Here is a 72,089-nt window from a genome sequence, read left to right as displayed (position 1 = left end):
GTAAACTTGGGCTCAGACCAGCCAACCTGCGCCTGCTCTAGACATACAGTACATACATACATACATACATACATACATACAGTACATGCATGCATATGCATCTACTATCTATCTATTTATAAAATTGAGTATGTGGGCTGTTTGTTTCAAGTTCTGTGTTCGACCACAGCTATGCCAGATTTTTTAATTAGGCTAATTAGCTAATGATGTGATGTTATCAGTGATGATGTCATCAGTGATGTCATTAGGGCACACACACACACACACACACACATTGTGACAATATTGATCAGTGAGGTCACACACACAAGGAGGCATTGTGACAAGACTGATCAGTGATGTCATAGGGGGGCACACACACGCACACACACACACACACACACTGATGATGTCATTAGTGATATCACGACACACACACACACACACACACACAAAAGGAGACATTGTGACATCACTGATGCAATAACATTTAGTGAGCAACACACACACACACACACATGCTGTGTGCCAATAGGGCAGGTGAGGCCACGCAGCAGCCGAGCCTATGTACGCTCGATGCCTACTTCTGTTATATAATCAGTTCTGTGGTTGTTTTTTTTCTTCTGCAACTTGATCCAACCGTGTAGCACTCAGTGGTGTATGACTGGAGCTTCCTGGCCACTTCAAGCAATATTTGTTGTGTGCAGTCGTTGAAATGTGGCTTTCCAGTAAACAAAGTGATTACATTTGGTTCAGCAGAGGGCCATTGAATCTAATTATAATGAGCAAAGCCATTTGCCTGAATTGAGACAATCAAACTAAGAATGAAGGTTATAGGGATGAATCATGACTCACCAAAGCAGAATGATAATTCATCATCCCTGGGACCGTTTCTTTTATTGTCTGCCAGTTCATTTAGGAACTATTGGTGTCACTTCACTGTGGGTTGGCCCCCGTATGCATGTAAACCCCTAACAGTACTGAATTAGCCATAGAACTCCATGTATCAAACTAATCAACCTGCAGAGCCAGTAAATCCCAAAGATCTATAAATCTCTGTATATAACACGAGTCAATCACTTCAGAGGTTTCTCCGCCATGGGCCAATGAAAGGCTTCACTGTATAAAGGCACGGCTGCAGGGGATACACTCCACCCCCTGTCTGTTAAAGCAACAGGCACCGAAAGTTTGTGTTTTGTGATTCAACAAACGCACCGACAAATCCAGCGGTGGCGTTGTGCATTTACATAATTATGTGTACATTAGCATATAAATCAAGCATTCTCTTTGGAAATGCCCCCCTTTTGCAGTGTTTGCATGACTTATCTCTTACAAAGCGACGCTATGATCCATAGAAATCAATTTCTTTAGTCATATTTATATCCCGGCTCTTCAAGGCTCACTGCATGCTCAGCTTTTGTATCCAGTGGGAAAAAAAGGGCGTGGGGGGGTTGGTTTGGGGTAATGTACCCACACTTCTGATGACTGCATCAAAGTCCTCCAGCAACAGCAAACCCGCCCTTGGCAAGTTTTTCTTTTTTAATTTGTTTCAAAATACAACTCTTTACTGCACTTAGTGGACCATCCCTAATGGCATTCAAAAACCTTTGCACTATTGTTCTATTCTTTTGACCTCGCACATCTGTCTCAAATGTCATTTTAATTTATTTGATTTGTTTAATTTGCACTTGTCAAAGACGATGTTAGAGGTTGTTTCCAAGGGACAATGTTTTAATGCATCTCTACTTCCAAGAGAGTGACAGTGTTCTAGCTGTTCCAAGTTTGCATGTTCCAAAATATTTTTCTTTAATATATAACCAGCCCAGCAGAACAGTAGGAAGGCTGCAGGCCCTGACCTAATCTCAGCTGCCACACTGAAAGGGTCTGGCTCCTATTTTAACTCAAATCTTTAATCAATCTCTTTTAGAGCAGAGGGTCCCAGCATGTTTTAAGTCTGCTGCCATTGTCCCCGTGCCTAAAAATACAAATCCTAACTGCTTGAATGACTACAGACCGCTTGCGCTAACATCTGTTATAATGAAAGTCTTTGAGCGCCTGGTCTGTAATCACTTGTCTGCTGTTGCTCTCGACCTACCTCTGGTCATAGATGGCCAGGACATTCAACAGGTGGGACACTACAAATTCCTGGGTATCACCATCTCCTCCTCCTTAAAGTGGGAAGACAACACCACTGCTGTGCTGAAGAAGGCACAGCAGAGACTTTTCTTTCTAACACAGTTAAAGACGTTTTAAGGTAAAGTATTGGTGCTCTAAATGACCAGTATGGATTCTCTGCATTTTTTTAATTTTAGGTTGAATGTGTGAATCGCATGTGAGGGGGTTTGTTTGTCTTTATGTTCTGTTGTGTTCTGTGTGAGCTCACTAAACCAAATTCCTATCAACTATGTTGAATGGCAATAAAGTATTGAAACAGGAAACTTGAGCCTAGTTTCTCATTCGACATATATACCGTAACTAAGATACATGTTGCACTATAAATTCCCTTAAGTATTTTGATTATGTATTAGCATAACAAATACATCAACATGGGTTTACTACTGTACTACATACTGCTTGAGCATTTACATGACCAAGTGTACTTGAAAACATCTGCAGTAGCACAGGGATATTTCTGCTGTGTATGGATCCTGCTGGACATTATGAAAACCTAAGAGGCAGATACAAGCTTCCAACTGCAATGAATTTGGTAATGAAGAAACTACAGTACCACTTGCCACCTGTTTAGTTTTCATTGATGCTTGAATTACCCCCAAAGCTGTAACTAGTACCTATTTCAGATTTGATCTCCAAAGCCAGTAAGATGATGCTGTATTCACCCCTTACTGTACCTCACAAGTGATCATAGCATAGTACAAAAACTCCAAATAGCAGTCACAATCTTGTTGGCTGAGTTCAGATTACATGTATTGTGTTCCACCAGTGTGCTTAGACACTCTTGTACATCAAAATTATAATGTGCAGGAGACGTACTAGTACGAATAGATTACAAATACAGGACTATGTAATTTCTTCAGCCTTTTGTGTCGAAAAGGCAGAATAAACACAGGTGCAAGCAAAACACTAATTCCAAATTCCAATCATGGATGTTTGAAACCCTCATTAGTGTTTTGCTTGCACCTGTGTTTACCCTGCCTTTTCGACACAAAATGGCCCCCGTGAAAAGGGTCTATTGCTAATGTGCAGTGGGTTAATAAAAAGCCTAAACTGGGAAGAGTGGAGGTCCAGGCCAGGGAAGCAGGTTTGACAAAGATGAGGGGGACAGGAGGCGGACTGGAGCCAGAGCAGATGGGACTGCAGGGAACAGGGTTATTTCTCACACACAGACACACAGTGATTTATTTATTTCATGATAGCATCAAATTAATATGTTATAGAATATGTTTTTAAGTCAATTTAGTTTATGGGATTTTGCTCTTTCAAGATTATGTGGGTGGCTCTTAAAAGAGCCAATTTGTTTGGCTGTGAAAAGAGCCTTTGGTGCAGGTGCCAGGCAGCGCCGCCGATTTCACTCCAGCATAATTTGCGCTTAATAATTCAGAGTGACGAGACCGACAGGTTATCACTGTAAAATCGAGCGAGACAATTTGTATGTGGGATAAATACAACGACAAACAGGCAGAAGATCATTGTTCCCAACTGGAGAAGCAGAGGAGGGGTGGGCTTGCTTGGTGTTGTCCTTGTAAAAAGGATGTGTTGTGTCATATATTATTTTGTGGTTTTCCACTTCAATTATGAACTTTTCCTCATACATATTTGTCCTCTGGCTTGATATTGAATGCTGTAAACACCTCTGCCCTGTTGATTTCATGCCTGGCTCCGCCCAACTTGCTGCGGCTTTGCTCACACTGTGTGTGTGTGTGTGTGTGTGTGCCGCAGCCACTTCTTCGCTTCTTGTCTCTCGACGACGAGGAGCCCCTCCTCCCCTCACATCAGCCGCAGGAGCGGCGGTGTTTCTGTTGCCATCAGCGGCATAAGGCAAGCGGACGCGAAGGACTCAACTGCCGGCGCCGTTTCAAAACAACAGTTGTTTTGAAACGGCGCCGGCAGTTGAGTCCTTCGCGTCCGCTTGCCTTATGCCGCTGACACACACATACACAGTGTGTGTGTGTGTGTGTGTGTGTGTGTGTGTGTGTGTGTGTGTGTGTGTGTGTGTGTGTGTGTGTGTGTGTGTGTGTGTGTGTGTGTGTGTGTGTGTGTGTGTGTGTGTGTGTGTGTGTGTGTGTGTGTGTGTGTGTGTGTGTGTGTGTGTGTGTGTGTGTGTGTGTGTGTGTGTGTGTGTGTGTGTGTGTGTGTGTGTGTGTGTGTGTGTGTGTGTGTGTGTGTGTGGCTTTGACAGAATGTCAGAGCATTCAGATTGCTGCAGGACTGTGTAAAAAGGCAGAAACCAACCGAGCGCACTGCTGGCCTTCCAGCAGCAACAAGGCCGGGGTGAAGCGAAGCAAGCAACACCGGCCACTTCACACTGACAGACATGGGGGTGTCCTGCAGCTAAATCAGGGCTGGGTGCTAGGCGTTACCAAAATGTGAAGGAAGGAAGGAAGTGTGAAGATCATTAGTTATCTGACTGTTTGTCTGGAGTCTGCTGTGCAAAGAGTAGCCTATAGCTCAGGACATAATGGGCTATAGCTCTGACAAGTATTAAAATATTTAATTAAAGGAAATATGCTACTAATATTTATGAAAGACTGAATATTTGGAAGATTACATTTTCTAAGATTGATTTAAAAAAAATCACGTTATATTAGAAATATTAGGAAATGATCAGAATCTATATAGTGCCTATATTTGTGCGATTTGCATTTAAACCTTGCATTAAACAATAGACTATATAAATGAATAATGAATGAACAAATAAATAAACGCATATGGCCTACATTCGAAAATGGCAGGCCTAGGTTATGTAATTAAATTTTTATAAATCTAGGCATGACCTAGCTGAACCGGCCCCCTATTTTATTTTTGGCCATTCATCATATATGGCAGGGGTGACCAAATTCTTTCCCATGAAGGGCCAAAACTCAATCCGGGTGGAGGGCCAAGGGCCAAAAATAAACGTTGTGGAATTACATTAAAATGTATTGTGTTTTATAAAAAATTAACATTCTAAATCTAAAATAACATTTCAATATAATAATCTACTTTTTATCTGTTTGGTAATTGTAATAATTTGCAATTGGTTATATATATTTAAAAAAAACATTGCATTTGTGGGGAGCTTAAACATTTAATCAGTAAACACCCAGTTAAAAGCAGTTGTATTTTCCACCTTTGTAATCAAGAGAGAAATTTGACTTAATTCACAACTTGAAAAATCCTCAAGGTACTTTGAAAATCAGCTTTATTGTCCATCTTTTGTAAACAATTTGCCATGACAATTTGCAGGGATGCAATCTCAGGAGTGAACACAGTATCCGCAGCCACATTCAGACACTTTCACAAAGTGACCACATGAAAAAGCTCGTCCACCCTTTGCAATCAGTGCAGATATCTGATAACTTGCCCGAGTTGCATTCTGGATAGAAAATCAGGGGGAAAAAAAATAAAAATCCCCCAAATCCGTGGCGGGCCAAAACAAACAGAGCGCGGGCCAAACTTGGCCCATGGGCCCCAAATTGGTCAGCACTGATATATGGCTTATACTCTGCTGCACTGTTTTAACAAAAAATATTCGTCATTCTTGAAATGTGGAGCAAATTTCTCATTGGCCGATGCTGTGGATATTTGTTAGTATCTGGAGCTTAAATAATTATAATATAGTATATCATTGACCTATTTAAGCATTGTAAGCATTATTTTACATGATCACATTATTTTAAATTTGTCATCATTTTAGGACAATATTTCAGCATGGATTTAGGAGCAATTTAAATATGCATTATATGGCCATACACAAATAACACAACTACAAAAACAATACAAAGCCATATCGTTTAGATCTTTCCCTGCATTCATAGCTATTTTGTGAGATAACCTTATCTATAACCTATCTTGCCATAAACTATTAATTTAGGTGGTTTGGGGAAGATTGAGGCAACGAGATCGCCTGTTTAAACCTTAAAGCCAACTTCAACATTAGCCTATACATTTGATCTTGCAATCCACGGTTATCCATGCATTTTCCTCGTTTGCAGACTATCATCCCAGGTTAAGGAAATAATTATTCCCTGATTGCCCCAAAATGTTGGCTGTGTTTTGTGAATGTAGCAAGGCCTATTTTTAAGCAACAGTAAATAGGCTATTCGCTTTAAAGGCCTATATACTATTTCTTGTAGACTATTAAGAAGATATGCAACATATCACGATGAAGAAGATAGACTATCTATAACTATAAGCTACATGCTATGTTTATTTCTTAATTATATCACTGTAGGCGATCAAGCTATTTAACTAACTGCATATGAGATGAGCTATTATCCACCCTTACAAGCGCAAGAGCTGTACCTATAGTAAAATGTCAAATTGTATACACCATCCCCCATGCAGCAAAGCTTTCTATACTCTTCAGAGATGAAAACAACAGTAAGGTCACTATAAAGTCAAGTATACCAGTGCTATAGCATCAAATAAATAAATAAATAAATAAATAAGGTAAGGTAAGGTATAGCTAATAAACTCACAATTGACATGCTAAGTCAGTCCATATAGGCTTGGGCTAAAATAACCTCTAAATATGCAGGACTCACATAGAAACTGTAAGCCTGCAATATTAGTGTTAGCTGTAGGAATATCGCGACTGTTGAGGATCATTTTGACATGAATGGCGCATCTCGTTGCAGGTGAACAACTTGATCTGGCACGTGCGTTGTCTGGAGTGTTCTGTTTGTAGGACGTCACTGCGTCAGCACAGCAGCTGCTACATCAAAAACAAGATCTTCTGCAAAATGGATTACCGTATTTCAGGTATGGTAAGTCTATGATGCGTTTTCAAAATACCTTGTTCACAGGCCTCTCTCTCTCTGACACACACACACACACATCAGAGCGGAGACGGGTGCCGTGCCCTCGCCGGGGTCGGCTGCTGGAGCCAGGCTGAGGAGCAGCTTGGTTAAGGTAAGCCTCAGCAGCTCCACAGAGCCCGAGGGACTGGTGATGTCATCACTCAGCACCACGCTGGCCTCGCTGAGGAGGACTCTGAAGGACAGCTTCTGATCAGAGGACCTGAAGAAACAACACAAGTGATTCATCTTACAGTACCACATAGTTATTATATGATATAGTTGGTGATGTATTTCCTTTGGGCTTTCATACATTTCATTGTCCTTAATAGCTGTCTGCAACATCTCCAACTTTTAATGTGATAAAAGTGTATCTACAAAAGAATCTGATTCAATTAACCACATGTATCATGTTGTATCTCAACAGATGAGTCACAGATGATAGAGAAAATCAAATCTGAGTCATAGAGGCCCATGATGTTACATGTGTTTCCCACCACCACAGCACATTGCCACTAACACAGCTCACTGGATGATGTTATTTGATTACATTTACCCGTTATTTGATTACACTGATCTGCTTATTTTGCTAATGCAATTGGAGTACAGTGATGTAATGGAATACAAATATAATGGCATGTACTACTGCACAACTGTATAATTACAGTGATGACAACACAAGGTTTTGTTGCCCTCCTGTGGTGAAAATAAGGCCTGCTTCTTCATCTCTGGAATGTAGTGCAGTAACAACTCCATACAATCACATGCTGTCAACAAAAGTGATGGATCAATTTGATGATGCACATGCTAAAGAGCACACTAGTAAATACCTTGAGGGTAGAAAGAAAAACATGGATGGATGCTTTCTTAAGTCATAGCTGAAATATGCAGGAAACATACAGCAACAACAATAAAACAGCAAGCTTTCCATCCGTACCTGCTGTGCTGGCTGAGTACAGAGTCCATGCTGCCCTCTGGTGCCAGGCACAGGACCAGGGTTCCCTTCTCATACACCACGTCTATATAGAGACAGCCGAAGCCTGGCAGGAACACCACCTGAGCAACAGTGGGACACAGAGATAGGTGGTTATGTAGATGACACAGAGATACATGGTTATGTAGATTACAACACTTTTTCAAACAGCTCTAAATAGCATATACAGCATGAGTGAGTTACGAGGATATTAAGGTCCTTCTATATTATCTCTACTAGAATAGTAATATAAAATATCAATGTTACTTCGCAAATAGGTAACTTTACCCATCCAGACCCAGTCCAAATCATGTTCAAACTGGTCTGCTCTTCGCGCAAGCATGTATGACTTTGACCTCTGCTACACAGACCTGCTCTATCCTGTCATGCTGTTGTGTGTGTGTGTGTGTGTGTGTGTGTGTGTGTGTGTGTGTGTGTGTGTGTGTGTGTGTGTGTGTGTGTGTGTGTGTGTGTGTGTGTGTGTGTGTGTGTGTGTGTGTGTGTGTTAGAGCTTACTGACCCCCACAGCTACAGGTTGAGAGTGATCAGCCCTCCTGTGACGACAGGAAGAACATCCCCGCTGAGCGCGGTGCGGCGCAGTCATAACAAGTTCAACCCTTGACCTTTCACCCCTACAGGCGGGGTCAAACTGAGACCCTGCAGTAACCAGAGCCAACCTGAACCTACAGCCGGCTAGACACAACACTAAACATTACACTCTGCTCCTTACCACCTAGCTAACTCCAAACATTACACACTCTGCTCTGTACAGTACCACCTAGCTAACCGCAAACATTACACACTCTGCTCTGTATCACCTAGCTAACCCAAAACATTACACACTGCTCCTTACCACCTAGCTAACCCAAAACATTACACACTCTGCTCTGTATCACCTAGCTAACCCCAAACATTACACACTCTGCTCTGTACCACCTAGCTAACCCAAAACATTACACACTCTGCTCTGTACCACCTAGCTAACCCCAAACATTACACACTCTGCTCTGTACCACCTAGCTAACCCAAAACATTACACACTCTGCTCTGTACCACCTAGCTAACCCCAAACATTACACACTCTGCTCTGTACCACCTAGCTAACCCAAAACATTACACACTCTGCTCTGTACCACCTAGCTAACCCCAAACATTACACACTCTGCTCTGTACCACCTAGCTAACCCCAAACATTACACACTCTGCTCTGTACCACCTAGCTAACCCCAAACATTACACACTCTGCTCTGTACCACCTAGCTAACCCCAAACATTACACACTCTGCTCTGTACCACCTAGTTAATCCCAAACATTACACACTGTGCTCTGTATCACCTAGCTAACCCCAAACATTACACACTGTGCTCTGTAGCACACATAACCACACACTTGTATGCACACACACACACACACACACACACACACACACACACACAAAAAAAACAGCAGGTGCTCTTCGCCCATCAATCAGGAGGGGCTGTGTGGTGCCCTGTGAAGTAAGATTATGCACCAGGGCCTAGAGACTAATTTATTGTAGGGGCTGGTTAAATGAATGTGCTGATAACTGAGAAAGCTACCACTTAGCAAAGGTTTTCATACCAAAATATCATCTATGGACATGTACCTTTTCAAAAAATTGATTGGAATTCCGACCACCAGAATACCAATAGCCTAAGTGAACTTTTGGTCCATTGGCTATTGGCTAAGGAGAATGTCATTCTGTGTGTGTGTGTGTGTGTGGGGGGGGGGGGGGGGGGGCATGCCTACATTTTCTTTTAATAAAACAAATAAAAATAGCATCTTATATAAAAGCTTTTTGATAGTAGGCTACATGAGTGTGTATGCATTAGAACTAGTAAGCAGAGCTCTTTCTGACTCAGTGGTGGCTCTAAAAAGAACCTTTGGTTTGGTCAGCAGACAGGTGGTTACATCTTCTTGATGCTTTCAGCGGCAGGGCGTGCAGATGAGGATGGGGATGAGTTGTTGTTGCTGTCTACCTCATAGACAGTAAAGTCTACCTCCATCGGTTTTTGGTGGACAGTGGCAATGGTACTGGTAAGTCCGGTCACTTGGTCCTGGGCTGGCAGCGGAGGTTGGGGCTTGACGTCCCAGTTTCTATAAATCTCAATCGCGCCCGTCTCCCAGAGCCGAAGCTTTTGCCTGTAACGGCGCCATTGCTGCTCCTGGGTTTGAACCTGAACCCGCTTAATCTGCAACGGCTGCTTTGGGGACTTTGCTTCCTGCAGGTTGCTGCTGCTGGTGGCTGGAGGCATGATGGTTGTTGGCATCGTCAATGTTGCCGGCGCTTTCTCCTCCAGGACGGCGTACTGCGGCATCGCTGCAGGTTGGCGGAAGATGGTGGCCTTGTAAGGATGTAAGTTGAGCACCTGGCCGCCGCTGGTGTTGTTGTTGCGGTCGGCGTTGCCCGCAGCGAAGAAAGTCACCATCTGAGCTCGCACGACGGGCGAGCAGGCGGGCAAAGCGCCGATGCGCCGGCTGGAACTCTCCATGCAGACTGTCTCATCGCTGTGGAAGCCGTAATAATAACGGTCGTCACTGCTTCCCTGCCCGGGCGGGGCTTTCCGTGGAACCGCGGCTCCTGATGAGCGGTGCAGATGGGGCAATATCCTGCCGTACTTGCGGGGCTTCATGGCAGAGTCACCGCTGCGAGACAGGCAAGCTCCCATGATGATTATCAGTTGTGCAGTAGGCTACAGAGCTGAAGGGTCCGTTTGAGACGAATGTCGAAAGTCGCTGTTCCACCTCTATTTATACTCTGCGCACTTTTCTGATTGGTTCTGACGGTACTGGTGACCAACTAATCAAAACGCTCCCCAAGAAAACGATTTCAAACATGCCCATGTATGGCTCTTCCGGGCGTTAATACCGCGCGCTGCCTTTCACTTTCCCCAGCCAGATTTATCCTTCCGGGGGAAGCAATATCATCCAACTAGCACCGCCGTGTGAGATATTTTTTTTCCCATGATGGCGAAGGCATCAGAGGGGCGGGTCATGCCTTCGCTATCATGGGAAAAAAAATATCGCCCACCGCCTACGTTCTCTGAGTGTACGGGTACAGACCCCAGGTGTGTTAGCACGCAAGCTAACGTTACGTTATGTTTGATACCTCCCGCCCCCGGTGGACGGCTTACAAGCGAGTGGCAACCCTGGCCAGCAAGTTCCGGCCAGTGGGTAACGTAGGTCCCTGGAGGACAACGTCCTGGCGGGGCGGGGGTCTGTGTGTAGCCTGGGGAAGTGTGCTAATAGTGGGTATGCAGTTGGGCAGATTCATGGAAGGTGGGTGGGGTGAGGTGGCTGTCCTGGGTCTCAGAGGCCGACCGGAGCTCATATACTGGGGGACCATGTTGGAAATAAGTGATTGCACTTTCACATGCGATCATGTTGTTTTTTAATATCCATAATCAAATCATACTAGTGGGTAGGGACAGGATGGATGAGTTGCTAGCAGTGATGGGCAAGCTACTTGGAGAATGTAGTAAGCTAAGCTATCAGTTACTCTCTAAAATCTGCTTGGTTCAAAAGTAGTGAAGCTACCACCAAGCTACTGAGAAATGTAGTTAAGCTATGTAGCTTAGCTACATTCACCATGCAGCTCTACTATGCTGTGTTTGAGGCCACACTGGAGGGGGCCACCAGGTACTCACCTGTGTGTGTGTGTGTGTGTGTGTGTGTGTGTGTGTGTGTGTGTGTGTGTGTGTGTGTGTGTGTGTGTGTGTGTGTGTGTGTGTGTGTGTGTGTGTGTGTGTGTGTGTGTGTGTGTGTGTGTGTGTCCTATTTTGGTATTCCCCTTCCTGTTTCCTACATTTCTTGTTTGGGTGTGTGTGTATTAGTATGCATGCATGTTCATGGTTATGTGTGGATATTCTATATCGTTCTCTCTCTCGCTCTCACTAAGCCCTACCCCCCTCTTCCTTCCTCTGTCTGCTCCAGTATGTCACCCACCTTCAAGAGTAAAGTGCTGGGGTTTGAGCTGATGGGAGAGGGCACCCTGCCCAGCGTGTGTGTGCTGTGTCCAGCCCTGAGGAACAGCGCAGGAAACCCCACGCTGCAGTTCAGACGCCTGCTGGTAGGGCGCAGGCACACGCTGCTGAGGAATGATGGGAATGTAACGGCTCAGGTGAGCAGAGACACATTCCTCCTGTTCTCTCTTTTCTTATCCTTCATCAAAACTGCTGACAGTTTTCAGATATACTACTGATTTTGTAATGATACAAAGCTGGTTACCTTTTTCCACTGCAGATGATGTCCCCAAAGGAAAACTTTATCAACATCTGTTTATTCTAAGATAAAGTTTCTAGTCTGTTCGTCTAACTTCAATATTTTGTTTTACTGCAGCAAAATTGTCAAGTAGACAGACTGACCACTGTCATAAATGTTGCATGCACCTGACAATTTATATAATTACGACACAAAATATCACGATACTATGCTGTATCGACCCCCCCCCCCAGCAAATAGCATCATGCACGGTGCAGTTGGTGGAAGAAGAGGTGTAGGAAGGTGGAGGGCAGAATGGGTGATGGACATAAAGAGGTGGACGGGGAAAGCGGTGGTGGAGTGCGTGAGACTGGCAGCAGATCAGGATGTTTGAAGACGGGTGGTGGTGATGTCATCAAAGGGCCCCCAGGCTATGGGAGTGACCTGACATAATGACTTGTTTCATGGATAAGACAGCTGAGATCACTTCTCTGTGCAAAATGCATCTGCTCTGGTGGTGAATATAGGCTGCTAGATAGTGTACAGCTAGATCACTTGATCATGGTAATAGGCTCTCTGGGAATGCTGTGAGTGATGGTGCTTACTGCTTAGTGGTTGTCTGTGTTGTGCAGGTCCACATTGACATGCTGGATAAACAAGGAGTGTTCACCCTCAAAGCTGCTGCTAGCAACACCTGCTGCTCCATCCACTCCACACAGCTAGAGGGCGCAGGTACATCCTCACTTCACTACACAGTGTCCACTATACACCTTACTACCTATCACTATCACAACCTACACTATCATCTATTCACTTAAGTAAGTATTAGATCAGGTACATCCTCACTTCACTACACACAGTACACAGTGTCCACTATACACCTTACTACCTATGATCCACTATCATCTATTCACTTAAGTATTAGATCAGGTACATCATCACTTCACTACACACAGTACACAGTGTCCACTATACACTGTTACGAACCGGCCCGCAACACAAAAGTGCCCCCACTCTTCCCACTCCCAAGAATGGACAGCCAGAACCAGGATCAAAAGTTCACAAAGTAACAGTTTATTTTGACTCCGAGCAGAGAAAATGCCAACACAACAAACAAAATGAACTAAACCCCAACCCTAAACTTACCTACCAAAATAAAAGGATGGGTTAAACAAAATACATGTCTCTTACCTAATCTCCTACAAAAGAAACATGAGAAAAGATGATGCAAAAACAAAAGAGGCTTCTCCCTCCTACATACTGCTACTTTGATTAGATAAATAGTTTACAGTGCAGTTTACCATTTACAGAAGTTAAAAGTTACTTTAACACAAAAGCATCCATGTCTATAAGCACTAAAGCACAGGTTCAGCATCGTGGCTGCCATTGTTGGGAATGTGGAGAGCAAGGGGCAGAAGGATGGCATCAGCTGGCTTAAATGATCTCCACCAGCCAATCAGTCATCAGCAGCCCCATCACCTGACCAGGCCAATCAGGGTGAACACCACCTGCATCTCATTTCTCAATCACACACTGAAGCACACTGCAATACACACACGCACTGAAGCACACAGACACTGAGGAGGAAAGGATTGGTGAACATATGACAACCAAACATATGACCCCGGGTCATAACAACACCTTACTACCTATGATCCACTATCATCTATTCACTTAAGTAAGTATTAGATCAGGTACATCCTCACTTGATTTTATTTTATTTTATTATGGATATGAAAGACAACAAAATCCAAGGGATGAACATGTAAAAGTGCAGACACTTATTTGCAACATGGTCCCTGGTCTTAGAAAACAGGACATACAGTAGTAGCACATAACATCAAGTAAACAATACAGATCAATCAAGAATAAAAAGAAGCAAGAGATACAATCAACACAAGTTCAGAAACCATTTCAACGAAAGGCTCAGCACGTTACTCTAGCTTACTCAGCAAGATTTTTTTCAGAAGGTTCTTAAAACCTCCACTATTATCTATTCACTTAAGTAAGTACTTAGATCAGGTACAGAGTTTTGGGCAGGATGGACCATATCATCACAATGTCACTATGTATGTCACTTTCCTAAATGACTCACTGATTCACAAATAGCTTCCCCAGCTCAAATTATATCGTCACAACAACTACGCATCAATTTAATCACAATCTAACATCTGTCATAGCAACATAACCACTGATATCACCAGAAAAGTGACATTCCATGATCTGTCGTTTCACATTGTAATAGGGGAGGAGTTTGTCTAAGGATAATATTGAAATGTTGTATTTATTATTTAGTCATTCATTACAGTGGCATACATGACAATACTGTGAAGTCATATCATTTCATTATCTCAATATAAGACCCTGGCAGGCTCGCTGCAATGCCAATGAGTGTGTTCCTTATGTGTTCTCTTTGTCTTTATTCCTCAGAGCATCATCTGGCCCACAAGGCCTTCCTCAGGCTCAATGTTATGTCTTTGTTCCTCAGAGCATCAGCTGGCCCACAAGGCCTTCCTCAGGCTCAATGTTGTGTTTATTCCTCAGAGCATCATCTGGCCCACAAAGCCTTCCTCAGGCTCAATGTTGTGTCTTTATTCCTCAGAGCATCATCTGGCCCACAAGGCCTTCCTCAGGCTCAATGTTGTATCTTTATTCCTCAGAGCATCAGCTGGCCCACAAGGCCTTCCTCAGGCTCAATGTTGTGTCTTTATTCCTCAGAGCATCAGCTGGCCCACAAGGCCTTCCTCAGGCTCAATGTTGTATCTTTATTCCTCAGAGCATCAGCTGGCCCACAAGGCCTTCCTCAGGCTCAATGTTGTGTTTATTCCTCAGAGCATCAGCTGGCCCACAAGGCCTTCCTCAGGCTCAATGTTGTGTCTTTATTCCTCAGAGCATCATCTGGCCCACAAGGCCTTCCTCAGGCTCAATGTTGTATCTTTATTCCTCAGAGCATCAGCTGGCCCACAAGGCCTTCCTCAGGCTCAATGTTGTGTTTATTCCTCAGAGCATCATCTGGCCCACAAAGCCTTCCTCAGGCTCAATGTTGTATCTTTATTCCTCAGAGCATCATCTGGCCCACAAGGCCTTCCTCAGGCTCAATGTTGTGTCTTTATTCCTCAGAGCATCATCTGGCCCACAAGGCCTTCCTCAGGCTCAATGTTGTATCTTTATTCCTCAGAGCATCATCTGGCCCACAAAGCCTTCCTCAGGCTCAATGTTGTGTCTTTATTCCTCAGAGCATCATCTGGCCCACAAGGCCTTCCTCAGGCTCAATGTTGTATCTTTATTCCTCAGAGCATCAGCTGGCCCACAAGGCCTTCCTCAGGCTCAATGTTGTGTTTATTCCTCAGAGCATCATCTGGCCCACAAGGCCTTCCTCAGGCTCAATGTTGTGTCTTTATTCCTCAGAGCATCAGCTGGCCCACAAGGCCTTCCTCAGGCTCAATGTTGGCCAGCAGGTGGAGTTTGAGGTCAGCTGCTGCTCCCACCTGCCCCAGAGTGTCAAGGCCAAGATGACGCTGCAGGTGGAAGATAACCAGTACAACAATACCATCATACAGCTGGCCGGAGAGGCTTACCAGGACATCATCTCTCTTCACAACATCGGAGGCGGGTCATGGCAGGAGAGGGATCAGGAGAAGGTGGAGGAAGGTAGGAGGAGAGGAGAGGAGAGGAGAGGAGAGGAGAGGAGAGGAGAGGAGAGGAGAGGAGGAGGAGAGGAGGAGATGGGAATGGAGAGGAGGCAGCAGGGATGTTGATGGCTCACAGACCTTATATTTGTCATGTTTTTAGAGCGGTCATGAGTGGCAATCAGTCCCCAAGAAAAATGTATATTGATTGTTTATTAACTGGTCCCTGACCTTCTATCATTTCACGAAAGTGGCCCCCGGGCAAAGCAAGTTGAGTATCCCTGCTGTAAGCCCTATTTCTCCCCCACAGGTGATTATGATACGCTGAACTTTGGTGACCATGACCAACCACAGCAGCAGCAGCCAGGTGCTGAGGTTTGAGTGGCCACCTGCAGGACCCCAAGTGTCCTTTTCTCCACAGGTAAAACATGGATGGAAGCAGGGCTAACAGAACTCAACTCTGGTCTTTGTCTTCAGACCTGATTTTGAAACTCTTGCTCTTGTGTCTCAGACTGTTTTTATTGCACAAGGTTTTAAATTAGACTCTAATAAGACAGAATAATGAACCCTCTCTCCTCCTACAGGTGGGGCACCTGCACGCTGGCTGCTCTAAGGAAGTGACCGTCACCTTCTCCTCCAATCACCCGGCGACACTGACCGGCCAGCCAATGAGGTGTAAGCTTAGCCAGGTGGAGTTCCAGCAGCCGCTGGAGCAGGTGGCCGACTGGGATGACCGACAGCGGACGGTGCGATGGCTGACCGCTTCACAGCAGGCGGCAGGAGCACAACCACAGCAACCTACCAAGAATAAGGTTGGAACACGTTGGAAGGACATGCTGAAGCACCCTGTTAAGAATTCACAAATATGATGTCAATTTGAATACATGTATGTGTATATATATATATACATATATACATATATAATATATGTATGTGTGCACACAGGTGATCCTGAGCCAGGATGCTCCGTGGTTGAAGGCTCTCAGAGGGAGCTGGAATTGCGTGTCAGTGCAGTTTGTGACTACGCCAAGTTCTGCTGCGACACCGACTCCATCCATTTCAAAGACACCATGCTTTACCAGACCAGGCTCTACCAGTGAGTCTCTGTCTTGTTGTGTTCCATTAAACCAAATGAAACAAAACTGTAGATCGTCAAACACCTGCAGGAACATTATGGTCAATCGACTGTGTTTGTGTGCAGACTGCAGTTAGTGAATCAGGGCAGTGTGAAGCTGGAGTACTCCTGGCAAGTCCTCATGGATCCAAACAGCCACAGCGTTAACCAGGACCAAAGAGGTACTACCGTCTACCGCCCGAAAATGTAATACAATTTGCATTTAACTTGATTTAAAAAAAAAATCTAATAAAACCCAATAATGTAATACGATGCCCTGACTGATATTGTCATACCATTTGAGCGGTAATGTAATATCTTTCAATACAATAACACCCAATAATGTCATAAGTTGACCAATAATGTCATAAAATGTCCTGAATGCTGTTATAACATTTGTACCTAAATACATTGGATTTGAAATGAAAGAATGCCTAATTAGGTTATAGTGCAGACTTTGCGCACCATATGGTCACAAACTCAGGGACATGCAACTACATCCTGGTCTTATTGAGAGCATGATGGACTCAAGTTAAATGGTAATTTTATTACATTTTCAGGCATGATTACATTTCTGATCAATTATTACATTAATGGGTGCTACAGGGCTTCTCAGTCATATAATCATTTGCCCAAAATATCAACATGAATTCTTCATCAAGTTATCTGAGTATATAATTGCTTGCTGTACCATTAAGTAACAGAATTCTCAATGTATCTGACCAATTTACATTTTAATGTTTTTAAATGGAGGTAAAAACTGTGTGTGCGTCTGTCCCGTTCAGATGTGACCCCCACCTCTAGGCCTGGCAGCAGGTCAGCGGGGGAGGTGACCGCAGCGCGTCCCTCCAGCGCTCTGGCCAGTGTGATTTCTCTACTGATGGGGAACCCTGAGCTGCCGCCCTTCAGCGTGGAGCCCAGCCTAGGAGCTATGGAGCCTGGTGCCATGCAGACCTTCAGCATTCGTTTTTCGCCTCTGGAGGTGGCTAGCTTCCAGGGCAGACTAGTCTGCAGGTAAATGTGCGGTAGTCGTTAGTAATAAACACATTGTCGACCACACATGAGGCAGTCACCCTTTGGGACAATGGGTCTTGTTTTTAACACTCATTCTTATTGCTTTTATGTTTGTTCATTTCCTCTATAGAGAGGCAAAGTGAACGTCACTTCCTGCTTCAGCCCTGTACCAGAGATTTTCATCCACCATTTATTTTCCCATAGACATTTTGTAAAATGCTTATGTCTATGGGAAAATAAATTGCGGAAGAAAATCTCTGGTACACTGCTGAAGCAGGAAGTAACGTTCACTTTGCCTCTATTGTCTTGTTCATTGTATGGAGGAGTGTTTCTTGACAATGATAATCAAGATCGATCAAACTATCCATCTATCTATCTATCTATCGATCTCTCTATCTCTCTATGTATCTGTCATCATGCATACCTGTGATTGTATTTCCTGTGTGTTTTGTTGTGTCCATTTATTCCAGTATCCCCAACCTGCAGGATGGGGACGACGCCCCCTGTCTGTCAGTGTGTGGCCGCAGCCTGTTGCCTCACTGCCACTTCGACCTGGACGACTCAGACTACATCAGTGATAACCGCTGCCCCCCCGAGCTCAGGGGCTCCTCCCTGGACCCCAACACACGGGTCATAGAGTTCAGCTCTGTTGGCTTCACCACACCGGCCACCAGGTACACAATCACACCTGAGAGGATTCACATTCGATTTAGGCTCTGAGATCCAGGCTTGAACACGTCAGCATTCAATGTCCATGATGTGAATGCATAGCAGTAGATCATGTTTAGGCTCAGTGTGTCTGTAGTGTCCATGCAACACAGTCTCTTAGAAAATTGTATAATACCAACGATATGGACCAACGTTGCTATTTTACGATTTCGGCTCGAAAAATGTAAAATAGTAACGTTCTGAGTGGTTAGGGTGAGGATTAGAGTAGGGGGAGGGGTTAGAAACAGAAAATCTCCGTAAAACACGCCCAAACCACGCCCACCGCTGTAGACGCATACAGTGTGTCTGTAGTGTCCATGATGTGAATGCATAGCAGTAGATCATGTTTAGGCTCAGTGTGTCTGTAGTGTCCATGATGTGAATGCATAGCAGTAGATCATGTTTAGGCTCAGTGTGTCTGTAGTGTCCATGATGTGAATGCATAGCAGTAGATCATGTTTAGGCTCAGTGTGTCTGTAGGACTCCATGATGTGAATGCATAGCAGTAGATCATGTTTAGGCTCAGTGTGTCTGTACATGATGTGAATGCATAGCAGTAGATCATGTTTAGGCTCAGTGTGTCTGTACATGATGTGAATGCATAGCAGTAGATCATGTTTAGGCTCAGTGTGTCTGTACATGATGTGAATGCATAGCAGTAGATCATGTTTAGGCTCAGTGTGTCTGTAGGACTCCATGATGTGAATGCATAGCAGTAGATCATGTTTAGGCTCAGTGTGTCTGTACATGATGTGAATGCATAGCAGTAGATCATGTTTAGGCTCAGTGTGTCTGTACATGATGTCAATGCATAGCAGTAGATCATGTTTAGGCTCAGTGTGTCTGTAGGACATGATGTGAATGCATAGCAGTAGATCATGTTTAGGCTCAGTGTGTCTGTAGGACTTTGAACATGATGTGAATGCATAGCAGTAGATCATGTTTAGGCTCAGTGTGTCTGTAGGACTTTGAACATGATGTGAATGCATAGCAGTAGATCATGTTTAGGCTCAGTGTGTCTGTAGGACTTTGAAGGGAATACATCAGATCGGCAATTAGGCCCCGCCCCCTTTTATTAGGCCCCGCCCCCTTTTAGGGGGAAAACACAAGCCTCTCCCCGTTGGCTTCATTGTAAAATAGCACTAACAAAAAAAATATAGAAAAATAACAGAATCAATCTGGTTTATTAATGACCCCAAAACATCATGACATGATAATATATTACAACTCGTCTGGTCATAGAATGGACAAAATACACCGGAAATATGACTTTGACCCATCTAAAATCATGTGACTCATGTCACATATTTACATTAGCCTACAGTAGGGCATTCACGACTAGTGAATTTTACTAGTCGACTAGTCTGAGTTTTTTCTCCCCCCAATAAAAACGCTCAACTCACGTCAAAAGGTCTCAAATACAACCAGGCAGCAGCAGGGCTATTGAGATGCAGGCATAACTAGTTAATGTAGTAGACCTTTTCTGACCAAGCTTGATTCCCAAAGCATCTGGCAATACATTTGTATAAAACGGCATGGCTGATGGCTGTTTTCTCTAACGTTATACGTTTATAATCCTGTGTTGTCTGTCCATTCCTCAGACGTTTCAGCGTGCTGAACCCCACCAGTAAGGCCTACTCTTTCCAGTGGAGGTGTGAAGACTCAGGCCCCAGCCCGTTCCACTGCCTCACCCCGTGTGGTCGCATCATGCCGGGGAAGAAGGTGGAGGTGAGCCTGGAGGCTGACAGCTGTGATGATGCTGAAGATCTAATCTAGAATCCCACTGAGCTGAAGCAATGAAATAGCCTTCACGTGGAGGCAGCTAGGGCAGCCCTCTCTTCCTCTCCCTCTCAATTGTACTTTGCCACTTCCCCCTGCTGTCCCGGTCGTTGCTCCACCTCCTCTGCTCATCTGGGGAGAGCCGTACGGTAGACTAGCACTGGCTTCCCACCCACAGACACGGCCAATTGTGTCTGTAGAATGTCTGACCAAGCCGGAAGTACTGTACCGCTGTGACGGGAATTGAACCCAGGTCTCTGCGGTGGTACAGTGGGCGAGTGTGTTTACCTCTACACCACCCATACGGTTTGTCTGTGTTTGTGTCTAGATGTGTTTGGAGTACGTAGCGGAGCAGCTGGGTGTGGTGGAGTCCTTCTGGAACTTCATGATTGAGACACTGTCATTGTCTGTTCCCTTCTTATGGGTGGGCACCTCTAGAGAACCGCTCGTCTACCTGGACAGAGCCCGCCTCGACCTGGGAGAACTGCTTGTTGGTGTGGACGGACACACACACACACACACACACGTACAGAAAGGCTCTATTGTGAATTAATCATTATTAATTATTATTATTATTATGCATAACTGTTTTTGCCCCGTTGGGAAATGAAAATGCAAGACGGTTTTGCGGAATATTCGTGTGGGAATTCAGTTTTCCACATGTGAAGCTTAGTCATCGGATGCAGTGAGACATTCTCACATTCTGGTGTACCAATTTTGTGCAAACAAAACAAAACAAAACAAAGAAAAAGAGAGAGAGGGAATAAGCGTTTATGATCTGAGAGATCCATAGAAAGTACAGTCAAAATAGGAGAAAGTGTTGGTTGCATCCTATTCTGGAAAGGAAGACGGACATGTTTATAGGCTCATCCATCACTATGGCAACAACTATCACACTGACAGATAATGTGGCCAATGATTGATAGACACTCATCATATCATAGACACATAGATCATAGACACTCCTCCTGAATGCATGCTTGCTTATACTTGTGTGTGTTTCATGTGTGTGTGTCTGTGCTTGTGTGTGTGTGTCTGTGTGTGTTTCATGTGTGTGTGTGTGTGTGTGTGTGTGTGTGTGTGTGTGTGTGTGTGTCTGCTCGTGTGTGTCTGCTCCACAGGTCGTCGAGTAGAGCAGACAGTCTATGTGGTGAATGGAGAGGAGGAGCCTTACCACTTCTCTGTCCTGCAGTCGTCTCTCCACTGTGAAGACCAGCAGCACAGCCTGGCAGTGCAGCCCATGACTGGCACAGTGGCACCCAAAGACAGGTCCATGGCACTAATACACACACACACGCACACAGACAGACACACATATACACACACACACACACACACTCACTCACTCACTCACGCACACACGCACGCATGCACAGACAGACAGACAGACAGACAGACAGACAGACACACACACACAAACACACACAGTGTAACTAAACATGCTTTTGTGGTGTAAAAAAAAATATATATATATATACAATATATTTACGTATCATTTATACCGGTACATTTAGCCTGGATGGTTAAAGCAAATGTAAAAGCTTTCATGAACCAGCTATCAGTTGAACTGCTATTGTAGATGACGCACATGTGTGATGATAGCAGACAGACCTGTCAACAGGTTGCCATGTAGAGTAGTGATGTATCTTGTCGTCTGCTGTGAACTCTTGGATGCAGGGTGTCATTGTAGAGTGATGTATCTTGCTGTCTGCTGTGAACTCTTGGATGCAGGGTGTCATTGTAGAGTGATGTATCTTGTCTGCTGTGAACTCTTGGATGCAGGGTGTCATTGTAGAGTGATGTATCTTGCTGTCTGCTGTGAACTCTTGGATGCAGGGTGTCATTGTAGAGTGATGTATCTTGTCTGCTGTGAACTCTTGGATGCAGGGTGTCATTGTAGAGTGATGTATCTTGCTGTCTGCTGTGAACTCTTGGATGCAGGGTGTCATTGTAGAGTGATGTATCTTGTCTGCTGTGAACTCTTGGATGCAGGGTGTCATTGTAGAGTGATGTATCTTGCTGTCTGCTGTGAACTCTTGGATGCAGGGTGTCATTGTAGAGTGATGTATCTTGTCGTCTGCTGTGAACTCTTGGATGCAGGGTGTCATTGTAGAGTGATGTATCTTGTCGTCTGCTGTGAACTCTTGGATGCAGGGTGTCACTGTCAGTGTCCTTGACACTGAGCCAGGAGGGCCCTGTGGGCTTCAGGTTGCTGCTGAGGGTGAAGGGGAAGTCAGAGGTGCTCACTCTCACGGTCAAGGCCGACGGCTACAGCATGAGCACCTGTGTCCAGCTGGAGGAGGACACAGGCCTCAGAGAGATCAGCCCCAACCACCTAGACACACTGGACTTCAGAAAGGTTAACACACACGCACACACACACACACACACACACACGCATGCACGCACACAGACAGACACACACACACGCACGCACACACACACACACCTTTCTGTGTGAAGTTTTAAACATGACATCTTATGTGTCTGTATATATACACTAGGTGGGGCTTTCACAGCAATCCACCTTTACATTCCTGGTGGCCAACCTGGGGAGGTTCTGCCTGGGAGTCAACTTTGAGCTGGCAGGTCCCCGCGAGCTGCTGCGCCACCTAGAGGCAAAGCCAGAGATGGCCACCATTGAGGTCGGCAAGCAGCTGCGATGGTCGCTCTTCTTCTGCCCGCGGAACACCTGCAACCTCCGAGATGTCAGACTGAGTATCAAGGTGAGATGCTGAGAAGCTACATTGAGTTTGATCATATTTCGTCTCCTAACCCCCACAGCATCAATGTCTGCTTCATCAGAGGGAAGTGTCATTGTAGTTAGTGTACATATGTCAAACTGCTGAATCCTGCAGCACAAAATCAAGGTACAGCAAATAATTTGTGCAACTAGATGACTAAATAAGAGAGAAGCGGCTGGGAATTTAGATTTTGACTATGTAACTGTATATATTTACATTGTTTTTGACTGTAACTTATATATGTTGTGTATTTTATATTGTTAGCACTGCTTGGCTTGTGGTGTGTGTGTGTGTGTGTGTGTGTGTGTGTGTGTGTGAGTGAGTTACACTGTTACACTGCTATAATATTTCCCCCTGCTCTGTCCTCTACTCATCTCTGTATTTGTCTGTCTCTGTCTCTCTCTGTCTGTCTCTCTCTCTGTCTCTGTGTCTCTCTGTCTCTGTCTCTCTCTCTCTATCTCTCTCTCTCTCTCTCTGTCAGGTAAAACATGGGCCCACGTTTCACTTTGCCATCACAGGCCGTGCTGTGGCACCTGGCCTTGACTTCTCCTTCACCAAGCACAACTTTGGCAAGTGCTTCCTGTCCTGCCCTGGCCTGGTGCCAGCCTCTCAAACACTGCTCATCAGCAACAAAGGTGACCTGTGTGTGTGTGTGTGTGTGTGTGTGTGTGTGTGTGTGTGTGTGTGTGTGTGTGTGTGTGTGTGTGTGTGTGTGTATATCTGCCCGTGTGTATCAGTTCAAGGTGACGGTGCCAAATACAAAATAATTTTTGCTCTATCACATAGGGAAATGCATTGTTTATTCTACTAAAGAAATGTGGAGAATTCGAAAATTGAAAAATAATATATAAAAAAAAATAAAGAAATGTGGAGAATTCAAAACCAGCCACTTACTGTACTTCCTCTTCTACAGTGTCCAGTGCCAGTTCAGGAACACATCATACTTGGAGTTAGGCTTCCAGCCGGATACTCTGCCCCCTGGTGGTGTGATGGAGGTACCAGTCACCTTCTATCCCCAGGAGGCGTCCCGCTACCGCGACAAGCTCACCTTCATCTTAAACGGCTGTGCTGAGCGAGTGGTGGACATCCTGGGACAAGGCATCGACATGAAGGTGAGCAGGAGGAAGAGCCTGAGGGCCTGTGTGGACCCCCAAAACGTTGTGTAGCCACTCTTAAAGGGACAGCTCACCCTAAAATCCAATATTTCCCCTTCTCACCTGTAGTGCTATTTATCCATCTATATCGTTTTGTGTTAGTTGCCTGAGTTTTGGAGATATCGGCCGTAGAGATGTGTGCCTTCTCTTGAATACAATGGAACTGGATGGCACTCGGCTTGTGGTGCTCAAAGCACCAAAAAACTACATTTGAAAAACTCAACCAGAATGTCTCTTTCCAGAAATCATGACCCGGTTACTCAATATAATGCACAGACTTTGTGAGCAGTTTCATGTAGGAACTATTTACTTTTGCAGTCTCATGTAGGAACTAGCTAGCAGCTAGCGGGTGTAGTTCGGTCAAAAGAAAATAGTTCCTCCATGAAACTGCTTATAAGGTCTGTGGATTATCTTGAGTAACGGGGTCATGATTTCTGGAAAGAGACATTGCTGTTTAGTTTATCAAATGTATTTCCTTGGCAATTTGAGCACCACAAGATGAGCGCCATCCAGTTCCATTGTATTGGAGAGAAGGCAGAAACTCTGCGGCCGATATCTCCAAAACTCAGGCAACTAACACAAAACGATATAGATGGATAAATAGCACTACAGGTGAGAGGGAATATTATGTATTTTGGATTTTAGGGTGAGCTGTTCCTTTAACAACAACGCTGGCTATGTTGTGTAGACCTATATAATCCAGAAATATCACTATTGAATGATTGCTTGAAAGATACATACTCTTTCTTTCTGGGTAGACCATCCCAGCGTTTCTGGAGGCCTTTAAGAGATTCCCCTCTGCCCCCATAAGAGTCAATTTACCCTCTATGATAGCAAATGTAATCTATGAATTATGAATTATGAATGTGTCTCTGTTGCCTCCATGCCTCCCCCAGCTGGAGGTGGAGGATCCCAGTCAGAGGAAGGTGAAGCTGGGCTCTCTGCTGTTGGGTCAGAAGGTGAAGAAGCAAGTGGTTCTGGTAAACAACAGCCCTTCAGACCTCACATTCAACCTGCTGCTCAACACACACACACAACTGGACCCCCGGGTAGGGATCACACACACGCACGCATGCACGCACGCACGCACGCACACACACACACACACACACACACACACACACACACACGCACGCACGCACGCACACACACAGACGCACACAGACGCACAATTGCAAAAAGAGATATCAACTAAGAACTCTTTGTTCTATCCCCCACTCATCTGCTCTCCTTCTCCTCCTCCCAGGATCTGTCATTCAGTCCAGCAGGTGAGTTGAGTCTGAAAGCCAGCGGGGGGGCGCTGTGCTGTTGAGATCGAGTTCTCTCCCCGTCAGCACATATCTCCCTTCACGGCTGAGCTGCAGGCGGAGTGTGTGGGCCTGTTGCGCCCCCTGCTGACCATCCAAGGCTGCTGCCAGGTAGGTGGTGGTGGGGTGGATTTCCTGTCATTTCACAAGGCAAAGCATTTTAATACCATCATCTTTGCTGACAAAATGGAAGCATATCCAGACTGTAGCAGGTACTAAACTAGTGAACTGCCCTCCTTAAAAGCATTTTTTGTTTAATGCGAGGGTGTTCTCTTCTTTTTTGTCACTAATTCTGGAGCACAAAATTAGTAATTTGCAAAATATTTATTTGGGTCAATGGCCTGTAGAAAGTTGGAGATTTGTTGTAGCAACTCTGTGTTAGATAAATCAGGTTAACCAAGCAGATACTAGTTGTGGTTCCTATCCTCACTGCCAGGGTGTGGAGGTCCAGCTGGACCTGGACTACCTGGCTTTTGGGGCTGTGGTCCAGCGCTCGCAGGCCAGGAAGAGGATTGTCATGATCAATACTGGGTACATTGGAGCCAAGTAAGGTTACAGCCTGATCCATCTCTGTCTGTCTCTTTGTGGAGGAGACAAATATACCATGCATCCACACACACACACACACACACACACACACACACACTGCAATTTCATCTAATTTCGAATGTAACCTCACCAGGTTCCACTGGGAAGTAGGGAATCTTCCTCCAGAGGTTTCCATCACGCCAGCCACGGGCTACATCTGTCCAGGACTGGAGGTTCCTTTTCACGTGACCTTTGCCCCTGTGGAGCTGAGCAGTGACATGAGATACGACCTGTGCTGCTTCATTGAGGGCTGCTCCACACATGTTTCCCTCACGCTGACGGGCTCCTGTATCGTGCCCTCTGCTACTAAAGAGGTGAGATCCATGCACGTTTATGACCTCCACCAAGGAGCTTATGCTTTTGGTGCCATTTGTATGTTAGCAGGAGTACGGTCAAACTGCTGAGCCCATTTTCCTTTCTTTTTCTTTTTTCGTTCTTTTTTTTTTTTTATCAAGTTTTGATCCAAAAAACGGATGTCTCCTCTTTGTCTCCAGCAGGTGCTGACTTTTGTTTGTCCGGTGCGTGGCTCTCACACCCAGAGCCTGACTGTCCCCACAAACCCCACCAACCAGCCCTGGAGGCTCAAACCTGTGATCCAGGGCGAGCAGTGGAGCGCTGCACCCTACCTGCTCCTCGAACCCTCGCAAAGCAAAACCTTTGAGATCACCTACCGACCAATCAGCATGGCTGCTGAGGGCAAGAAACACCTGGTAGAGGAAGACTAACCAATAAAAACACACTTAGCAGAGTAGAGCGCCACTCTTTTGGCCTTTGTAAAGAATGTTGAGTTATATCATCAACACCTTGTATAAAATGGCCAGTCATCTAGAGAAAGCCTACACTTGCCTTGTATTAAATCATAGCCTTTAAAAGATACCTAAAAAACACCTTTACTGAACTAACCCTTGGAATGATCTTGTAGAGAAAAACTTGAAACATCAGCAGGGAAAGACTAAGCTTTTATTGACTATTGAACTTTGTTTATCCTAACCTCTGTCTGCCATCCTGTAATCTGAACCCTCTCCTTTCCTCTCCTCTCTTTATTTCCTCTCTCCTCTTTTTCATTTGTGCTTATTTTCACCTTCTCCTCTTCAGTGTTCTCCTCCTTCTTTGTCCCTGTTTTCTCTTTCTCCTCTCCTCTCCTCCACCCTCTCCTCCACCCTCTCCTCCACCCTCTCCCTGAAGCCTCACCTCAGATATAACTTGTTGTTATGTCTCTCCTCCACCCTCTCCTCCACCCTCTCCTCCACCCTCTCCCTGAAGCCTCACCTCAGATATAACTTGTTGTTATGTCTCTCCTCCTCCTCCTCTCCTCTCCTCCACCCTATCCCTGAAGCCTCACCTCAGATATAACTTGTTGTTATGTCTCTCCTCCTCCTCCTCCTCCTCTCCTCCACCCTATCCCTGAAGCCTCACCTCAGATATAACTTGTTGTTATGTCTCTCCTCCTCCTCCTCCTCCTCTCCTCCACCCTCTCCCTGAAGCCTCACCTCAGATATAACTTGTTGTTATGTATCTCCTCCTCCTCCTCCTCTCCTCCACCCTCTCCCTGAAGCCTCACCTCAGATATAACTTGTTGTTATGTCTCTCCTCCTCCTCCTCCTCCTCTCCTCTCCTCCACCCTATCCCTGAAGCCTCACCTCAGATATAACTTGTTGTTATGTCTCTCCTCCTCCTCCTCTCCTCCACCCTATCCCTGAAGCCTCACCTCAGATATAACTTGTTGTTATGTCTCTCCTCCTCCTCCTCTCCTCTCCTCCACCCTATCCCTGAAGCCTCACCTCAGATATAACTTGTTGTTATGTCTCTCCTCCTCCTCCTCCTCCTCTCCTCTCCTCCACCCTCTCCCTGAAGCCTCACCTCAGATATAACTTGTTGTTATGTCTCTCCTCCTCCTCCTCCTCCTCTCCTCTCCTCCACCCTATCCCTGAAGCCTCACCTCAGATATAACTTGTTGTTATGTCTCTCCTCCTCCTCCTCCTCCTCCTCTCCTCCACCCTATCCCTGAAGCCTCACCTCAGATATAACTTGTTGTTATGTCTCTCCTCCTCCTCCTCCTCCTCTCCTCTCCTCCACCCTATCCCTGAAGCCTCACCTCAGATATAACTTGTTGTTATGTCTCTCCTCCTCCTCCTCCTCCTCCTCTCCTCCACCCTATCCCTGAAGCCTCACCTCAGATATAACTTGTTGTTATGTCTCTCCTCCTCCTCCTCCTCCACCCTATCCCTGAAGCCTCACCTCAGATATAACTTGTTGTTATGTCTCTCCTCCTCCTCCTCCTCCACCCTCTCCCTGAAGCCTCACCTCAGATATAACTTGTTGTTATGTCTCTCCTCCTCCTCCTCCTCCTCTCCTCCACCCTATCCCTGAAGCCTCACCTCAGATATAACTTGTTGTTATGTCTCTCCTCCTCCTCCTCCTCCTCCTCTCCTCCACCCTATCCCTGAAGCCTCACCTCAGATATAACTTGTTGTTATGTCTCTCCTCCTCCTCCTCCTCCTCCTCTCCTCCACCCTATCCCTGAAGCCTCACCTCAGATATAACTTGTTGTTATGTCTCTCCTCCTCCTCCTCCTCCTCTCCTCCACCCTATCCCTGAAGCCTCACCTCAGATATAACTTGTTGTTATGTCTCTCCTCCTCCTCCTCCTCCTCTCCTCCACCCTATCCCTGAAGCCTCACCTCAGATATAACTTGTTGTTATGTCTCTCCTCCTCCTCCTCCTCCTCCACCCTATCCCTGAAGCCTCACCTCAGATATAACTTGTTGTTATGTCTCTCCTCTCCTCCTCCTCCTCTCCTCAGGGATCAGTGTTTCTCTCCTTCCCTGATGGAGCAGGCATGCTGTACTCCCTGCAGGGAACTGCTGAGCCTCCCAAGGCGGAGGCCACCATCACCCACGAGCTGCCTGCCAAGACTCAGCACACAGAGCTGCTCCCTGTACACAACTGGCTCTCCAAGCTGCAGAGGTACAACACACACGCACACGCACACACACACACACACACACACACACACACACACACACACGTGTGTGCATGCACGCACATTTAGGCTTCAAAAGTCATAAAATTGGTCCACGTTTGTGAAGATTATCTGAACACAAATTTCCACTCCCATAAACTTTTGTTAACCACAGACTTTATTTCATGCATTTAACCGAAATCTCCATTCTAAAATCCACAACATTTTCCCCCTGAAGAACCAACATGGCGGCGGTTTGCTACTTCCCACTCATTCCTGCGGTACTTTCTATTTCTGTGTCCAGGTTCCGGGTGCTGATAGAGATCGTGAAGCCTGAGAGGCCAGATTCTACGGTGGCCCTGAAGGGTCTCGAATATATCGAGGTTCCTGCTCTGGCCAAGAGAGACTACAACATGTCCTTCTTCACATACAGGGAGGGGACGTTCAATGCCAAGGTCTGGACACACACACACACACACACGCGCACACGCACACGCACACACACACACACAACCTACCTCTCCACGGTTGGCGGCCTACAGTATTAACAATTTGCAGAAGAACACAAGTCATGAGGCTAAGATCAGTTCTAGTCGGTGTGCTGAACCCTGTCCTCATCACATCCTTTGCACCCCCCAGGTGACATTCCGTAACGAGGTGTCTGGTGAGTACCTGTTCTACCACATCATCTTCAAGGCCACGCCTCCAGGAGTGCTGTCCACCATGGAGCTGGTGACGGCTGTGCGTCAGACGGCCTCGGCCAGCATGCAGGTGGAGAACCCCCTGAGCGCATCCACCTCCCTCTACTCCGAGTGTAAATGCCCCGACATCAGTGTCCCGCCCCAGCACACGGTGCCAGGACAGTCCAAGGTGGACACTAAGTGTATTTAACAGCTTCCAGCCTTAAAGGATCAGTTCACCCAAAAATGAAAATTCAGTCATTATCGACTCACCCCCATGCCGATGGAAGGACGGGTGAAGTTTCTTAGTCCACAAAACATTTGTGCGCAAATCACTGTTGCAGCATCCTCTTATTAAACAATTGGTGTGAATGGTGATGAACGTTAAAAAAGAAAAAAAAGGGCTCCATACTCCCCATCTGGCATGAGCCAAGTCTCCACAAGCCCTGAGATGCCAAGTTGACTTGAACAGATGTCATTTACACCCAGTTTCTAGCTGAAATCTTCACAGCACTGATTTAATTCAAGTGAAAGTGAAAACGGGACTTTCAGCTCACAGCTACAGTGAAAATTCAAGCTAAAAACAGGGTGTAAAAAATGATGTATTTTCAAGTCAACTTGGCATCTCGGGGCTTGTGGAGACTTGGCTCATGGCAGATGAGGAGTATGGAGCCATCTTTGCCCTTTTTTAATTTGGTCACCCATTCACTTCAAATGTTTAGGAGGATGCTGCAAGCGTCCTTCCATCAGCATGGGGGTGAGTAGATAATGACAGAATTTTCATTTTTGGGTGAACTGATCCTTTAATGGAAGAACAGTTGTGTGCCCAGTCTGTCCTGTATTGACTGACTGACTTACTGACTGACTGACTGACTGACTGTGTCCTCTCTGTCAGGGTGTTCTGAGCTTTGAGTACCAGCCCCTGCGCACAGGAGAGTCCACGGCCCTGCTGAGTCTCCAGAACAACGAGCTGGGCTCCTTCCACTACGAGCTGCTGCTCAGAGCGCTGCCCCCACCGCCTGAGAAGACCATCCTCTTCCACACTCCTCTGGGCAGCAGCCACTCCGCCCTCGCCAAGTTCACCAACTACTCGCGTGTCAAGGCCGAGTACTCCTGCAGGGTGAGAAGTTACAGCACGATCTGGACACACACCATTTTCACCTCCAGGTTGACTGATTGTTAAACGGGTTAGTGAAAAGCTCATGGTCTCTCTCTCCTCCAGACGGACTGCCCAGACTTCATCGTGGAGAAGAACATGAGCGCTTCTCCAGGCACCCAGGCGGGGTCAGAGGCCAGCGTGGAGGTGGGCTTTGAACCCCACCAGCTGGGGGAGGTGAGGGGCCAGCTCACCCTCTCCTCCAGCGTTGGCGGCGAGTACGTCTTCCCCCTCCACGGGACCTGCCTCCCTCCCAAAGCCCAGGGCCCCTTCAGCGTCAGGGCGGGCACCAACCTCTCCATCCCCTTCAAGAACGTCTTCCTGCAGACCACCACCTTCTCATTCCAGGTGAGGAGCCAGTGGGACACACTCCTTTTTGAATGACCTGAGGCCAGGGGTGATACCAGCTCAAGGAATGAAACCAAAGCCAAATAGACTGATATTTTGTTGAAGGAGCATAAATGTAACTGGGAATGAAAGTGGTTTCTAACATTGTGTCTCTAAGGCTCTTTTACTTGCTAACATTGATGATAGACATTCTGTCAGCCAGCTGGCTTCAGTTGATCTTTAGACTGTTAAAGAGTATTATTTGTTTTATATTGTTTGTTTATTAACTGGCCCCTGGCCTTCTATCATTTCACGAAAGTGGCCCCAGGCAAAGCAAGTTGAGTATCCCTGCATTAGTGACTCTGCCTTCTCTCCTGTCTGAAACAAGCCCGTTATTTACAGATTGTCTACACTTACATTCTATGTTTCTCTTTCAAATTCTCTTTGAATTGTCTTCTCACTCTTTGTACTGTAGTGAAAACACACACATACTAATTGCAAAGGGAATATCATGTAACAATAGCAGGGGACTTGCTGTACAATAATACACGCACCCACACACATCACTAACTTTCTCTAAGCCTGAAATGATTGGCTGAACTTGGTTGTTTGCTCTCTCTCCTTCTGCCTCTCTCTCTCTCTCTCTCTCTCTCTCTCTCTCTCTCTCTCTCTCTCTCTCTCTCTCTCGCTCTCTCTCTCTCTTGCTTCCTTCATTCTGTACCTTGTTCATCTTCATGTCGGGAGCTTTGTGAAGCAGCCATGTTTTCCACAGTGCTGTGCTTCACATGTAGCATGAGGAGCAGCTTGCTCAAGGCTGCCTCACAGGTCTTTATTCTGCTGCTCTACTCCATATTTCATCTATAATCAAGCTAATCTAAGCCTCAACCCCCTCCTAGGTGGACAATCCGTGCTTCAGTGTGAAAGGGGTGGACAACATTCGCTCCAAAAAGACCCACAACATCCAGGTGATGTTCGAGGCCCCTCCAGCAGGCTCTGAGCAGCCCTGCTTCAGCAAGCTGACCGTCTCTACACAACATGCCCAGGGCCTCTGCAACACCTGCTGCTGGGTCTACTACCTGAAGGGCTCCTGCTCCGAGAGTGGGTGATAGAGACACAAACACACTCACAACAACACACACACACACACACACACACACACACACGTACTGTACGTACGTGCGTGGGCACACACACACACACACACACACACACACACACACACACACACACACGTACTGTACGCACGCACACACACACACACACACACGTACTGTACGTACGTACGTGCGTGGGCACACACACACACACACACACACACACACGTACTGTACGCACGCACACACACACACACACACACGTACTGTACGTACGTACGTACGCGCGCCGCACGCACGCATGCACACACACACACACACACACGCACACACACACACACTATAATAATAATGATATAATAATAATAAATTGTATTTGGGGACACAGATCACAGTTAATACAAAGAATAGAGCACAACAGCAGCAGCAATACAATATTATACAGATAAAAGAATACAGGCAAACTAGAGTGTGGCTTGGCAGCACAACAACATTTACTGTACGCACAGACGCCAAAGTACAAGCACACATAGGCAACCCTTCACACTCAAGATACCACCATGCCCCCCCCTCAAGATACAAGAGAAACTTGTATATAGTTCTACAGATTCCTAGTTGTTTTGTGTTCTATAATATATCCAGTGCCTTCATTATTATTATAACGTCAAAATACTATTTATCATTATGTATGTTTTGTATTGCAAGTGTGCATAAATGTGCCTTATTAAAAAAATTATGATTAAACTGAATGAATTTCTGCAGAGAAAACCTGCCTTGGCTTGTCATTACATACTCACGGGGGCAGGAACCTGTGTCAGGTGGTAGGCAAGGATCTACTGTCTACTGTTGCACTACTACCAGGATGCCCCGGTCACTTGTGTTTACTACTGTATGTGTAGAGGCCAAGAATCATTCACCACTTCCTGATTCATGTGGAGAAATATCATCCTTGAAGATCGGATGCAGAGTGAGCCAGAGAGAGTCAGAAGAGAGAGAGAGAGAGAGAGAATCAGAGGAGAGAGAGAGAGAGAGAGAGAGGAGAGAGAGAGAGAGAGAGGAGAGAGAGAGAGAGAGTGAGCCAGAGAGAGTCAGAAGAGAGAGAGAGAGAGAGAGAGACAGAGAGGAGAGAGAGAGAGAGTGAGCCAGAGAGAGTCAGAAGAGAGAGAGAGAGAGACAGAGAGGAGAGAGAGAGAGGAGAGAGAGAGAGAGTGAGCCAGAGAGAGTCAGAAGAGAGAGAGAGAGAGACAGAGAGGAGAGAGAGAGAGAGTGAGCCAGAGAGAGTCAGAAGAGAGAGAGAGAGAGACAGAGAGGAGAGAGAGAGAGAGAGAGAGAGAGGAGAGAGAGAGAGAGTGAGCCAGAGAGAGTCAGAAGAGAGAGAGAGAGAGAGAGAGAGACAGAGAGGAGAGAGAGAGAGAGTGAGCCAGAGAGAGTCAGAAGAGAGAGAGAGAGAGACAGAGAGGAGAGAGAGAGAGAGAGAGAGAGGAGAGAGAGAGAGAGTGAGCCAGAGAGAGTCAGAAGAGAGAGAGAGAGAGAGAGACAGAGAGGAGAGAGAGAGAGAGTGAGCCAGAAGAGAGAGAGAGAGAGAGAGAATCAGAGGAGAGAGAGACAGAGAGGATAGAGAGAGAGTCAGAAGAGAGAGAGAGTGAGCCAGAGACAGAGAGGAGAGAGAGAGAGAGAGAGAGAGAGAGAGAGTGTAAGCCAGAGTGAGAGAGAGAGAGTCAGAGGAGAGAGAGAGAGAGAGAGAGAGTCAGAAGAGAGAGAGAGAGAGTGAGCCAGAGAGAGTCAGAAGAGAGAGAGAGAGAGAGACAGAGAGGAGAGAGAGAGAGCCAGAGAGAGAGAGAGAGAGAGAGTGTAAGCCAGAGTGAGAGAGAGAGAGTCAGAGGAGAGAGAGAGAGTCAGAGGAGAGAGAGAGAGAGAGAGAGAGAGAGAGAGAGAGAGAGAGAATAGTGCTGAACAGACAGGAAGGTCAGAGAAATGTTCTGCTGAATGGCTCATTTCAGCTAATTCAAAAATCAATATGTCCTCATTTTGAATATTAATGATAACTGGTTTGGATGAGGGCGCGGGACAGCAGAAGACCAAACTGTAAAAAAAACTACACAGTGACATTTCAAAGTTGATATGTCTTGCTGTCCCCAGCCTGTTTAGTGTGTCGGCCAGTTGGTGGCGGTAATGTACACAAGTTGGCTTGCCAACCACCATAAAACACCAAAGAAGAAGAATACGACTCTGAAATGAGCTATTAAAATCATTCTGTCAGAAGGTTATCCACTAACTCCAGCCTAGTCTCCCCAAGACTGTCTCTTCTACACACTGCAAATGCATCATATACAGTCTGTACTTCACGCCCACAGAGCCTGGTCAAAGGATAATACGCTTCAGACCGGGTGAAGTTCAAACCAATGCAGGTGATTGGAGAAATACTTGCAGATATATATCCGCTCATATTTCTCCAATCACCTGTCTTACCCCCCCCCCCTGATTTTTTATCCCATTTTTTTTATCCCCCATTAGTACTAATTAAATGTATTTATCCTGGTTGCTACTCCACCCTCTGCCGATCTGGGGAGAGCCGAAACTGGCTCCATGCTTCCTCCGAGACATGGGCAGTTAGCCAGCCGCTTCGTTTCACCTGACAGGGGAAGCTTCACAGGACATAGCACGTGGGAGGATCACGCTATTCCAACGAGTTCCCTGTTTGGAATCACCTGTCTTTAGGCAAGACATGCATCCACCTATCATCACTCATTATTTTCCCTGACTTGAAGTACAAACACATCCACATGCAATGAAGTGAACCCACAGTTCATTACCATCATCATCATCAGTATGTAAATGGGAGCTGGGGCTCTGCTCTGTCTATCTGTTTGTTTCTCTGTCTGTCCCACTGATGCGTCCGATTCTCTGTCTGTCCCACCAGCAGCTGGGCTGGCGAGGGCGAGCCTACAGTAGGAATCGAGCGCGCGTAGAGCGCGAGATTTCTAGTATAACATAACCACACATCCACATACAATGAAGTGAAGCCACGGTTCATTACAATATAACATAAACACACATCACAATAATACCATAGCAGGGAACAATATCTTTAGCACACCCCTCCTCCCCCAAATCACTATCAGTCATATTCTGTCTGTTCTCCCGCTCTCTCTTTCCCCGTGGGATCATACTGGGTGCATCCATCAAGTTAATTAAACCAAGTGTTCTATAATTAAGAGGCATTTTAATAGGCAGCAGCAGGAAACAGGTCAGGATACATGGCAGTGAAGTGCTGGACAAACATGGAAGAGAATGAAAGAGATTTAGTGAGTGAAGCCAGCTCAAAGCTGTGCTGGACAAACACACTATCTATCATCAAATACTGACTATGTTGTGGACACTGTGTGTGTGTGTGTGTGTGTGTGTGTGTGTGTGTGTGTGTGTGTGTGTGTGTGTGTGTGTGTGTGTGTGTGTGTGTGTGGTAGTAGTGTGTAGAGAGTATTGTAGTACTCTAGAGTATGCACACACACACACTTGGGAGAAGCTATGCCCACGCACACTTGCAAGAGAGCACAAGAGTGTGTGTGTGCGCTACAGTAGAAGTGTCTGTTTATAATGAGTGCCACGTACCCAATATACCCAGCAGGGGGCACTGTTGTATGGTCAGTCAGTGGTGCAGAGTAAAGCATTTAAAAGGAGAGCTTTTTAAAATGTGGATGATCTGAGAAAGAGTGTAAAAGCCACTGGTGTGGAGGACAGAGGACCAGATGGTGATGACTCAAAACAGAAAGAACTCCTCTGACATCCTCATCATCTCTGATCCAGCCATTCTCTGCCTTCATGTAAAGTGGAGAGTTGTCTGTGTGTTTTCCAACGTTCCATCTCGCTATTGTGTGACAATCAGTGGGACTTTACCTTACCTTTACCTTGTTTTTTTGTGGCCGGCCTAATATAGCAGGCCTAATATTTGGATTCAGAGTTTTGCTGTGATATTTAGCCTATATGCTGGATTACATCTTTAGATCTTTTCAAAGGTGTGTCACAGACAACACGTCCTCCATGCCGCGCATATATATATACCCTATATATATATATATATATATATATATAAAACCCTAATCCTAACCCTATATATATATATATATATATATATATATATATATATATATATATATATATATATATATATATATATATAGGGTTAACCCTAACCCTATTATGAGTATTTATGCAGACTGAATTATTTGAGTAGGCTATTGTGATTATTCTACATTGCCAGCCTAACATAACATGTCACAATAGAGAACCTCACAACTGACTTATCACCAAAGTTTCACCTGTGACCCAACACCTCCAACACCAGCCTCTCATCTGTTTGATCTACCTGACTCGCTGGACTACTTCTGTCCCCTGTCAAAATATAACATTGATGAATAGCATACTGAGTGAAAATGTATATTATTAGTTGAGTTGAGTATTATAATTATTATTACTACTACTATTGTTGACTGACTCTGCACATTAGCAATTCAGAAAATATAGAGGCTATTCATCCTACACACACACACACACACACACACACACACACACACACACACACACACACATACACACACACACGGCATTAATGTCTATGAAAGTAAACACATGAATTAACACAAACACAGCATGGCTGCAAGGAATATAGCCTAAAGGGCTATACTAGTCTTAAGTGGTCATTTTGGCCACTAGATTCCAAACTCTATAATACTGAATCATGTGTTAGCCTACTCTTTTTGTGTACCCTAATATAAAGTGAAAGATATCCTTATCAAATAAACACTCACTCCAGGTGAGATTCGAACCCTCAACCCCAAGATGAATATCTCATGATAAATATACAATTGAGAGATTAATGCATTTATTGTGTTAAGATATATTTTAAAAAGACAAAACAACACCAAAATAGATGAAAATAGGTCTAGAACCCTACAACATTTGAAAGGGAACATATCTGCGTCGAGAGAGAGAGAGAGAGAGAGAGAGATAGAGAGAGAGAGAGAGAGAGAGAGAGAGAGAGAGAGAGAGAGAGCGTGGTCGGGGTGGTGTGTTGTCTTTTAATTGGTGTTTTGTGTTTACCCCCGCCCACTTGGGACGCTGCTTTATTTCGACAAGCACACACACGCACACGCGCACACACACACACACACACACACACACACACACACACACACACACACACACACACACACACACACACACACACACACACACACACACACACACACACACACACACACACACACACACACACACACACACACACACACACACACACACACACACACACACACACACACACACACACACACACACACACACACACACACACACACACACACACATTCGCAGACGTCAAACCGAGCAGAGTGCACGGGACTGTAGAATGTAGAAAATTCCAGCCATCCCATTGGCCCAGATCCTACAGTTTCTACAGTCACCCTCCGCCCGTTGGTTTAGATTCTACAGTCTGCAGTCAGTTCCGAGGCGCCCATTGGATAGATTCTACAGTTCCCCCAGGCCCCGCCCCTCGCGGTGTTTGATACCTGTCAAAGGCTGGAGGATGGAGGAGCGCGGATATCGAAAAGGTAAGAAAACGAGTGATTGACACGGTACCGTCGCCTGACAACAAAGAAAAGTGTCGCTCAGGGTGCTGCATTTATTGTCTTTTGACATTCTCCTCTGAGATAGAATTATGCTGTGTGCTGGTTGCGGGAGAGAGAGGCAGCTGGAGGCGCGCGCTGCTCGGTAGCTGCTCGGGTGACACGCTCAGCGACACTTAAAAAGTGTCAACGGTTTCCAAAGTGTCGAGAGACAGAGTATAAATTAGGCTGTAACTAACAGGTACAGTGAACAGGGGTTAGAGTTAACGTTAGTATGTCGAGAGACAGAGTATAAATTAGGCTGTAACTAACAGGTACAGTGAACAGGGGTTAGAGTTAACGTTAGTATGGCAGGAATATTTCTGCTGTCCTCATCACTACCTCCTGCAAGTGTGTGTCATTACATGTGTGTGTGTGTGTGTGTGTGTGTGTGTGTGTGTGTGTGTGTGTGTGTGTGTGTGTGTGTGTGTGTGTGTGTGTGTGTGTGTGTGTGTGTGAGTGTGTGTGAATATGCACACATGGGGTAGATGGATTATGCATGTCATTACATTCATGTATATGTACAGTATATTGACAGCCCACTGTGTATGATGATATGTAGGCTACCTATTACACACTGCATTTTTGACTTAAATAATATAGTCTGTAATGGTCTGTAATCAGTGGTCAGGTTGTGTCTAGGATGTGACCGGTCTGTACTGACAAAACTCTTGTGCACTTTTGATGTTCAAACAAGGATTAAAGTCCCAAAACAGAGAGTTTAATGTTTTTCTGTGACAGCGATGGATCCACTGATGCCTGTCCTGTGCATCCATGACACAAGCCAGCCACCGGCCAGGCAACAATGTGTCCTGCACGCATCAAAGGAGGCCAAGGCATGCCGGTCGGTAAAGCAGACCCAAATATCTGACGACAGCAGGTGGAGGAATCAGACGACAGCTTGTGAGGACGGTAATATCTCTGCATTAGTATCATAGAAGCATGACCAACATGATTTACACCTGACCTCTCCTGTGCATGCCAACCCACTTATATGCTTTCTTCTTCTTCTCTTCAGCTAAAAAGAATTGCCAGTTGTTCACTACTGCAGCCCGGAGGAGAATCAGTATCAAATACAGTGGCAAAAGTTTCAAATGGCTGGTAGAAAATGATGTCGGATACACTAAATAGTGAGTATGTTACACTCAAACAAATCCAATCTTGTACAGATTGTTTTGATTTACTTCAATGTATATGAATATATTTTGTAGTCTACTTGATCAGCACGTGAAGGAGAGAAGCCACCAACAACACAGGAAACTGGAAGGAAATGGGTGGGTGAAAGACTACCTGCTCAGGTATGTGCAGCTATTCCCCCCAGTCTCCTGCCACCTGGAGATGAATGTGGACAGGGCCATTTATGGCCAGGGCCGCTTCAAGTCCTTCACCTTCCAGGAGATGTGGCAGTGGTACAGCCTCCACAAGTGCCTTCAAGCTGATCCTCAGGCTGGAAATGACCACGAGCGCAAGAGGGCACAGGAGGCTTTCTACTCTGTTAGACAGTGGCTTGTCATGAAGGAGCAAGACATCACATCCAAGTCGATCAAGCGCTTCAGGCTGTATATTCTCACCAAAGAGGCAGAGGTAAGTTAAGCTACCTTAAGTAAAAAGCAGGGGGCGGTTCATAAGATAAAACTCAAGACTTGAACTGCTTCACAGGAATTGCAGCGAAAAGTGGCCCCTCCCGCAGCGACTGCATCATCTAGCTCCTCGGGGTCCAAAGATGACAGCATGGAAGTGTCCCCTCCCGCAGCGAGTGTCGCCTCCATCTCCTCGGCGTCCAAAGATGACAGCATGTGTACAGATGATATTCTGCTGGCTGAAGCTCTGGACACATTTGAACGATTAGGTCTATCCATTTTATTTATTTATTTATTTTATTTTTATTGATGGCTTGAATTAATGTAATTACAACATAAACCTCATATAAACTGTTTCAAATAAGCTACAAAAGAACACTGAGGATTGTTGAAGCTCATTTTGGGATTGCATTTTTAATTTTTCTTTTTTTTTAACACAAAAGATTGTGTCCTCATTTTCTTTCAGGTCATGCTGACCTGACGACGTCTCCAGAGAGAGAGGTTCAACCAGACCTTCCACAGCAGCCGCAGACAGACTCTGTTCCACCGTCACCCGTAAAACCACGAGTACGTAGATCACACCGACCCTATTAACATAGGACTGGACAATTCATTGATATTACATCGATATTGTGATATGAGACTAGATATCCTCTAGGATTTTGACTTACCAGACTGGTCTCGCTGTTCTATTATTTGCCTTTACCCAGTTTTTATATAGGCATTATTGATGATTATTTATCAAAACTCTCATAGTGTAAATATGTTGTGAAAGCACTTATAGCCCTCCCCACGATATCATCACAATATAGAGGTATGTTGTCAGAAATATTGTGATATTTGATTTTGTCCATATCGCCCTGCCCTATATTGACATAAACGTTTGTAGTACGGTAATACAATAGTATGACCCTGACGAAGCATCTGCGAAACGCGTTGTTCCTATGATGATCTGTTGCAAATAAATGCTACCTTGAAAGTCAGTCTTGCAAGTCTGTGGAGTGTGCGGAGCGCTGAACTTTAGTCCAGTGTTTATTTGTTTTTATCCAATTTGTAGTAATACCTCAATCTTTTTAAGGCTCCTCCATCAGCTCGTGCTGGTCAGCATATGAGGACACGTGAAGTGACACCTGCAGCGCCACAGCCGAGCGAAGGGACTGCACCCCCAGCAGCAGCAACTGCTCAGTCTGAGGTAAGATGTGCAGCTTAACACAGGAACAGCTTCACAGTCAGAGCACTGAGTGAATGGTAGATCAAGGTTTTGTCTTTGTTACACGACCAGGTGAAATTTGAGGGCTGGCACAAAATGTGGGAGTCTGCTCCAAATGGGCTCCCCCATGCGGATGTCAAGTGGCTGAAAGAGGATGCCGAAAGAGGGCTCTTCAAAAGGGAGATGACGTACGAGGACAAGCACGGCAACATCAGGAGAAGGAAGGTCCTTAAGGATGACCGGATGTGGTTTCACCCCCCTGAGCGTCCTGGAGTGGTGACAGGGGGACTAGTGCCAACAGCAGACAGCTTCTTCCGCAGCAGCTTGTTCCTGTGGAGACCGGTAGGCGTGTGGGCCTACAGCCTCCGATGCCCCAGGTCCGAGTGCCCTGCGCGTGCGGACAAGAGTGCTTTTCTGTACCGCTGCGGCTACTCCAAAACGGTCAGACAGATCTGCCACATGTCTGGCTGGTACTCCATGCTGACGGAGGTCCTGGCCTGTAACGCGTGCAGGAAAGCTGCCAAGGAGTCCGAGGAATATGCCATCGGCCGCTTCCTGGCGTGGGATGCGTCCATCCTAAACCAGCTCAGTCCAGCTCACCAAGCAGTCTTTCCTGCTGTTTTAACACTAATGTGAGTGTCTACCTCATTTCACAATACATATTCACTGTATTTATGTGTGTATCGCACATTGTTTTCATGTTTTTATGTTAAACTACAGTTTGTAAAGTTTACTCAACTCGACTCAATATTTTGCATTATAAACAGTTGTGCTAGAGAACATAGTTTCACTGGCATCACATGATAGACCCTTTTCACAGCCACCATTTTGTGTCTAAAAGGCAGGAAGTAACACAGGGTGCACCAAATCCTTAATTAGGGCTTCCAACTTCCAGTCCATTTAGGTGTTCCAGTGCTGGGGCCCTAATTAGTGAGTTTTGGTTGCACCTGTGTTTACCCTGCCTTTTAGACACAAAATGGCAGCTGTGAAAAGGGCCCATTGTGCTTAATTGCAGGCGCGGCGTTGACAAGCAGGTGATTGGCCTGCTGAGGGATCGCACCCAGGGCAACACCATGGCCAAGGTGTGGAGGCAGGTCCAGGAGAGCCACTGTGAAGAGTATCTGCAGAGGAAAGACCTCTATACCACACTCCTCTGCCAGATGAACAAGCGTGGTGGGATCATAAGTAAGTCAGATTTGAGTTGTATGTTTTCCCAGTGTTTAGTCTATGTAGAAATCAATGCTCAGTCAGATTTAGATCATTTCAATTATTATTATCCTTTATTTATACCGCAAACTGTCAGTCTCTTTTACAGGGGTGCCCTGTGATCACAGCAGATCAAAATAAAAGCAGAGTTACATATAAAATAAGTGACAACATTAACCTCTCTCTTCTTCACTCTGCCTCCAGGTACCTTGGGGGGCCATCAGTTTCAGCGACCGCCACCAAGAAGGGTGCTGCCGTCGCCAAGGCTGCTGAGGAAAGCCTTCCTCCTCTCTGAAGCGGAAAACATTGAGGACTACCGTACACAGATCATGTCCACGTTTGGCAAAGTCCTCAAATACGACTCCACCAGGAAGGTAACTTTGACACAGTCTTACGAGGGGAACATGTTTAATTGAACAAACAGTCAATCGAAGTAAAGTGAGTGTATATAGTATGTGCATCCTGCAGATAAAGTTAGTTCCAGTGGTAATAACAGTATAGATAATGCAGTGTATGTATTGTAGATTAATTATTGCACAGTTGTAATTAGCATTATTGAGATTATTGCACAATTACAGTTGGTGTGGTGCACAGTTTGAATTTCTTTATTTTTAATACAGGGACAGTGTACAAGAACATTAACCCTATAAAATTGGGAGACATGCATCATACCAGGTTATAGCAGAAATGCTATTTTCCACCCGTAGTCCCAGGGCAAGTAAAATACAAGCTTAAAACAGTAGGAAAAATAGAATCTGAAACATAGTAGGAAAATAGTTAGGATAAGGACATTCCATGTTAAGAGATACAAAACACTGGTGAACAGAAAATCCAATCATCCCTGCATCCCCACACCCACAAACCTTTAGAATAGCCCCCCCCCCCATACACACACACACACACACACACACACACACACACACACACACACACACACACACACACACACACACACACACACACACACACACACACACACACACACACACACACACACACACACAGCTCTATTTTACAGGTGTGTTTTATACAGAGACTCAAGTGGTCTTAATGCTGATTTTCCTCCCTGAGACCAACTTGTTATACAGTATGAAAAGTGTGAAAGTATCATTGCATTGAAATTGAAGTTGAAGTTGAAGATGTAAACAAAGATGAAAACAGTATTGTACATATAATAGCATGATCAATAATTAAACAATTATAATGCTTAGGATAATTGCCAATACATGATTAAACAAAATAAAATGGTAATAAAGAAAGGTGCATAATTTTTTTTTACTCCCTTTGTTTTATGTTTAAGATCTGCAGGAAACTTTCTGGACCCGGAAAAGGGACTGCAGAATGGTGCACCAACGTGGCAAATGAGCTCAGCCAGATCCTCATGTCTGTCTTCACCTGTGAGGAATCTCTGGACAAAATCAGGCCAATGGCTAAAGGTCTCATGGAGAGGTACAAGAGGGCAGGAGAGGCGCCTCCTGAGCTCATGTACACGGACCGCGGCTGCTGTCGCATGTACGGCGTCACCACTTTGGAGCAGATGTTTGATGACTGGACACAGAGCGGCATGATTGTGCGGTTGGACATTTTCCACTGGATTTGCCGGTTCGACGCTGCCCTCAGAACAGATCACCATCCAAAGTACGCCCTCTTTATGTCTGCGCTCTCGGCTGCTGTGTTCGCGTACAACAAGGATGACATGGCGCTGCTCATCCAGGCTATACGGGCAGGACACTCACATTATGTTTCCCTGTCTGATGCTGACATCATTGAACTGCACGTCAGCAGATACGATCTGCGGCATCATGTCAGGAGGATCACGGTCGGAGCCCAGGAGACCTTTGCCCGTGTGCAGAGCATCATCGACACCCTCAAGGGACCGGCGGGGATGGACGAAAACCAGGTCAGTCTGTTCAAGGACGCAGCAGTCATCGACAGAGTGTGGCAGAACCAGCAGAAACACCTCGAGTGCATGCAAGATCCACCAGGAAGAGACATGTACACCATCACCCATCACACCACCCGTAACGGTGTGCGCCTGCCGTATTACACCACAGTGAGAGGAAACAACAGCCTGGAGGGCTTCCACTGCTTCCTGCCCAGGATGATCCCAGGGCCCCACTGTGCTGCCGTCCCCTTCCAGGTCTATCTCCTCAGTGGCATGGCCCGATGGAACGCTGACAGGGAGTCGGACCGCGTGAAAGGTCAGAAGGGGAGGAAGCACATGGTGTACGTGTCTCCTCTGATACATCGCCTCAACCAAAGGTGCCAGGAGTTGTTTGGTGAGGTGGAGGAGGTGAACTACCGACCTCCTGTTCCTGCTGGGGACGAGCGGATCGGCTTGGAGTACCTGTTCTCCCAGTCATCAGAGCCATTCAGCGTGACAGAACATTATGCTGAGACCAGAGAGACGCTTCAAGCGACCGAGGAGGACGAGGATGAGGTGGCTGCTGACGTGGAAGAATCTGTGGAGGATGATCGGGGCTACATTTCTGACGGTGAGAGCGACCGTCTGACTCCACTGAGGAAGAACCTACGTCTCACTGACCAGGTTGTGGCACCTGAGCTGGATCCATGTGTGGAGGATGTGTGCGGTCCAAATCATCTCCCCGGGTACCAGCACGTGGAGGAGCTGAGCGCTGTTCTGGTCGAGATTGCCTTGGAGGGGGGCCAGCTAGCTCTCAGTGACTCTACAAGGCAGAGAGTCATCAGTGCATGGAGCAAGCTTGACCTCCATGATCGCAACATCCAGCAGTTTGACAGCCTCTACAGAGCACGCTGGGGTAATGCGCGGTACGGACGAACCAACGGTGATCCTGCAGAGGCAGCTCTGGTTCAGAAGCTCAAGTTCACCAAGAGGTTTTCGCCCGCCCACCTGCTGGATTCAAGAAAAAACCGGCTAATGTACTGCATCATCAAACAGCTGTGGCTCCATCCTGACTGTGGTGGAAAAAAGGTGCGAGGGTCATCCACCAAAGAAGCAGATCACAACGCTCTACCAGCGTGTGCAGCAGAGAGTGACTGTTGATGACCCTGAACTCTGCAAACTTGGGATTCCAATCCTGAAGATTAATTTAAAGTCTGTTGCGGAGTTCATCAGGAGACAGGAGGCCCTGTCAGCCAAAAATGTGACTGATCAAGGCTTGACTCTCCTCCGACGTCACCAAAGTCTCTCCAGAACCAGCCAACCCACATCAGCAGAGCTTCCAGAAGAGAGGCCGCACACCAGTCGGCCTCAAGTACAGTATGAGGTCCCTCCATTATTGGCAGGGACCAGAAACCTGAAACGGAGGCACGACCATTTCTCTGCTGCACCCCCCACCCTGCCGTCACACACACCAGTGGGCACAGTAGCAGCAGGACTCCAGCCCTCCTTTTTGCTCCCTCAGCCGTCACACACACCGGTGGGCACAGCACCAGCAGGACTCCAGCCCTCCTTTGTCCTCCTTCAGCCAAGTGCAGCGCAGGTGACCTTGCACCCAGCTCTTCATCCCCAGCTACAGGCCTCTGTTTCCCTGCCACAACAGCCGTCCTCAGCCATCAAGCCAGCCCAATCCACACTGTACAAGGCAGCTAAAGTGCAGCGCAGTGGTACTGGACCTCAGAAAACAGTGAAACTGTACACCTGTATACTGTGTGGCCAGTCCACTCAAGGGCACAAAAAGTACAGAAAAAAAACCTACTGCGAAAAGGTGAAAGCTTCCACCTCTAAAGGACTGGCGTTCCAGACTTTTGAGACGTTGGCTGACTTTCAGAAGGCGGTGGACCAGGTTTTGGCCTCACAGTCCCAGGTCCCTGAGGAGGACATTTGAAATGGTCTTTCTCCTGCCCCTCAGAAGCTGACACTTGCCCTTTAGTGCCCTTCTCATCTTTTCCCCTGGCCTGTGTGTGGACACTGCAACAATTATGGGCAAATTACTGCTGACACCTTTTATGCTCTGACAAAATTAGTCACATTGTTTTATACACTGTTGGAAAGAGGAGAATTTAAGCTTTCTGGTGATATCAAAATCATCATTGTCCTCCAAAGATTAAGTGAGATACACCTCTTTATGTCTTGACTGTTTCCAAACTATGTTTTTTGAGAAAAATGGCCTCAAAGTTTTGCAAATGTTTTGTGTAATGTACTGCTGCTTCACTCTATGCACCTTATTGCCTCCAGCTGTGAGCATAACAAACTGCACTTTAACTGAGCCAAACACATTGCACCTTAAGTGTTTCCATTGCTCCTACATCAGGTACTATGTTGTTTTTATATTGTTTTTTAGTACTGACAGTGATTTTATTTGTAGTTGATATTTCTGACTATTTCTTTATTATTTGAATACAGCATAAAGTGGTCAGTGTTGCAGTAACAAAGTTGTGGAATCTCAATTATTGATTGGAGGTTTATTTCTTTATCATAAAATAGGGGGATATTTGTATGCCATCGTTCACCAGATCATTTTACACATAAACATGAATGTTACAGTAAATTTAAACAGCCTTGGAAATATTTAAGTCTTAAAAACAACATAAGTCTTAAAAACAACAAAGCAGAGTTGTGGAATCTCAATGATTGAATGGGGTATATTTCTTAATAATTAAATAGGGGGATATTTGTAAATCAATCATTAAAATAGGGGGATATTTGTAAATCAATCATGATATGAATTATGTAGGATTTATTTGCTTATACAGAACTGACATTCCTTTCTTCATCCACTAGATGGTGCCATGGGACCGGTCAAACGCATGGCTACTTAATATTCTGTTTATTTTGGGTTACCCCTCCCACAATCTAACATTTCTGCTTCATAGAGCCTAGTCCAATTAGCTTTACAGTCATTTGCACGTCACATGGTCCCAGGGCCACACACACACACACACCTACCCCACATGCAAACAAACTATTTGCCTGCACTGTCTGCTTTTACAGACCCCGGTGTGACAGCCTAACTGGTCGCTCCACTATCCTGTCTCCATGCACGTGCATGTGATTGTTGTTTACTTCCTGCAGCAGTTGTGCACTTCTGCCCGCAGATTCACCACAACTCCACAACTCCACAATGAAGTCTCCGGCGGATGAGAACTACTCTTCTTTGCTTTTTACCATCTTTTAATCTCCACTGTGCCTGTCCACGATTATTACAGCTTTTCAGAGCAGCGATGACTGCTAAAAAGATTAATGCAAAAAAAGCGATTCCCTGCGGGTTTCGATCAGCATATACAAAAGGTTCCAACACTGTAACCCATGCACCTAACCCTCTTCGCCACCAGTCCACTCCAGTTTAACGAAGTCAACTCACCTTATAATGAATGACTACGCAACATCCGTGGCTAGTTGAACTGAAGTGTTTCACATTAACTTGTTGCTCATTAAAACGTTGAACTATTCGCTGCTACTGATAGTTGAGACTGCACGGTTTACAAGAACTGGCAAGAGCATTGATCTCTGGCACGAGGCAACTGAAAATAACTTGAAATTGTAAATGATTCAGATTTTAAAAAGCGATATTATTCGCGATTAGGCAAAACCACTGTGTAAGGAGCTACGAACCCCCATTTGCACATACCGTTATGAGTGGTGACTGTAGGAAGCATGCGCCAAAAGGGCTGGGGTAGAAAACGATCAGCTTTTAATATGTCGGGCTCCTCCAGTCCAGAAAGAGAAAGGTGGTGATGGTGTTTCTTATATTGTATTCAGGGGCGTATTGGAGGGTTTACCCACCATTTGAAGTAAGGCAGAGACGCACCTAATTTCAGAACTGTATCAATCAATGAGGGGAAACAAGGTGGGTACACAACTTGTATTTTAAACTCCTTTGTACAGTATTTTGGTTGTTCCGTTTAGCTATAGCTAGCCTAGGCTATGATAATTGTTAATGAAAACTGAAGGGTCTTAAACCTATAGCCTGTGATCTAGGCTTTATTAGAAGCATGACTTAACAATGAATTAATCCCCATATTCTAAGTCTTAAAAGTGCACATGAAAATAAATTGGTTGGAGAACCATGTCATTGTATTATTTTATTAGGTAGCCTACAGTATGTAAGGCAGAGACAGGAGAGACAGATCCAAATACATTAAGTGACTCCATAAAAGTGACTCACTAAAATAATACAATGTCTATCAAGGTAAATGATATGGCCAAGTAGGCTTTGCTAAATAAACAAACAGGGTTTGACATGATAAACAAAATAAGATCAGACTGACTGGCATGTAATCACATCACAATACACACATCCTAGCTGAGCTCAGGCCAGAGAGTGATGTAAAGCAGAGGTAAGCAGTTGTGATCAATCTTAATGTTTTTGAACAAGTTGCACAATTATAGTCAAATGACTACATGCACAACTTCTTTACTTCCTGAAATTAGTACAGCTTCTTTATTTCCTGTCCTACACCATTGGATGAACTGATTAATCAGGTGTGCATGATCATTGTTGTGACTGCAGCACACCTGACATTAATCAGTTCATCCAAGAGTGATGACAGGAAATAAAGAAGCTGTACTAATTTCAGGAAGTAGTGGAGTTGTGCATGTAGCCCATTGTTTTGAACATGCAGGATCAAGTTGGTAGTAGTAGTTGTAGCACCAGATGTGTATGGTTTCTATGAGGCAAAAAGACAGGAGATAGTCAGATTAGGCAGGCAGTTAGATAATACATCTATCAATCAAACAAACATTTTGCTTAAAGCATGGTGGGTAAATTCAGTTCAAATGTCAATATGAAACAAGACAAAAAAGGCAATATTTCCAAGATTAACACACAACTAAAAGCACTTCAGCTGTGTGTTAATCTTGGAAATATTGCATGTAGGCAGCCTACACCTGTCAGGTTTAATCATCATTGCAGTGGGGAAAATGTTTTTAACAGGATGGCTTTAGGCAGAGAAGTTAGGGAACTATCAGTTGGAAGAGGTGGTGAGTAGGCTGAGAAGGGTCAGATAGCCTATTATTTAATGGGCACTAATATGATCAAGAATTCAGATATGCAGTAACAACAATAACAGCATTAAAGATCAAACTGGGCCCAGTTGCACAAAGCACCTTATTAGGTTAAGATGTCCCTTCGAGTCACCAGTGTTGGGGGTAACTCATTACAAAAGTAACATATTACATGTAATATATTACTTTTAGCATTAACTCAGTAATATAACTTATTACTTATAGGATTTCGGTAATATTATACCAGTTACTTTCTCAAGTAACTCAAGTTACAAATTGAGTTACATTTTATTAAATCAAAGCATATCTTTAAAAAAGATACAATCATTTCCTAATCAAACTGTGTGGTTTCATCTAAATAACCACTACAGATGACAATAACAAAGGAAAAGAATAACATTTAGAATTTTGGATTGTTTACACTGACTTCAAGGCGGTTGAAATAATTTTTCAGGATGGTTCCGGGGCAGCGATGTCATTCTGTTGCTGCTGTTGTTTTGGTAAAAGTAATGCAAATGTAGTGTAATAAGTAACGAGTTACTCTACACAGAAAGTAATATTGTAAAGTAACTTATTACTTTCAACTGAAAGTAACTAGTATAGTATATTACATTTTGAAAGTAACTTGCCCAACACTGGTGTCCCCACACACACACACACACACACACACACACAGACACACACACCCCATAATGATGATAAACCAACAGTCTGCTCACTCACAGACAGAAACTTTGGGGCAGTGGTGGCCCAATGGTTAGAGAAGCGAGCTTGGGACCGGAAGGTCGTCAGTTCAATCCCCAGGACTGGCAGGATAAATCTGTCATAACTCATTACCACCACCGAGGTGCCCTTGAGCAAGGCCCTTAACCCCAACTCCTGGACACAGGGCGGGTTGAGGTGCACGTGGAAGTCGCTCAAGATCTTGCAGCTCTTGGAGACATGGAGGAGAGCCAGGCTGATGAAGAACGGCTCCACCTGCGGTTATAGCAGAGAGAGATGGTTGGAGTTGCGGCTGTGTGCTTGGAGACAGAGAATGTGTTTTTTATTAGGGTTAGACCAATATATCAACAAGCTGATATTGGCCTTTCAATAATAATAATAATAATAATAAAAAAGAAATAGCAGCCAATCCCCTACTAATATGGAGGTGAGGTTTGATTTGGACTCAAAATTCAAGGGTAAAGGTCTGGATTTGTGCATTTGTCCATGCTCTATATATACAATCATGTTGGAATGACTATGCACTTATGCCAACAGTGATGGTTCCTTACTTTTGATGGACAAGCACCACTCCCTCCAGGAAACATGATGCCTATGTGAGTTTGTGAGGGGAAAAGAGGCAGAGAGGAGGGGCAGACAAAGAGAGAGTCCAGCAGCTTCCAAAACCACACAAATCAAGTCAGCCCACCTCTCCTCCAGTGTTGGGCAAGTTCATTTTAAAATGTAATATACTACATATGACTAGTTACTTTTCTTTGAAAGTAATAAGTTACTTTACAATAATACTGTCTGTGCACCCCCAGACTGGAGTAAGGTCATCTTCTCTGATGAGTCAAATTTTCAGCTTTGCCCAACACCTGGTCATCTAATGGTTAGATGGAGACCTGGAGAGGCCTACAAGCCACAGTGTCTCACACCCACTGTGAAAATTGTGATCGGTGATGCTCTGTCATAGGCATTGTGACATCATTGATGACATCATCAGACACACACACACACAGGAGCAACTGAGGGAGAGGGGGGGGAGAGAGAGAGAGGGAGACAGACTGAGGGAGACCAGAGCAAGGGAGGGAGAGACTGAGGTAGAGAGAGAGAGGGAGAGACTGAAGGAGAGAGGGGAGAGACTGAAGGAGAGAGAGAGAGGGAGACTGAGGGAGTGAGAGAGGGAGACATTGCGTGTGCACCAATAGTGTCCAAAGTTGTTTGAATGTTGGCCAGATTAGATGTTAAATTAACAACAAATAAAAATAATCACATACAATACATTTGTACTCTGATTTTCCTTACCATCTGAAAACATTAGTTCTGCCTGTAGGCTACGTGGCTTGATTCATGCGTCCTTCCTTCGCAAAGACGAATCTGGCCGATTCCAGCCCAGTCTGGCATGATGTCCTCATGTTTCACTTGAGTCAGTCACGTTGTGTCAGTCACACCCAATACCTGCTACAAACCTCATTTCCTTCCGGATACTAAAAGTTGAAGTTGAAGGTCGGAGCCCGTTTTTTCCTGCCCACGTAAAACTAAACGGAATAGGAAATATCTTGCTGGAGAAAGAATCCCTCAATCATCAAAATATAAGAATACGGCTGGATTTACCTTAAGACGACTTTCATTAGATGATCTGCGCGTGACGTGACTCTCTAGCCTTCTTCTTCTTTTGTGTTTCTTCTTCTTCTTTTATGAATTTGATTGGCGGTTGGCAACCAACTTAGAGGAGCATTACCGCCACCTACTGAATTCTAGTAGTTTTGCAATGCATTTATTGCAGTGGGGGGGGGGGGGGGAAATAATAATAATAATAATAATAATATATATATATATATGTATATATATATATATATATATATATATATATATATATATATATATATATATATATATATATATATATATATATATATATATATATATATATATGTGTGTGTGTAAATCAGCCCATGACGGGCTGGTTTACCATTTCAGTCCTCTCAGTCTTCCCAGTTATACTAGCAGCACACTTCAACACCATAGCAATAAAGGCCAGGAATCGCTTCTTATCCGTGCAGATAACATTACTCGCATTACTCGCATTGGGTGGACACATGAAGATCATTGTAAATAGTTGCACTAAGATATATTGAAGCACTATAAAATTCAGTAGGTGGCGGTAATGCACCAAATCTGTTTGCCAACCGTCATAAAACTCAATGGAAGAAGAAGAAGAACCACGCACGCACGCGCGCACGCTCACACACACAAACAAACAAACACACACACACACACACACGCTTACTTGTCGCGGTGGGGTGTATTTAGCTGCTGCTAGTGCTTGTTTGTTAGAGTTTAGTGACCTGGGGCAGGTAGTCATATGGGTCGAAAGTGCAAAACCTGCACACGATAGTTTATCTAGCTGCATGGAGGTGGATATTTGTTTTCTAAAGGAAAAGCCGAAACACAACAAGCTGTAGGCCTTCAGTGCCGATCCTCCCCCACTCCCGAGTTCCACAAAGCGGCTTCGCTCTGATGTCACGGCCATGGTGGTCCACCACGGCGCTCCAAGCCAGGTAACCTGCTGATGTGACGAATATAGCATTAGCAACAATACGCTGTTGTTTTATGTGAATATTACAGCTGGTTAGAATGCATTTCAAGGAACTGATCTAATGTAATGCAGTGTAATGTAATCAGCGTCTTGGTACAAGGCTAGGAACTGATCTAACGCTAGCTTCCATTGAAAAATGCAAAACGTAGGCCAATGCTATTTAGCCTTTAGCCAACACACCCTGTCTGCCCCCACGCGGCTAGCGTATTAGCATCAAGCTACACCGGGACCCTCGATCGAAGAGCCTGGTGACGCGAGGTTACTAGCCGTGTGTGTGTGTGTGTGTGTGTGTGTGTGTGTGTGTGTGTGTGTGTGTGTGTGTGTGTGTGTGTGTGTGTGTGTGTGTGTGTGTGTGTGTGTGTGTGTGTGTGTGTGTGTGTGTGTGTGAGAGAGAGAGAGAATATTTTTGATGAGAGCATAACTTCCCTGCATAAACAAACAGATTCCCAGTAGTTTATTTTTATCCACTTCCACAGAAAAAGACTAGGTAACCAACCACTGAATGAATAGCACCAACAACCTAGTGTGCCTCAACTTTGAATGAAGACCAGCTCGATGCTTGACTTGTCAGAGTTGGCAGTCTGCTTTTCCTTATTTTCATCCCTGCTCTGATTTGCATAATCTGTCTCTCTCGCCCCATATATGTATGCATAGTGAGGTGCACGTATGCACACAGTCACATCAGTAATGCTGTGTGTCTGTGTGTCTGTGTGTGTGTGTGTGTGTGTGTGTGTGTGTGTGTGTGTATGTGGTGTAATGTGACAGTGAGTGTCAACTAAGATCCACATAGCTACAGTATGCCTTCTCTCATCAACACACACACCGGACGGTGAAATGTTGGCTTAAGACACATAACAAAACAACACGTGGGGCCACAGAGTAGCTTAACGTTAACGTTATGTTTCCAGACTCACCCTGTCTGTACCCGTGTCAAGTGACTGCAGGTTAGCAAGCAACAGCCAGGAAGTTAGGCATAGCAGCGCCACGCTAGAGCTGTTACACTCTGTTACACATTTTGATACAAGGTTTGCTGCTTCATTCGTTGAAATACCTTTTCTCCTCCAACGTGCATCAATAAGCTATTTACTTTTGTTTAAGTAACATTATTTTGAAAGTTTTAACCGGAAGTTTTCCAGCTCATCCCGAAAATGGTGGCTGGAGATATTCTCCCGAATGAGAGGCACGCTTCTTCATAGCGCACGCCCGATAAAACTCATTCAAAACATTGCACTAGTTTACTGACTATACTGTCGTTTCCCATAACGTTAGTCACAAGAAATGTGGAGAAAGAATCACTTTTTGGGAGACAATCGCTTCATGGTGATCACTATTCAGCTGCAGCTGTAACGTTAATCACACTGGTCAGTTTTCACTTTTTGGCAGAACACCGGACCTTGTAATCCGTGGATTTACGTTAGTGTAACAGTGATCATAAAGTAAAATGGATGATACTGGACAATAACCTGACATTGCTGGACAATGGACATGGAAATGCCTTCGCTTGTTTCACAACGTGTCTGCTCCAATGCGCTAATGCCATCCATCCAACCATCGGAGATAGGCTACTGTCTGAGGTAGGCTTTAGATGTTAGCTTAGCGTCACCCAATATCAATCAGTTCCTCTCCTGACAAAAAATGCTCCAGGTAGCGCTTTTTCCATGCAAAAATGCAAACTCTGTGTGTGTGTGTGTGTGTGTGTGTGTCAGAGATGGGCAGTATTTTAAATACATGTATTTAAAATACGTATTTCAAATACATTTGTGTATTTTGTAATTTGTATTTGGCTGGACCGAGAAAAATAAGATGTAATTTGTATCAAGATACTTTCAGATCTTGTATTTTGTGTATTTTAAATACATAAAATACTTTTTTCTTTAATTTTATGTTATTTTATTCTCAAATTGACACATTCTTACCATTGACACAGGTTTAAACTGTGGAGGAAAAAAATGTGACATGTAGAGCTGTGCATCTTCACTGATCTCACGATTCGATACGATTCGATTATACAAGTCTACGATTCGATTCGATTCGATTATACGATGCATCTTAAATCGATGCATCACTTTTTCCGCAATACATGATTTATTTTTTCTCACTTTCTTTTTTCTCACTGTGTGGCTACTTTTAAAATAAAAGTGCATTTGGAATTGCATTGTATTATGATCCATAATTAAAATAAACAACTGCATGTACTTACATTCTATTTTATTTGATTATAATTTTTTTTTTTTTTTTTTTTTTAAATAATCGATTTTTGACATTTGTTAATCGATTCAGAATCGTCCTATTAAGCATCGCGATGCATCTCTGAATAGATTATTTTCGGCAGCTCTAGTTAGCACATGGATCAGTTGGATGTGGTTTTTGCAGGCAGAAATGCAAGCGAGGTGAGTTTTTGTAGTTTGAAAAGTCAATTATCAATTGAGGAAACTTTAAAAAAAAAAATCTCCCACAATCTCCCACATCCCACACAAGAAAGTTGCGGTCTTTCGCTTTTTATATGTCTGTTGGTGTGTGCAAATGTATATTTATGCCTTTTTATGTATGGGTGGACTGGGGATGAGTGAATTTGTACGCACAGTACAATATATATGTGCATGGATGTGTGCCTGGGCATTTACGTGTGTGTGTGTGTGTGTATGTTGTGTCCCTGGGCATTCATGTATATGTGTGTGTGTGTATATGTTGTGTCCCTGGGCATTCATGTGTATGTGTGTGTGTGTGTGTGTGTGTGTGTGTAGATCCTGCCTCAGTTCCAGTGTGCTGAGGAGAAGAACCGCTTGCTGCGTGCCGTGGCCGGGGGAGGTCTGGACTCCCTCTCCTCCCTGAGAGCCAAGTGGGACAAACTGGAGCTTGTCATGGAGAGCCACCAGCTCATGATCAAAGAACAGGTGCTACACACACACACACACAGACACACACACACACACACACACACACACACACACACACACTCGTATATACGTAACTACCTGTTGGTGGTAGTGTGGCCTGGTAGGTAGAGAGATCCTCCTAAACATGAGAGATTGGAAGCTCGATCCCCGACAACAACCAAAATATTCATTAATAGCTACGTTACCGAACCCCTACCTGCTCATTTATTGGTTTCTCACTCTGGATATGAAAGTTGGCTAAAAACTTGATTTGTAATGCATTTGTATGCACACACTTCAAGGGATGATGCAGCATGCTTATTCACACATGTATGCAAGACTTGAAAACAACAGAAGCTGTACCGTAAATTCCGGACTATAAGGCGCACCGGTGTATAAGCCGCACCTTCAAAGTTGACTATTTTTTTCTTATATAAGCCGCACCGGACTATAAGCCGCGGGTGTTTTAATGGTATTTTTTGTTTTTTTTACAGTGCACACAGTGTCCGCGGTGTGGTGAAAAGAGGGCAAGAGAGGAAATTAAAACAGAAGTGGATTTATAGTTAGAAAGAGTGCTAAAGAAGAGAGAATTCCGTTTTTTATTTTTTTATTTTAGTTACTCACAGTACTATTGACCAGTCCAACTCAAAAGATATTCGGCAGTTTCACTTTGAGCTCTTGTTCCGCCGCTGTCCATCAATGGTTATGACGAGTCTCGCTGGGTACAGTACGCCAAAGCGATATCCATTGACTTTAACCTTTTCGATTATGCTGTTGTATGTTGCGCGTTTCTGTTGCACCAACGCGGAGAGGTCCTGCCGGACGAAAAAGCGCGTACCCTCCCAGGTGAGGGGCTTCTTCCCCGCAGCCTGGAGGATGAGTTGACGGTCGGGCCAGCGGAGTAGGCAGATGAAGATGGCCCTCGGTGGCAGGCCGGGGTCTGGACGTGGCCGAGGCGCCCGGTGTGCCCTGTCCACCTCTGGTGGTTTCTCGCCTTCCTTCAGGTCCAGGATGTAACACAGGATTTTGCCACGAAAGCGTCCATGTCACCAATCTCAGCTCCCTCTTTTACATTGATCAGGCGAATGTTATTTCTTTTACTCCTGCTGATTAAGTCATCAACCTGCGTGTGCAGGGGTTCGATTTGTTTTTGCATTTTATCCACTTTCGGACTCACTGTGTTGTTTTTGTCCTCCAGTGCGCTGATGCGCTTTTCCGCATTAGAAACTCTGTTCACGATTGCCTTATTTTCTTTAGTGATTGAGTGGATGGACTTCTGCACGTTTTCAAACTTGTTTTCAAGCTGCTCAAACCTCTGAGCGATGTCGGACTTAATCGATAGTGTTTCACGGAGTAAAAGTTTAGCCCAAGCCGTGTATCTCCAGCCTCCAGCAGGTGAGTCATTTCCTCATTCATGGCGGTGATTGCTTCGTCTTTTTCTTTCTGCTTACCTGTGTTGTGTTATGTTATGTTATGTTATGTTGTTAAAAGAGGGCAAGAGAGGAAATTAAAACAGAAGTGGATTTATAGTTAGAAAGAGTGCTAAAAAAGAGAGATTTTTTTTTTTTTTTTTGGAAAAAAATCCATAGATAAGCCGCACCGTTATATAAGCCGCAGGGGCCAAAAAAGCCCAAAAAACGGGAAAAAAGCCGCGGCTTATAGTCCGGAATTTACGGTACTTATTTGAATACTGTGAAAGTCCAGTAACGGCAGCTTTCTAGTGCGACTTTTAAGCTTTTCTCCTGTGTTTTGTCTCCTATTTCTCATCACACCCCAATCCCTTTCTCCTGCCACCTCTCCTGTGTTTTCCTCGCTCACGTGCTCACTCTTCCTCATGTCCCTCCCCACCTCCTCTAGGTGGAGGTGATGCGTAGTAATGCGGAAGGACGTATCCAGGCCTACAGGGTGGATCTGGAGCGGTTCAAGGCCCGCTGGGACCAGCTGAAGCCCAAGGATGAAGCTCTGGAGACCGGCTCTTACACCTGTTGTTGATGGGTCCTCATCATGACAAGAGTAGAAACATTCTGATGTGAACCTTTTTTCAGTTTTTATTCCCCCCCCCAAAAATATATATCTTGTTAAGCGTGTGCATATGTTTCTGTGTGTTTTTACAGGAGCAAGACATATGTGTTTGAGGAGTTTCTGTTTGCCTGGCAGGACAGACTTAGAAAGCTGGAGCAGCCCACTGCCATGTCGGTTAAACTGCAGGGTAAGGTGGACAAATACAAGGTACACAAGAGTGGGATTGAAGGAACAACAGGATATCCTCGTGTGTGTTTCCCCCCCCCCGTCACATTTTGATGCGTCTGCATGTGTAGAACCTGGTTCCAGTGCTGAAGTATGTGCGTGGAGAGCACCTGTCCCAGGACCACTGGCTGGATATGTTCCGTTTGCTGGCTCTTCCTCGGGGGACGACATTAGAGAGACTCACCTTTAATGACCTGCTCAGTGTGGCGACTACCATCATAGACAAGGCTCTGGAGCTCAAGGTATACATACACACACACACTTTCAAAGGCGTGCCGTGCACACACACACACACACACACACACACACACACACACACACACACACACACACCTCCTTAACTTGTGCATGTTCTGTTTTGGTGTTCCCTCATCTGTTTGTTTGCATGTATGCCAACAATTATCTTCCTGGCAAGCCAAATGAAAGATCTGCATGTGCATCGTTTGTCCTGGTTTGTTGCTTATTTGGACACAGCGAACACAGATTGTGTGTGTGTGTGTGTGTGTGTGTGTGTGTGCATGCGCACGTGTGTGTGTGTGTGTGTGTGTGTGTGTGCGTGTGTGTGTGTGTGCGTGCGCACGTGTGTGTGTGCGTGCGTGCGTGCGTGCATGTGCGTGCAGGATCTGAACAGCCGTGCCCAGGCGGAGGTGACGATCAGAGGGGCCCTGAGGGAGCTGGATTTGTGGGGAGCTGCAGCGGCCTTCAATCTCACCGAGTACACAGACAGCAGCAGCCACACTCTCACCTTAATCAAGGACTGGAAGGATATAGTCAACCAGGTGCAGTGCACACACAGCCAAACATACTAATTACTCACACACACACACACACACACACACACACACACACACACACACACACACACACACACACAATGGCTGAGTTTCCCAACAAAGAAGCTTCTTAAGAGTTAAGAAGCTTCTTAAGGAGTTAAGAAGGCTCCAAAGAAGTGTTTCCCAAACGCCTTCTTAACAGCCTTCTTAACACATCGCTAAAGAAGGCTCTTAAGAAGCATCTTAACTGGAGCTGTCCACCATCTCGATGTGAGAGGTCCTCTGCGGCCCACTAGATGACACTCTGAGTCCACCAGTGGGCCACGACCCAGTGGTTGAGAAACACTGTTAACCTAATCGTGGTCATGTTAAACAAGAACTTCTTCTATTAAACATTATTTATTTCAGACATGGACTGCAGTTCAAATTGCTTGATATACACAGCATACAACAAAATTGCGAGAAACACTACAGAATTTAAGCGACCTTGGGTTCTGTGAAAGGTGCTATATAAATCCACAACATTCTTATTATAAAAGGAATCCATTCTGATTAGAGGAATATAGCCTACGGTAAAACATTTAAAACACAAGTAACCATACATACAGGGGAGATTTTCAAGTGTTCCCCAATTTTAAACACTAAAGGGTGCATGAGAGAAAGGAAAAAGGGTAAAACACAAGAGGAACAGTGGACACAAGTATCTCCTTTTGCCTGACGCGGCTGGATCTGCCAGTGTTTTGTCATTAAGAAGGTGTTAAGAATGCCCCAGACCCTTCTTACAAAACCTTCTTAACGAAAGATCATCTTAGCGCTAAGAAGCTTTTGGGAAACGCATGCCTTCGTAACGAAATATCATCTTAGGCTAAGAAGCAATCGGGAAACGCGTTGGCTTCGTTGGCTTCTTACGGGAGCCTTAAAAAGGGTCAAAGAAGCTTCTTAGCGCTAAGAAGCTTTTGAAAAACGCATGCCTTCGTAACGAAAGATCATCTTAGGCTAAGAAGCAATTGGGAAACGCGTTTGCTTCTTAAGGGGGCCTTAAGAAGGGTTAAAGAAGCTTCTTAGCGCTAAGAAGCTTTTGGGAAACCCAGCCATTGTCGATTCTGAAGAAAGCAATTTTTGAATGAGTTTGGCCAGTTGGTCAGAGTCAAATCAGTTTTTTTTCTACTGAGCTCTGGCTTGCGCATTCTTTGCTAATTCGCAGGGCATTTGCCAAATTGAAAGATAATGCATAATTTAAGAAATTGATTTTCTTATGCTCATGCTATTGACGTGGCCAGAATGCTCCCTCGTTTCGTTATTTTTGTTTATTGATTATTTCACCAGGCAGCTCAATTAAAAGATCTAATTTCCACCTGACAGCCTGGTAGATAGACTTGCAAGGTACAAAATTGTGTCAGGAAAATGCGGGCCTATCTACTGGTTTAAGCAGCATTCAATTCAATCTTGATGATTGGCAAACATTGCCTTTATCACCGCTCTGTTCCCATCCAGGTGGGAGATAACCGCTGTCTGCTGCAGTCTCTGAAAGACCCCCCCTACTACCGCAGCTTCTAGGACAAGGTCAGGTCAAAGCCTTCAATTTAAATAATATATATATACTTTTGAAAGATTCCAGTGCTTCAATTTTGGGAAATAGTAACTTTGTACAGGACTGTCATTTTATTAAAGAGGTGTTAATCCTATCAAATTAAACCTAGTACTGTAGTGGCACACAGACGCAAAGTTATATCAAACAGTCTCCTTTATCATACTACTACACCACTAACTAATGCCACTATACTTGCTCCCTCTACGTCCAGGTGAGTCTGTGGGAAGTCCGTCTGTCAGACCTCGATGAGTACCTGCTCAGTCTGAACGCCATCCAGAGGCGCTGGGTTTACCTGGAGCCTATCTTTGGACGGGGCGCGTTGCCCAGGGAGCAGGCACGCTTCAAACAGGTTGACGAGGACTTCAGGTACACTACCTCCCATGTGTCACATTCACAGGACCTACACTGGGCTTTAGGTCTTTACCATAAGCAGGTTAGCAGCTGTATAGAGTCTAGTCATGTAGGCATTGTGAAGCACTTTGGGACTTGAACTGACTTGAACTACCCAGTCGCACAAACTATTTCTCAAATCCTTTTTTTATAGTATCTTGACTTTACCAACCAAAAAAAAGTATACTGACTTTGATGTGTGAGTCCTGGTAGGCAGGCGCCTGCAATGTGTGTGTGTACATGTGCATGTGAATATATTTATTTGAATGCACTACAGTACATACGATATGAGCGTATACACATTTTGGAACAAAAGCACCTTGTCCATGTGTGTAACAGGTCTATCATGTCAGACGTTCAGAGAGACAGCAGGGTGGTGTCTCTGAGCTCACGGGCCGGCATCAGAAACTCCCTGCTCACCATACTGGACCAGCTGCAACGCTGCCAGAAGTCACTCAATGAGTTCCTGGAGGTACACACGCATGCACGCATGCACGTGTGTACGCACACACACACACACACACACACACACACACACACACACACACACACACACACACACACACACACACACACCATAGCTAACCTTTTGTATATTTGTGTGTGGGTGTTACAGGAGAAGCGTTCTGCATTCCCTCGGTTCTATTTCATAGGAGATGATGATCTGTTGGAGATTCTGGGTCAGGCAACCAACCCAGCTGTCATCCAGTCCCACCTGAAGAAGCTCTTTGCTGCTCAGACATCTCCTCTCCTCTCCTCTCCTCTCCTCTCCTCTCCTCTCCTCTCCTCTCCTCTCGTATAGTTTATTGGCCAGGGAATGTAACCTCTGTGTGTGTCTTTGAATGCATTCTCCTGTGTAGGTATCAACAGTGTTGAGTTTGATGAGCAGTGCCAGCACATTGTTGCCATGTGTTCTCTGGAGGGAGAGCTGGTGCCACTCAGAAACCTCATACGAATATCCAACAACGTGGAGGTAAACATGACGCAGAGTTGCATGTGAATGTCCAGTTTATTTGACGAGTTGGATAAAGTATTGGTAACTGTGTGTGTGTGTGTGTGTGTGTGTGTGTGCGTGTGTGCGTACACACATTTCTCTTCTCTAGGTGTGGCTGAGTGAGCTGTCTGCAGAGATGAAGGAGACTCTGAAGCACCTGCTGTATGAGTGTGTGTCAGCAGGGAAGAAAGGGGAGGTGGACCCCTCGCGCTACCCATCACAGGTACACACACACACACACACACACGCTCACTTTGTGAATACAATATTTTTTGTTTTGTTTTTGAGGATACAATCATCTGTGGTTTTAAAATATTCCCTGATCAATTTCTAAAATCGTTTGGAATGACGCCCTTGGCCCAAATTGGTTGCTTTGATACTTGATTGATTGAACTAACCTGTCTCATCTACATAGCTGTATGGTCTTTGTGTGTAGATCCTGTGCCTGGCAGAGCAGATCCAGTTCACTGAAGACATGGAACGAGCTTTAAGAGAACACAATCTACAGCAGCTGGAGGTGGAGCTCAGCGCCAAACTAGAGCACTACACGACAGTAGACACCAGCTCTGAGCAGCACACCAACGCAGGTACTGTCAGTGCTACCACCTGTGTTTGTGTCCTACATGTCTCTGTGTGTGTAGGTGCTGTATACTGTATGTGCATCCACATCTGTCTGTCTGTCTGTCTGTCTGTCTGTCTGAAGGCACACAGACAGACATAGAATAGAACACAGTTGTAGATGTGTGTTTGTGTGGGTTTGTATGTCAGTACCAACACAGATATAGTCACAGACAGTCCACTCACACATGCTCTCTCTCTCTCCCTCCCTCTCTCGTTTGCTTGCTCTCTCTCTCTCACACACACACACACACATACACACACACGCACACACACACACTCTCTCTCTCTCTCTCTCTCTCTCTCTCTCTCTCTCTCTCTCTCTCTCTCTCTCTCTCTCTCTCTCTCTCTCTCTCTCTCTCTCTCTCACACACACACACAATGGCTGAGTTTCCCAACAAAGAAGCTTCTTAAGGAGTTAAGAAGCTTCTTAAGGAGTTAAGAAGGCTCCAAAGAAGTGTTTCCCAAACGCCTTCTTAACAGCCTTCTTAACACATCGCTAAAGAAGGCTCTTAAGAAGCATCTTAACACGTTCACTGCCAAAGACGAGATATCTCGGCATAATTTTTTTTTTTTTTTTTTGACGGTGGGACGTGGATCCAACCCTTTTACGTCTTTTATACAAATATTGGAGGTATTGAATGTGTATAATCTATTTTACCGACCCACTGAGTGGCGACATGTCTCTCCACAGTAGAAAGAGGCGAGCCAAAACTGGAGGGAAAAGCGCGAGGAAGCCGTTCTCATACAGTAAAATGGATGGCGAAAACGCTTTCACTTTCGCGCTGACGCACAGCGGTGGCAACGGTGGGGGGTTCCAAGAATAGACTGGATGCACACTTTGAAACACGCACCATAAATAAACCCAGAATCGCAAGAGCTTTATCAGAGCTCTCAACCGGATCGCCAAGAAACGAGCGAAACCCATCCAGCGAGCCCCATCCAGACTGCCAGGCAGCAGCCAGGCAGCAGCAACTCGTTTGTCACAGACCCGCTGCAGAGCCAAGGAGGGCGGAGGAGAACGCCCACGGAGGGAGGAGTTGGAAGCAGAGGGGGGTTTCCTGCTGTTATGGAGGAAATTACTGTTCAAAACTATTGTTTAGATGTCTGACGTCTTACTGATGCCAAAAATGAATGGTTAAAGTGACTGTTCTATCGAATTTCACAAACAGCCGTTTATCTCAGAATAAATTTCCAGACACTGAAACCATGCTGTATTCAACTGCTAATGCTTACATAACTACTAACTCTACAAACTAACTCTTTTAGACAGAGAAAGCACACATTCTATTACCGTAAATTCCGGACTATAAGGCGCACCGGTCTATAAGCCGCACCTTCAAAGGTGACTATTTTTTTCTTATATAAGCCGCACCGGTCTATAAGCCGCGGGTGTTTTGATGTTTAATTACCATATGTAAGGCTTCGTGCACAGAGGGGATTGTCGGGAAAGAGATGGCTGTTTGGGGAAGCTCCCATTTATTAACATTTCAACAAAACAAAAGTCAGGTCACTAATCCCCAGACAAAATCACACATTGTGGTATTTTTTGTTTTTTTTACAGTGCACACAGTGTCCGCGGTGTGGTGAAAAGAGGGCAAGAGAGGAAATTAAAACAGAAGTGGATTTATAGTTAGAAAGAGTGCTAAAGAAGAGAGAATTCCGTTTTTTATTTTTTTATTTTAGTTACTCACAGTACTATTGACCAGTCCAACTCAAAAGATATTCGGCAGTTTCACTTTGAGCTCTTGTTCCGCCGCTGTCCAGCAATGGTTATGACGAGTCTCGCTGGGTACAGTACGCCAAAGCGATATCCATTGACTCGATGATGCTGTTGTATGTTGCGCGTTTCTGTTGCACCAACGCGGAGAGGTCCTGCCGGACGAAAAAGCGCGTACCCTCCCAGGTGAGGGGCTTCTTCCCCGCAGCCTGGAGGATGAGTTGACGGTCGGGCCAGCGGAGTAGGCAGATGAAGATGGCCCTCGGTGGCAGGCCGGGGTCTGGACGTGGCCGAGGCGCCCGGTGTGCCCTGTCCACCTCTGGTGGTTTCTCGCCTTCCTTCAGGTCCAGGATGTAACACAGGATTTTGCCACGAAAGCGTCCATGTCACCAATCTCAGCTCCCTCTTTTACATTGATCAGGCGAATGTTATTTCTTTTACTCCTGCTGATTAAGTCATCAACCTGCGTGTGCAGCGTTTCGATGTTTTTGCATTTTATCCACTTTCGGACTCACTGTGTTGTTTTTGTCCTCCAGTGCGCTGATGCGCTTTTTTTAGAAACTCTGTTCACGGTTGCATTATTTTCTTTAGTGAGTGAGTGGATGGACTTCTGCACGTTTTCAAACTTGTTTTCAAGCTGCTCAAACCTCTGAGCGATGTCGGACTTAATCGATAGTGTTTCACGGAGTAAAAGTTTAGCCCAAGCCGTGAATCTCCAGCCTCCAGCAGGTGAGTCATTTCCTCATTCATGGCGGTGATTGCTTCTTTCTTTCTTTCGTCTTTTTCTTTCTGCTTACCTGTGTTGTGTTATGTTATGTTATGTTATGTTATGTTGTTAAAAGAGGGCAAGAGAGGAAATTAAAACAGAAGTGGATTTATAGTTAGAAAGAGTGCTAAAAAAGAGAGATTTTTTTTTTTTTGGGAAAAAATCCATAGATAAGACGCACCGTTATATAAGCCGCAGGGGCCAAAAAAGGCCAAAAAACGGGAAAAAAGCCGCGGCTTATAGTCCGGAATTTACGGTAGTTCTTTTGAGATATTGTGTGTTCACAAAATCTTAGCAGAAAAGAATCCTCGGGTCTTGAAAGATGAGCCAGAATCCTCAAAAAAACCCTCTGGCAGAACCTACCTACAGTAAAAAAAAAACGGCTGGCAGTGAATGTGTTAACTGGAGCTGTCCACCATCTCGATGTGAGAGGTCCTCTGTAGAGATGCTGCGATCGAGATTTTTCAATTCCGATCCGATTTCGATATTTTAGCTCAAAACCGATCCGATTCCGATCAAATTTCGATACCCGATTCGATACCGATTTCGATCCGATACCGATACAGCACATATTTAAGTCTCTCTATGCTGTCTGATAGCTAGCAGGCAACAAACATTTTTAGGGTTAGGTATGTATGTGTGTGCTTTGGTAATATAGTATGTAAACGATTTAGTTCATCTAATTCATTTGATGTAAAACTAAAACATAACAATCAAATTAGGGCTGGGCGAGATGGATGATTTAATATTCCATAGCTCTGACCTAAGCAAATCTGACATCACTATTGTGATATAATATTTTTTTTAGTAAAGTGTATCAATAGTCAATACAAAAAATAATGGCTTTTATAGAACCGAAAGCCTAGCTGCTTAGTCTGCAGATAAAACATAAAAAATTACATTTAGACTCTTATTGGCATGACGGCAACATATAAGCGGTCTGAATTTTGCATGGGGCCAGTTCTATATAGTGAGGCATGGAAAGCCTCACTATACGCCATCATATCTGTGTCGTTTCACTTTTGACTGAAAAATGATGCCTGTAGTCTAGATTAAAGAAAATACATGTATGTGATGTTGACAATTATGTAGGCTATGTGCGCATTCGTTTTCCTTATAGATCATGAGTGCTCCGCAGCTAGCTACGTTAGCTTGCATGTAACGTTTAGCGTTAGTTGATTTTGGAGACACAAACCCTGGACGTTTCATTTTGAGTAGGCTAATGCATGAGGTTCTCTATGGTTTACGCCAGCTCTGGGAGTATGAAATGCTTTAAATGCGGGGGTTTTGGTCACAACAAGCTTGTGGAGCGCTGCCCTGCTAGATAGCCTAACCAGCTAGCTAACGTTAGCCATCATCACAACAGTTAACGTTAACGCCAAAACAAATCCGCTGCCTCATCCCCACGTTTGGTTTAGCGTAACGCCAGCTCAGACTTTCCCCTAATCTCAGAAACCTTGCGGGACATGTATTGCAAATTGCAATAGTGGTTGTTTTGTTATAATTTGAAACTGTCAAACTGGTGCGGACGCGTGATTTCGAATCGCACATAGGTTAAGGACGGGTGTGTCTGACGTTTTGGCCCTGGCCATCCTAGGCTCAACGCGGCCTCTGTGCTGCTGCTGCTGCTGCTGCTGCATGCTGGATAGAAATCCTGGAGCGGAGTCATGGAATGGAGTGCTTATATCGGAGCCTTGGATCGGTCATTTTCGCTGGAATCCGATCCGATCCGATCCATGTTTTTTGGCTGATATCGCGCCGATATCCGATCACATGATCGGATCGCAGCATCTCTAGTCCTCTGCGGCCCACTAGATGGCACTCTGAGCCCACCAGTGGGCCACGACCCAGTGGTTGAGAAACACTGTTAACCTAATCGTGGTCATGTTAAACAAGAACTTCTTCTATTAAACATTATTTATTTCAGACATGGACTGCAGTTCAAATTGCTTGATATACACAGCATACAACAAAATTGCGAGAAACACTACAGAATTTAAGCGACCTTGGGTTCTGTGAAAGGTGCTATATAAATCCACAACATTCTTATTATAAAAGGAATCCATTCTGATTAGAGGAATATAGCCTACGGTAAAACATTTAAAACACAAGTAACCATACATACAGGGGAGATTTTCAAGTGTTCCCCAATTTTAAACACTAAAGGGTGCATGAAAGAAAGGAAAAAGGGAAAAACACAAGAGGAACAGTGGACACAAGTATCTCCTTTTGCCTGACGCGGCTGGATCTGCCAGTGTTTTGTCATTAAGAAGGTGTTATGAATGCCCCAGACCCTTCTTACAAAACCAACGAAAGATCATCTTAGCGCTAAGAAGCTTTTGGGAAACGCATGCCTTCGTAACGAAATATCATCTTAGGCTAAGAAGCAATCGGGAAACGCGTTGGCTTCGTTGGCTTCTTACGGGAGCCTTAAAAAGGGTCAAAGAAGCTTCTTAGCGCTAAGAAGCTTTTGAAAAACGCATGCCTTCGTAACGAAAGATCATCTTAGGCTAAGAAGCAATTGGGAAACGCGTTTGCTTCTTAAGGGGGCCTTAAGAAGGGTTAAAGAAGCTTCTTAGCGCTAAGAAGCTTTTGGGAAACCCAGCCATTGTCGATTCTGAAGAAAGCAATTTTTGAATGAGTTTGGCCAGTTGGTCAGAGTCAAATCAGTTTTTTTTCTACTGAGCTCTGGCTTGCGCATTCTTTGCTAATTCGCAGGGCATTTGCCAAATTGAAAGATAATGCATAATTTAAGAAATTGATTTTCTTATGCTCATGCTATTGACGTGGCCAGAATGCTCCCTCGTTTCGTTATTTTTGTTTATTGATTATTTCACCAGGCAGCTCAATTAGAAGATCTAATTTCCACCTGACAGCCTGGTAGATAGACTTGCAAGGTACAAAATTGTGTCAGGAAAATGCGGGCCTATCTACTGGTTTAAGCAGCATTCAATTAAATCTTGATGATTGGCAAACATTGCCTTTATCACCGCTCTGTTCCCATCCAGGTGGGAGATAACCGCTGTCTGCTGCAGTCTCTGAAAGACCCCCCCTACTACCGCAGCTTCTAGGACAAGGTCAGGTCAAAGCCTTCAATTTAAATAATATATATATACTTTTGAAAGATTCCAGTGCTTCAATTTTGGGAAATAGTAACTTTGTACAGGACTGTCATTTTATTAAAGAGGTGTTAATCCTATCAAATTAAACCTAGTACTGTAGTGGCACACAGACGCAAAGTTATATCAAACAGTCTCCTTTATCATACTACTACACCACTAACTAATGCCACTATACTTGCTCCCTCTACGTCCAGGTGAGTCTGTGGGAAGTCCGTCTGTCAGACCTCGATGAGTACCTGCTCAGTCTGAACGCCATCCAGAGGCGCTGGGTTTACCTGGAGCCTATCTTTGGACGGGGCGCGTTGCCCAGGGAGCAGGCACGCTTCAAACAGGTTGACGAGGACTTCAGGTACACTACCTCCCATGTGTCACATTCACAGGACCTACACTGGGCTTTAGGTCTTTACCATAAGCAGGTTAGCAGCTGTATAGAGTCTAGTCATGTAGGCATTGTGAAGCACTTTGGGACTTGAACTGACTTGAACTACCCAGTCGCACAAACTATTTCTCAAATCCTTTTTTTATAGTATCTTGACTTTACCAACCAAAAAAAAGTATACTGACTTTGATGTGTGAGTCCTGGTAGGCAGGCGCCTGCAATGTGTGTGTGTACATGTGCATGTGAATATATTTATTTGAATGCACTACAGTACATACGATATGAGCGTATACACATTTTGGAACAAAAGCACCATGTCCATGTGTGTAACAGGTCTATCATGTCAGACGTTCAGAGAGACAGCAGGGTGGTGTCTCTGAGCTCACGGGCCGGCATCAGAAACTCCCTGCTCACCATACTGGACCAGCTGCAACGCTGCCAGAAGTCACTCAATGAGTTCCTGGAGGTACACACGCATGCACGCATGCACGTGTGTACGCACACACACACACACACACACACACACACACACACACACACACACACACACACACACACACACACACACCATAGCTAACCTTTTGTATATTTGTGTGTGGGTGTTACAGGAGAAGCGTTCTGCATTCCCTCGGTTCTATTTCATAGGAGATGATGATCTGTTGGAGATTCTGGGTCAGGCAACCAACCCAGCTGTCATCCAGTCCCACCTGAAGAAGCTCTTTGCTGCTCAGACATCTCCTCTCCTCTCCTCTCCTCTCCTCTCGTATAGTTTATTGGCCAGGGAATGTAACCTCTGTGTGTGTCTTTGAATGCATTCTCCTGTGTAGGTATCAACAGTGTTGAGTTTGATGAGCAGTGCCAGCACATTGTTGCCATGTGTTCTCTGGAGGGAGAGCTGGTGCCACTCAGAAACCTCATACGAATATCCAACAACGTGGAGGTAAACATGACGCAGAGTTGCATGTGAATGTCCAGTTTATTTGACGAGTTGGATAAAGTATTGGTAACTGTGTGTGTGTGTGTGTGTGTGTGTGTGTGTGTGTGTGTGTGTGTGTGTGTGCGTGTGTGCGTACACACATTTCTCTTCTCTAGGTGTGGCTGAGTGAGCTGTCTGCAGAGATGAAGGAGACTCTGAAGCACCTGCTGTATGAGTGTGTGTCAGCAGGGAAGAAAGGGGAGGTGGACCCCTCACGCTACCCATCACAGGTACACACACACACACACACACGCTCACTTTGTGAATACAATATTTTTTGTTTTGTTTTTGAGAATACAATCATCTGTGGTTTTAAAATATTCCCTGATCAATTTCTAAAATCGTTTGGAATGACGCCCTTGGCCCAAATTGGTTGCTTTGATACTTGATTGATTGAACTAACCTGTCTCACCTACATAGCTGTATGGTCTTTGTGTGTAGATCCTGTGCCTGGCAGAGCAGATCCAGTTCACTGAAGACATGGAACGAGCTTTAAGAGAACACAATCTACAGCAGCTGGAGGTGGAGCTCAGCGCCAAACTAGAGCACTACACGACAGTAGACACCAGCTCTGAGCAGCACACCAACGCAGGTACTGTCAGTGCTACAGTACCACCTGTGTTTGTGTCCTACATGTCTCTGTGTGTGTAGGTGCTGTATACTGTATGTGCATCCACATCTGTCTGTCTGTCTGTCTGTCTGTCTGTCTGTCTGAAGGCACACAGACACAAATAGAATAGAACACAGTTGTAGATGTGTGTTTGTGTCGGTTTGTATGTCAGTACCAATACAGATATAGTCACAGACAGTCCACTCACACATGCTCTCTCTCTCTCCCTCCCTCTCTCGTTTGCTTGCTCTCTCTCTCTCACACACACACACACATACACACACGCACGTACACACATACACACACACACACACACACACACACACACACACACACACACACTCTCTCTCTCTCTCTCTCTCTCACACACACACACACACACACACTCTCTCTCTCTCTCTCTCTCTCTCTCTCTCTCTCTCTCTCTCTCAGTGCATACTCAACACTTACACGTCATCTTTTGAACTTCACCACACACACTTGTGCCTCCTGTGTTGTTGGAGACTAAGCTGTGATTGTAATCTGGCCTGCTGTCATTCAGCATTGAGCGGATGAGGCAACTTCTGATGCGAGACTAATACCCCGATAATACCCCCGATACTGAGAGAAAGACTCCTATTCTCTGTGAGGTGTTTGTTTCCTGCCTCGGGGGTTATTAGATGTTCAAAATCTCTGCTGGCATACTAACTGTGCTGTTGTTCCTTTTGTCCTTTAAGTCCCATTATTGTGACTTCTCCTGCTTTTGTGCTTCCTGATGGCGTCCCTGATCATATGAATCTCTCCAAATCACTTGCTCCTTGCTCCTGCACTGTACTGCCTGACTCCCTCTGGTGGTGTTATTAGTGATGGAGCTGTGATGAGAACCTGCCTGGTTATTGAGAGCAGAGAGATTAACACTGAATGACTGCTCTTGTGCAACTCCCTCGACAGCCTGCCAGACACACGAGGCTGCGGAAGGGCAGCGCTTATTAAAGCTGCTAAAGTAATAGCTTCCAGGCTAGGCTAATGACTGCTCAGTAAATGGCTACATCAGAAACCTGGCAGCTAGTGGACCGGTTTGAATCCAAGTCCATATTCTTCAATGCTCATCTGGCAGATACAGTACATGTACAAGAAGATTGCTGCTGTGTGTAGGGCTGCAACTAACGATTATTTTCATAATCGATTAATCTGTCTGTTATTTTTTCGATTAATCGATTAGTTCTTTGGTCTATAAAATGTCAGAGAATGGTGGCAAATGACGATCAGTGTTTCCCAAAGTCCTAGATGACGCCCTCAAATGTCTTGTTTTGTACACAACTCAAAGATAATATCAGTTTACTGTCATATAGGAGTAAAGAAACCAGAAAATAGTCGCATTTAACAAGCTGGAATCAAATAATTTAGACAATTTCTCTTAAAATTGTACTCAAAACGATTATTCGATTATCAAAATAGTTGTCGATTAATTTTCTGACGATCGACTAATCGATTAATCGTTGCAGCTCTAGCTGTGTGTATCTTATTTCATAGTATTTGGAAATCATAATTTATTTGGATTCTGATTCATGCATGAGATTGAAAGCTCCTCTATGACCTTGGCAGTGGCATAATTTCACAGGACATTGCTGTAAAATTCCACATTTCTAAGACAAATGCGAAAATAATGGGAGTATAAAACAACCTTTTTTTACCATGTACCTTATGATTTTACTTTTTTTTTTCTTAGACATTTCATCATGACAGTGTTATGGTATTATGATATTGACCACATGCCAATTAGTCATTTGCATGATAAGGTTTCACTAAATCACTGGCTCTCTTAAAACAACGGGGCAGGCTGCAGAGTGGCAGTACTTATAAAAAGCTGCAGCTAAAGTAATAGCTGGAGGGACAATCTAACCAGCCAGTCTAAATCGATGGGGCATAAAGGCTGGCAGAGGAGTCAGTGGAAGTGATCTGCTCTTTGGTTCAGAGAGCAGACTGAAGGATAGTGTACATCTGGCAGGCTCATTTTGACTCTGCTGAAGCTAGTAATGGCTAACCTCTCACTGATGATGTATATCTTGTGTGTGACACAAGACCTGATTGGCTGTCTCTGTTGTTGTGTGTGTGTGTGGGCAAAGCATCCAAGCAGAAAGAGTACATGCAAACCCATCCAAGGAAGGGCCGTCAGTGGTGATACACATTCTTAGTCCATTGTTGAAGAGACACATATCAAGAGAATCTGTCTAGCCAGAGTGGAATCACTAACACTTAATATTTTCTATAGACCCTTTTCACGGGGACCATTTTGTGTGGAAAAGGCAGGGTAAACACACGTGCAAGCAAAACACTAATGAGTGTTTCCAACTTCCATGATTGGAATTTGGAAACCCTCATTAGTGTTTTACTTGCACCTGTGTTTATTCTGCCTTTTTGACACAAAATGGCCCCCGTGGAAAGGGTCTATTGTTTCACAATATAAGTAACATGCCTTAAAACCACCAAGAGCTGCTTTCATTTTCTTTCTTTTGTTAATGGTGGCGTAAGAGAAAATGCTGTAAGTAGTCTTCCTGTTAGTGCTCTGCAATGCGTTATTACGGAACCCACTGCGGTTTTGGGCAGACCACGCCTTTGTGCCCGCCTACGCAGCAGTCAAGCGCTGGGATTGGCCAGGTGCCTCCCTGTCAGTGCTCTGGAACACTGTGGCTTACACTTTGAAAGCCTCTGGTCTAATCAAAGACAAGCAGCTAAAGGAGTAGCTTCCCGGCTCATCTGGGCTTAAAATTTGAGCGG

Source organism: Poromitra crassiceps (genome assembly GCF_964638095.1).
Source record: "Poromitra crassiceps genome assembly, chromosome: 18".
NCBI lineage: Eukaryota > Metazoa > Chordata > Actinopteri > Beryciformes > Melamphaidae > Poromitra > Poromitra crassiceps.
This window is presented reverse-complemented; position numbering follows the sequence as displayed.